The sequence below is a fragment of the Papaver somniferum genome, chromosome 7 (genome assembly GCF_003573695.1).
Source record: "Papaver somniferum cultivar HN1 chromosome 7, ASM357369v1, whole genome shotgun sequence".
Lineage (NCBI taxonomy): Eukaryota > Viridiplantae > Streptophyta > Magnoliopsida > Ranunculales > Papaveraceae > Papaver > Papaver somniferum.
This window is the reverse complement of record NC_039364.1, coordinates 27,203,986-27,276,074: the sequence shown is the minus strand read 5'-3', so window position 1 is coordinate 27,276,074 and position 72,089 is coordinate 27,203,986. Positions and strand designations below refer to the sequence as shown.

Sequence of the window (72,089 nt, the reverse complement as noted above, 5' to 3'; positions counted from 1 at the left end):
GCATCAGGCCTCCAGGGGAAACAAAATAGTTGTGCATATAAAGCCTTCCTTCCAACTGTGAAAGAATTGGTACGAATACCAAGATTGGAGAAGTAGTTTTACAACCGATTGAAAATCTTTATCAGTTGGTTTTGCTATGATTTCTGAAAGTTTTTAAGAATTTCTTTGATCTCTCTATCTCTCAAGATAATTTTTAGGGTTTTAGGTTCATATAAGGTGCGGTTGTGTATATGTGATTTATTTAAAGTTTCAATTACGGTTCTATTTTACAGGGATTTTTTTTTATTCATATAATTGTATTCTATATTTCGGGAATCTTGGTTCGAATTAGTCGACTCGAAATAAATTTATACTTTTTCTACATGTGATCTATAGTTCAAACCTTGCCTAGAACTCCTGCTCCAGAAACACACAACATGTGACAGACTTCTTTCTTCGCTTCCGATCCTATGTGAGTATTTGGATCATCGATGATCAAATGTTAATTGGCATGTTGGATTTTCAGTATAGAACTCAAATAGAAACAACTAACAAACAACCTTATGCAGATATTCTCTTGATCGTATAGGGGGCAACATCCTCTGGGTCTGCTTTAGGGAAAAAAAATCTCAAGACCGGCCTTGTTGGGATTGTTATTCATTGCATATCTTGTGAACATCCAACATGTGTGATTTAGTATAACCGCTCACGACTTGTTTGTGTTCTTGGTAGAACTATTCACAAAGGCCTGACTTATGTATTGGTATGACTTTTATTAGTGAAACCGATCTTAAGTAATCACCTGTGAGGTATGATCGAGTTTGTGATTGAGTGGACCAAATCTGGGTAAAGGGGAACCAATCCTATGAAGAGGTGTCGTACATCACAAAGGGGAATCGATCCGTGTACGGGGTGCAGCAAGGTTTATAGCAGAAAGGGGAACCGATCCTATGAACATGTGCAACACGTTTTTAGGCAAAGGGGAACCGATCTTATGGACATGTGCAACACATATAAGTTAAATACCATATATATGTGGGGAACCGTTCCTAGTACCTAGTCAACCGAATTTTGGAAAGCTAGTGTGACTATGCACAGTACTCACATGGAGGTAGAACCGAAACTTGTTTTGGTAGAACCGTTAAACCCATGATTTGTGATTGAGTGTTTCTTAATCAATCGCAAAGTTCTTGAAATTCAGATGAACCAATTCTAAACTTGTTTGAAAGTGTGGCAAATCGGTTTCAAGGGTGTAAGTATGAAAGAGGACATACAAAGTAAGGATGTCGACACACTTTGAACACAGACAGTATTGTTTATCTTTTATTGTTCAAAGTTATTCCTTAATAGCTACAGGAAGAAAATCCCAGGATCGAAATTAAATAAGTTAAGAATCTTTTAATTAAGGTTGTTAATTTTATATATGGAAAATAAGAATTAGTAATGTGCATTTACTAGTTAAAGATTTTCCAAGGAGATTTTCGGTCATTATTTTGGACAGAGCATTTCCAAGAATTATGAAAACCGAATTTGGAATGTATGAAATATCTTTGAGAATATTTTTGGTTTTGGAAATTCCTTGGTGTCCAAACTTCCTTGTCTATAAATACTTGAAGTTTGCATTTCTAGAAAACTAATTGAAAAGGCGAGGGTACCCAAATATACCTCAAGCTAAAAAATTTCCTACCTATAAGTCCTTTCTCCGAAAGTGATTGTCTATGGAATGAGTCGAGACAATACAACTAATCGGTTCACACTTCGTGTGATCGTTTATGGATACAAGATCGAGACAATACAACAACGAAGTATGTTACTTGATAAAAAGGTTCGGACTTAACCAAACACAATAGGATTCACTTATCAAGTAGATAGGAATTAACGTTTGTGTAATTTGCTTTAATTATAATAAAACAACTATAATGCGGAAATATAAAGTAAATGACACAACAAGATTTTGTTAACGAGGAAACCACAAATGCAGAAAAACCTCGGGACCTTTTCTAGAATTGAATACTCTCGGGATTAAGTCGCTACACAAAATTACACCTAACTTCGTATAGTTGAGACCAAGCAACTAAACCTACAGTTCACCTAGTTTCGTTTGTATTCCCACGCCTCCGACCTTAGTCACGTACTTGGAACAATTCTTTTGGTTCGTATCCCAAACAGTAAAGGAACAACAAATCTTTTTGGTATCAACTCTCTTCAACCAAGTGATATGAGTCGTACAAAGGCTCTTCTGTTTATCTTAAAATAAACTCCTTCGTCAGGTTCTTAGATCTATCTTATATTCAATTACCGAAGTAATCGTTTAAGATTAAGCCAACAACACTATTAATCCAAAGAATTGTGTTGATGTCGATCTATTCAATTAATCAATCCAATCTATCACAAGGATAAACCGATTATTAATTGAATCCTCTTTTACCGAAGATGATGAACCCACAAATCAGAAATATTCAATATCTTCTTCATCTTCAAAACTTCTTATATCTTCAATAATAACCTACACACAATCACTTGAATCTCTTGTAATCAATCACGGACAGAACGGAGTCTGTTGACAATGGATTATCACAAGATCGTCTTTAGAACTAATAACAATCTAAAGATCCTTGTCGAACTCTGAACTAGTTTGAGTGAATATTATATCAGAAGAGAAGATTTTCAAGCATAAACAAACTAGTTGCAATCAAAGTTCAACCACCGTTAGTCAATCAAATCAATGAAAACAAAAGATAAACCGCAATTATCTAGTTTCCCACCAACGGTACACGCTAGAGCTTCTCAATCCCAAAGAAGACTTTAAACTGAGCGGTCGTAAGAGATTTCGCCTAATTAGGTTACTCTCCTCTCCGAATAGGCGGCTAAACCGGTAACAACACAACAAAGAGGAAGTTTGTTGTTACGAAGGATTGGTTTGCTAGAAAGGAAAACTTCAAGTATTTATATACAAGGAAGTTTGGACACCAAGGAATTTCTAAAACCGAAAATATTCTCAAGATATTCATTAAAGCATAAATTTGGTTTTCATAATTCCTGGAAATGCTCTGTCCAAAAATAATGATCGAAATCTCTCGGAAAATCTCTAATTAGTAAATGCACATTACCAATTCTTATTTCCCTACAAAACGAAGTTAAATACCTTAATTAAAAGATTCTTAACTTATTTATGTTTCGATCCCGGGATTCTCTTCCCTTAGATATTAAGGAATAACTTTGAACAATTAAATAATAAACATTCATAGCACGTGTTCAAAGTATGTCAACATCCTTACTTTGTAAGTTCTCTTTCACACTTACAACCTTGAAACCGATTTGCCACACTTTCAAACAAGTTTAGAATTGGTTCATCTGACTTTCAAGAACTATGCGATTGATCAAATAACATTCAATCAAAATCATGGGTTTATCGGTTCTACCAAACAAGTTTCGGTTCTATCTTCCATGTGAGTATTGTGCATAGTCACACTAGCTTTCCAAAATTCAGTTTATTAGGTACTAGGATCGGTTCTCCACATATATATGGTATCTAACTTATATGTGTTGCACATGTCCATAGGATCGATTCCCCTTTTCCTAAAAACGTGTTGCACATGACCATAGGATCGGTTCCCCTTTCTGCTATAAACATTGATGCACCTCATACAAGGATCGGTTCCCCTTTCTGATGTACTGATGTTGATGGGTGAAAACTGTTTCTGCTGGTTTTGGTAATTTTGGGTGTGTGTGGATGAGAAACGAATCTAAACCCTAAACAAATGAACTGCACTGGAGTGTTTTGATTCGAGAGATCAATCTTTGCAATTCTGTCCTAAACCAAGAAATGGTCGTTCCAGACTTGCTTCGGTCACAAAGTGAAGGAGATGGGGTTGATCTTTGGGAGGGAAGCAAATAAGGTGTTGAGATTGTGGAGGTGTTGGCTTTTTTATGACTTGTATCAGAAAGCTGAACTGGCTTGCAAAATGTAAGCTATCAGTTCTGGTGTTTTCTGGATACGGACGACAACACTTGGTTTTCTGTGCTTGTCTCTTTTCGTGTTGTTTGGAAATAGGTGATGGACCTATTTATACAAGTCATTGAGCGCAACCTCTCATCTCGTAGGAAGTGGAGGAGGTAAAGTGATGGAGTAGTGGGGTCATGTAGGAGTGGTGATTGTCACACGATCACATCTTTTGCCCACTTCCCTCATAACTGCTAACCGTCCACCTTTTCCTGACACGTTCTTGTAATAGCGCGTTGCACGCTGCACGCTGTAAACTGCCAGACCAATACCCCAGTTTGTGATATGTTTGATGTCTCGAATGAGTGGATCGTGGGACCCACTGTAGGAAGTAGCATGTGATGCTAAAATAACTAAGGATTTGATATTTATGAAATATCGTGTATGCTCGATGCATGTAATGCATCACAAAAAATCAGCATGTATGAAGCATCGATGTTTTTAAATCCTGGCTGAATAAGTCGCGGATCAAGCGTCTTAAAATAGCACCACGTCCAACCATATTCGAGTGATCGTTTGAAGGTTGCATGGGCAAGCTATCTCCTGGCCGATCACTCCTTGTGGAAGAGTGGCGGATGGCGATCATCGGGATGCCTTACTGGTCGTCTAGCTTTCAACCTAGGCTGTCCGACCAAGCTAGCGAAGTTGGACGGACGAGATGGTTTAAGACTCTCATCTGCGACAGTTGATGGATTTTTAGGGGTTTAGGAGGTGCACGAGCATCACTCCTATACTTGATCGAATCCGAGCTTGGGCGGAAGTTTTGGAGGGGCCGACCAGGCATGCGTGTAGCGTCCTGCTGGTGTATATGCCCATACCTCTTTGTTTCATGGAGGTGCGATCTAGGAAACTAAATTTGACTGGCAAAGGTAAGTGGTCGAGATCGATTTGCGGCAAAAATCCATTGTCGCAAAGGATTTGGAAGCCGCTCAGCATGCCACTTTTGGGCGCACGTTTCAAGGTCGTCGAGTCCTTGTCAGCCTAGGCCGACCAGCTCCACGCAAAGTTGGGCCCACAATGATCATGTTGACATGCTTGGGACCTTTTAAGTCTATATCTACACCCTCCATCCAAGCTTGCGAAGATGGGTGGTCGTGATCGAACTGCGGCAGTTATATGGCACCGCAAACCCTAATTTAGGGTTTTGAAACAGTCACGTACACACGACTTTCACCAAACGGTTTGGCAAGTTACGCTCCTCTTTTGGAGGGACCGATTGTGTGGGGCCCACGTTGGGCCAACGGTGAACGTGTGTGCACTTCTCTAATGATCTTAGGCGCAATCTAAGCCATCCAAACATGCTGGAGAAGTTGGATGGTTGTGATCAATTTAAGACATTAGTGGAATTTTCGTGACCCTTGCAAAGCATCACACCAGCCATGTTTCGGGCATACGATCGTGGCTATATGACCACACTGTGAGCAAACCGATCAGGAAGGGATAGAGTGGGCCCGTTAATGTGCGTGCTAGCGCCTCCTCCATCTTTCGTGGTGCGATCTAAGCCGTCTAATCAGGCTAGTGAAGTTGGACGATCACGATCACTTTGAGACTGTCTTAAGCAGTCTTGCTCGTTCGAGCTTCTTCCAAAGCAGCCACCCTATTTTGGGGCTGGCGTTTTGGCATGCTGGGAAGTAAAGTGTAATATTCGATCGGCTAGGACATAAATAGGCCCGCCAGTGGTCATCATGGTGATAGCCTGCTCCCGCTAGGGTTCGTCTAGCCTGGTTAAATCATGCGGTCAACCTGCGTGGTCGTGATTGTTTCTGAGACTATATGGACAGTCTAGATTTCCCTTAGGAAATTAAATATGCTCAATCGGGCTAATATAACACACCGAGAGATGTAGCCTGCACGGGTATTTCGTGCATGCTTCACCATTGACACTTGGAGATTCGTGTTACTCTGTTAAGAGCAACGCTCAGTCGTCATGCCGCACCAATAATGAGAGTTCTGCGGGAACAACACAGGAAATACTAGGAAGACCATGCATTAATTAATAATGCTAAAAATTCACAGAATATTCGGGATTGTTGATACATGCTCCGTTCTAAGTGAATTTTGTGTATTTAATTCACAGAATATTTGGGATTGTTGACACATGTTCCATTCTAGGTGAATTAATAAAGCGAAGAAGTATTCATCACCTATCACATAGCTTTGTCCTCCAGGATGTCAGCGTATTAAATTTGGCTTTTACAATTTTAGTCTTGAACAAAAATCCACCATCAACATTAAGTCCCCTGCCTAGCACGTAGTAGTTGCACTATTGCGGGGTAGGCATTAGATGGTGACAAATAAAGATAAAACTTATAAGACAAAGTTAGATGTTACCAGGAGAGACGGGTCGTCCTGTCCTTGGAGCATGTCACGTTCAAGAGGCGTCCAGGCGAGCGTTCCCCTAGCATGATGTCGGTTGGCCCCAGGTAGATTAGGCATATGGTTGGTTAAATTCTCAAACTATTCATGACAATGTCGTAATCCTCGACTCTGATGAGGACGATCCCTATCATGAATAATATCCTTAAAGGTTGCCGAAGCAATTTCTGAAAAAGATGTTGAAGCAGCTCCCAAAGAGAACGTTGAAGTAGCTTCCGGAAAGCGTGTTGAAGCAGCTTCTGAAACGAACGTCGAGGCGGCTCCTGAAGAGAGCGTTGGAGAAAGCGATCGTCGAGGCGACTCCTGGAGAGAGCGTTTGAAGCATCTTCTGAAGCGAACATCGAGGCGACTCCTGGAGAGAGCGTTTGAAGCAAGCCTCTTCAGGAGAGAGCGTTGAAGCGATTTCTCTTGGAGCGAGTGTTGAAGAGGCTTCTTATGGAGAGAGTGTGAAATCAAGCTTCTTCAAGAGAGAGCGTTTAAGTGGCTTCTCCTAGAGCGAGTGTTGAAGAGGCTTCTTCTGTAGCGAGTGTTGAAGCAAGCTTCTTCAGGAGAGAGAGTTGAAGCGGCTTATCCTAGAGCGAGTGTTGAAGAGGCTTCTTCTGGAGCGATTGTTGAAGCAAGCTTCTTAAGGAGAGAGCGTTGAAGCGGCTTCTCCTAGAGCGAGTGTTGAAGAGGCTTCTTCTGGAGCGTTGAAGCAGCTTCTGCTGGAGAGAGCGTTGAAGCGGCTTCTGCTTCAGTTTGACTTCCCCTTGCGAATTACATGCTTCTTTATTGACCACCTCTCTTGTGTTGAAGAAGTTCTTGACTCTGTCCGTAGTGGTTATGGTGAAGCTCGGGATTGGCAGTCTTCATATAGTGGTAGAGATTGTCTAGTCATTAGGGGGAGAAGCTAATGATGGAACCGATAGCTTCCTCGATGCTGCCTCAAGGAATGGAAAAGAGGGACACAGTCCCCTTCCCACGAGTATCCACTGAACCTTCGACTTATAGGTGTTGTCACGCTAGGTTCATGAGGCCGTCTTTACGTCTGCGTTACGTCTCATAGACGTACAGGAATATCACTGGCCTTTGACAACACGTCTGCTCTCTTGAGTATATCCTCGTCTTTGGACATCTTGGAATGATAGCGTGCTTGCATCTCTCTAAATTCACCACCTTTGAGATGGGCATTGTTAAGCAGTCCCCTGTCATACTCCTTTGCCATTATCATCTTTGGATCGTGTCTTTGAGGAGTAGGGAAGTTCTTTCATGCGAATGACTTAAATAATAGGTTCTGCAAATATGATGAAGCTCTTGACATGGAGAATCTGTATGTACCTCTTAAGTCCCAGGTGCCATCTCCTTTGGTAACACAACTACTTCTTCTACGGTAGACGAAATTCTGAAAGCGTCTCTTATTGATGTTGCTGCCGTCAAGTCAGGCATGGAATATCTTGGACGTTGTTTCATCATTGTGGAAGTCGTGCATGTGGTACTGGAGTTGGAGTTGGAGATCTTGGACGCGCAGGATGTTGTATCTCGGTGGTTTTCCACTTGCTGCATCAGCGGAACTGCTTACAGAAGGCTGAAGGTTGTATTGCATGTTGGTGAGATGTATGCTTCCGCGAACATCATGAGGCTCTTCGTTACTGGCAGGCTTGTTCTTCTAGCAGAGAAGGTGTCGCCGCAACTAAGTGTTTAGCAGCTTCACGGAGTTCAGAGGATGTCTGAAAGCGCAGGTTCTTCGGCAAAGCACGATAGACAGGTACCATCCAATTGATGCACAATTGCACCACTTGTTGTTAAGTTACATTTGGATCGGGATCCTCCAGTGCCTGAATTCGGGACCTCTTGACATAATCATTTGGATGTTCGTTGTTTCGCTGAAGCATTCCTCTTAAGTCTGACAGAGGAATTCGCCCAAGCTGCGGATTCTTTCTCGACATGATGATGCAGACATCGCTATCTTATCGAGGATGCTCCCTTGAGGTGTCGGCTCCAGTAGATCTGAAGATGTCTCGCTCTTCGTCCGGGCTGACATAATAGGCGAACCCTTTATGATGATTTGGAGATGACAATATTCGTCGAATCTTCTGAAACGCTTCATGTTGTAGTGTAGTCCATGCGAAGCTTGCTCCTTTCTTCAGCAAGGGAGTGAATGAAGAAATAAGCTGGGAAAAACCAGGTATAAAACGTCGAATGTAGTTCACCTTTCCCATGAATATTTGGAGCTCCTTCACAGTTCGCGGCAGAGGCATCGTGAGGATAGCTTGAGTCTTGGATGGGTCCACCTTGATCCCCTCAACAGTTACCTGGAACCCCAGAAACTTGCAAACGCCGAAAGTGCATTTCAAAGGATTCATCTTCAATTTATATTCACCGCACCTTTCGAACACTTGTCGTAGAACTCCTGTGTGATCCTCCCGAGCTTTCGATTTGACGACTATATCATCTACATAGTCTTCGACTTGCTTATGCATCATGTCGTTGAAGATTGCCGTCATAGCGCGTTGATACGTTGCACCGGCATTCTTGAAACCAAATGGCATTACAGTATAATAAAAAATTTCGAGAGGAGTTCGAAAGCTGCCTTATTTGCGTCATGCTCGTAGATCCTTATCTGATTGTACCCACTATATCCATCAATGAAGGAGAACATGTCGTGTCCGCTGGTGGAATCTACTAACATGTCAATGTTAGGTAGAGGAAAATCGTCTTTTGGGCAGCATCTGTTCAAGTCTCTGAATCTACGCAGCACCTGATTTGTCCGTTTTTCTTTTTCACCGGAACTACATTAGCCAACCAAGTCGGATGATGGATAGGCTTAATGAAGACAGCATCTAGAAGCTTCTGAATCTCAGTCTTGATTTGCTCTTTTACCTCGTGCCTGAATTGTCTCGGATATTGCTTGATCGGCTTGGATCCAGGTATGACATGTAGATGATGGGTGACCAATTTTTCGTTTAGACCGTGCATTTCTTCATACGTCCAAGCGAATATGTACTGATATTCTTTGAGAAGTTGCACGAGCTCTGTGTGTTCATCGTGGACAAGGTTGAGCTGATGGAGATAGGCTTGGGATATTCTTCATTCCCGATATTAACGATTTCGAGCTCATCGGTCGTGGAGCTGGTGCCGTCCTGCAGTTGTCGTGGAGCATCCAACACCTCTTCCTATGTCTCGTCATTGTTGTAGCATTCTATTGGTCGGAGAGACTGGGTAACAGTCTCCCCTGCTAATTTCTAACAGAGACGTTGGTAGACGGTTTTTCCTTTCTGATCACGACTTTCCACAAAGGTTCGCTCCCTCTTAGTGTGAACATAGAAATGCCTTGTCAGCAAAGATTCATCGTGGGGTTTAGCCCTCAATGATGCAAGTCGGTCCTCCTCTTGGATTGACGCCAACGTGGGGAGTGAGATGCAATGAACTTTGTTTGCTTCTTCCCGCGGAGCTTCTCTTGGTTCAAATAATTCCACTCCATATATCGGTGTGTAAAGAGACAACAATGAAGGAATACGAACGACTTCTTTATTCAGCATAGTCTTCAAGCACTGGTGATTCGTCGAAGGGACAATCCTATTGTCATGGAGCCACGGTCTCCCCAGTATCATATGGTAGTCCGGCTCCTTTTCTATGACTTCGAATTTCACCCTTGACTGGACAGGTCCTGTAGATAAATTCAGATTGACATACTCGTACTGTTGGCTTGGTTTCCTTCAAAGTATGTCATCGTGGTAGGCTGTCACACGATCTTGCTTGGGCGAACCTTGGCAGTCCTGAGTGTCTTGAGAGTAATCACACTCGAAGACACTCCCGTGTCGATGAGGGCCCTCTTGAACTCTGAATCCTTGATACGTGCAGTAACGTGTAGGTCCCGATTGTGACCTTCCTCTGCAATCATGTCTTCTTCTGTAAATGTAACATTATTCACAGACATCTCTGATGTTTTTGAGGTTTCTGGGCGCAAAGGAGTTAAATGCACGTCTAGGGCTATCTGGTTGATTGCAGCAAATGTCTCCGCCCGCTGGTCCTTTGAAAGATGTAAAAGTTCGCATAAACTTTCCACTAGAGAAGCCGCTTCCTGATCCACCGGCTTCTGGTTCATAGTGAAGCTATTGCCATGAGGAGGATCGTTGCAAGGATCAGTCCGCAGTGTAGAAATCTCGGTCACAGGAAAACCGCTCATGTCTGACGTCATATTGATGAGGAGATCGAGTATGTCGTTTATTGCTTCTTTGATCAGGTTCGTGTTCTTTACGCAAACCTCCTGCACTCGTGCCAACTCGATCAATGTTGGGATTCTTCCATCCGCGCCGTCATACATACCGTTGGAAAGAGGAGCATCTTCGTTGGAGGAACTCCGACCGGGATCTGAAGTTGTTGGGGAAGTCCTAAGTCCAACCATTTTGAAATCAACCAAATGGTATTGGGTATTGAAGAAATTGACTTCACAACCGAGAGATTAATCTCCCACTGTGGTCGCCAATTGTTTATGGGTGAAAACTGTTTCTGCTGGTTTTGGAAATTTTGGGTGTGTGTGGATGAGAAATGAATCTAAACCCTAAACAAATGCACTGCACGGGAGTACTTTTGATTCGAGAGATCAATTTGTGCAATTCTGGCCTAAACCAAGAAATGGCCATTCCAGACTTTCTTCGGTCACAAAGTGAAGGAGATGGGGTTGATCTTAGGGAGGGAAGCGAAGAAGGTGTTGAGATTGTAGAGGTGTTGGCTGTTTTATGACTTGTATCAGAAAGCTGAACTGGCTTGCAAAATGTAAGCTATCAGTTCTGGTGTTTTCTGGATACGGACGACAACACTTGGTTTTCTGTGCTCGTCTCTTTTCGTGTTTTTTGGACATATGTGATGGACCTATTTATACAAGCCTTTGAGCGCAACCTCTCATCTCGTAGGAAGTGGATGAGGTGAAGTGATGGAGTAGTGGGGTCATGTAGGAGTGGTGATTGTCACACGATCACATCTTTTGCCCACTTCCCTCATCACTGCTAACCGTCCACCTTTTCCTGACACGTTCTTGTAATGGCGCGTTGCACGCTGCACGCTGTAAACCGCCAGACCAATACCCCAGTAAGTATCCCCTAGTTTGTGACATGTTTGATGTCTCGAATGAGTGGATCGTGGGACCCACTGTAGGAAGTAGCATGTGATGCTAAAATAACTAAGGATTTGATATTTATGAAATATCGTGCATGCTCGATGCATGTAATGCATCGCAAAAAAATCACCATGTATGACGCATCGATGTTTTTAAAGCCTGACTGAATAAGTCGCGGATCAAGCGTCTTAAAATAGCACCACGTCCAACCATCTTCGAGTGATCGTTTGAAGGTTGCATGTGCAAGCTATCTCCTGGCCGATCACTCCTTGTGGAAGAGTGGCGGATGGCGATCATCGGGATGCCTTACTGGTCGTCTAGCTTTCAACCTAGGCTGTCCGACCAAGCTAGCGAAGTTGGACGGACGAGATGGTTTAAGACTCTCATCTGCGACCGTTGATGGATTTTTAGGGTTTCAGGAGGTGCGCGAGCATCACTCCTATACTTGACTGAATCCGAGCTTGGGCGCAAGTTTTGGTGGGGCCGACCAGGCATGCGTGTAGACGGCCTGCCGGTGTATATGCCCGTACCTCTTTGTTTCATGGAGGTGCGATCTAGGCCACTCAATTTTACCGGCAAAGGTGAGTGGTCGAGATCGATTTGCGGCAGAAATCCATTGCCGCAAAGGATTTGGAAACCCCTCAGCATGCCACTTTTGGGCGCACGTTTCGAGGTCGTCGAGTCCTAGTCTGCCTAGGCCGACCTGCTCCACGCAAAGATGGCCCCACAGTGTTCATGTTGACATGCTTGGGACCTTTTAAGTCTATATCTACACCCTCCATCCAAGCTTGCGAAGATGGATGGTCGTGATCGAACTGCGGCAGTTACGCGGCGCCGCAAACCCTAATTTAGGGTTTTGAAACAGTCATGTACACACGACTTCCACCAAACGATTTGGCAAGTTATGCTCCTCTTTTGGAGGGACCGATTGTGTGGGGCCCACGTTGCGCCAACGGTGAACGTGTGTGCACTTCTCTAATGATCTTAGGCGCAATCTAAGCCATCCAAACATGCTAGCGAATTTGGATGGTTGTGATCAATTTAAGACATTAGTGGAATTTTCGTGACCCTTGCAAAGCATCACACCATCCATGTTTCGGGCATGCGATCGTGGCTATATGACCACGCCGTGAGCAAACCGATCAGGCAGGGATAGAGTAGGCCCGCTAATGTGCGTGCTAGCGCCTCCTCCATCTTTCATGGTGCGATCTAAGCCGTCCAATCAGGCTAGTGAAGTTGGACGATCACGATCACTTTGAGACTGTGTTAAGCAGTCTTGCTCGTTCGAGCTTCTTCCAAAGCAGCGTGGCCACCCTATTTTGGGACTGGCGTTTTGGCATGATGGGAAGTAAAGTGTAATATTCGACCGTCTAGGGCATAAATGGGCCCTCCAGTGGTCATCATGGTGATAGCCTGCTCCCGCTAGGGTTCGTCTAGGCTGGTTAAATCATGCGGTCAACCTGCACGGCCGTGATTGTTTCTAAGACTGATATGGACAGTCTAGATTTCCCTTAGGAAATTAAATATGCTCAATCGGGCAAATATAACACACCGATAGATGTAGTCTGTACGGGTATTTCGTGCATGCCTCACCATTGACACTTGGAGATTCGTGTTACTCTGTTAAGAGCAACGCTCAGTCGTCATGCCGCACCAATAATGAGAGTTCTGCGGGAACAGCATAGGAAATACTAGGCAAACCATGCATTAATCAATAATGCTAAAAATTCACAGAATATTCGGGATTGTTGCTACATGCTCCGTTCTAGGTGAATTTTGTGTATTTAATTCACAAAATATTTGGGATTGTTGTCACACGCTCTATTCTAGGTGAATTAATAAAGCGAAGAAGTATTCATCACTTATCAAATAGCTTTATCCTCCAGGATGTCAGCGTATTAAATTTTGCTTTTAAATTTGCCACATCATCTTGCATCTTCGCCCAAAAGACATAGTGTCGGAGGTTAAGTAGAGTTTTATTTATCCCAAAGTGTCCAGCAACTCGGGAAGTGTGTGCCTCTTTCAACCACTGTAAACGATCTCCATCTTCTGGTATGCAAAGTAACTGACCTTTGTATAACAATCCATCTCGGAGTTCATACTCGCTTTTCAAACCACTCTTTACACCTTCTTGAAGTATTTGTTGGATGCGTATGATTCTGCATACTCTTGAGGAACAATTGGCTGAATTCTCATGGCCACCATTAACGCTTTAATTGGTGGATGAGACAACATATCTGCCAACTTGTTTGTTACTCCCTTCTTGTATTTAATGAGAATATTGAAACTCATCAAGTAAGACATCCACTTCATGTGTCGGGCTTGTTGTAGTTTCGTCTGTGCGTGTAGATACTCCAATGGTTTGTGATCTGAATGTACCACTACTTCTTTACCTAAGAGATACACTCACCAATGCTTGATACATTGACATAAAGCATAAAATTCTTTGTCATAAGGTGTGTAGTTCTTAATAGCACCTGAGAACAATTCTGAATGGTACTCCACTGGTTTACCATCCTGTAACAACATTCCTCCCAATGCATAGTTAGAAGCGTCGGTCTCAACTTCAAAAGTACATTGTAGGTTAGGCAATGCCAACACCGGTTCTTTTGAAATCTTCCTTTTTAATAACTAAAAAGCGTCTTCATGGGTTTGCTGCCATTCAAACTTTGTCTTGGCTTCCGTCAAACCATGTAATGGTCCTACAATATTCGAAAAATGCCGGATAAACTTACGCAAGTAGGTGCAATCCCCTAAGAAACTCCTGATTTCAGTTACAGTACTAGGTCTAGGCCACTTAGTGATCACCTCAACCTTCCTTGGATCAATCTTCCGTTTTCCACCACCAACAATGAATCCGAGAACACCAACTCCTCCTTCCCAAACTAACACTTCTATACGTTCAACTTCAGCTGGCCTTCATGTAACACTTTAAACACCTTCTGAACGTGAACGATATGCTCTTCCCAAGTTCTGTTGTATATTAGGATATCATCCAAGTAAACAATCACAAAATCTTCTATAAAAGGTCGTAACAAATCATTCATCAAACGCATAAACGTCGTTGGAGCGTTACACAAACCAAAAGGAATCACCAACGATTCGAACAAGCCTTTTTTGGTTTTGAAAGCAGTCTTCCATGTATCATCTTCTCGAACTCTCATCTGGTGATATCCGAATTTGAAATCTAACTTTGTAAAGACTCGAGCTTTTTCCAACTTTGAAATCTAACTTTATAATAAATCACTGTACAATTAGACACATTTGTGATAAAATCGGGTCATATTTGAAATATGTGAATAACATTAATAAATCAACTTCAAAGTTCAGATGTAATGAGTCAGATTCAGGCTCAAAAAAAGAAAAAACAATGTGTTAGTTTCACTGCCAGTTCTCTCATACCTATGTTTCGAAAGAATAAGCTAATTTGATATATTTGTAGGGGTGGGATCCGTTGACATGGTTATATTGACATAATCTTCACATTTTAGCGCCATTTTTTTTACTGAGCCCAACCGGCATTGAATTTGAAGCTAATTTTTTATTGACATGTTCTTCTTATAAGTCTCTACATTCAAACCAAAAATGAGAGCATTCCGAGATGTATAAAGCCACTATCTACGATTTTAAATATCAGCCGTTGAAGATTAACGGTTGAAATTAAAATTTGTGAATGATGAAGTTTCATATTCGGAATACTTTCATTTTTGGTAGGAATGTAAAGTTTTATACGAGGAACGTTACACATGAAACTAACCTATTATTTTAAAACAGAGGAAATATTATTTTAATAACCGCCTTTATCTTTTCCCATATTACAAAGGCCGTAGATTACATCACAAAGACCATTGCCTTGTCCCTTTATGCTAGGTACACTTTACTGTTGCTTATATTTACGAGCCTCGAATTATTTGCTAGTTTGGTTCTTCCTTTCGTGTTCCCGTCTTCATAGTAGCCTACAAGTTTGTAATAATTCCAACAACATTTTTATTACCACATTTGAACCAAACGCGTCTCCTACCCTATCTTGGATTTAGAGAACAGAAAACAATACAGGGGTTTTGTTCTCTGTATCAATCACTAGGAAACAAATACTATTTGTTCCCTTCTCTTGTGAGCACTATATAATAAAGGGATTCCACATTTGATTTCTCTGGTACTCAAGAGAGAGATGAAACGAGAGGGTAAATGCAATATGGGAGGGATGAAATTGGTGGTACTGTACTTGGCATTGGTTTTGGTTTTGGCTGCATTTCTTCCAGGTTGTTTTGTAGTTGGAGATCAAGAGTTGAAGTGGAGGAAACAAGCTAAATCTAATTCTTCACCATTTCCAACTCTTGTTGGTACTTCTGCTGTTTACCCTGTTCTTGGAAATGTCTATCCTGTTGGGTATGTAGTTCAACAACTATCTTCTGCTTGATCTCATTACTAGGTAGAAAATGAAAAACTAGAGAATTTGATTCTTGAATTTCATCTGGTTTTTGTTAATTCGTGTTGTTTCCTTCTTCAATTTCATTCCTCTAAGCTTGTTCTTTGAAATTTTGGTTAATAAGGGTTTTCTTGATTCTTAAAACCCATTTTTAATTAGGGTTTTATTACTGTCTTTCTATGATTATTTTTGTTAGATTTTTTAAGGTCATTTTTTTTCAGCTAAAATTTCTCATATCCCATTAATTTAGACTAAGATTCAGCTAAAATATATGGTCCTTTAGATATTCTAATTTTTGCTGCTCATTTTATGTCATTTCTTATATGTTTTTGTTCTCGTGTTTTGGTTTGTAGTTATTACTATGTGGACATCAGAATTGGATATCCACCCAAACCATTCTACCTTGACATAGACACAGGCAGCGATCTTACATGGCTTCATTGTGATGCCCCCTGTCTGCAATGTCCTGAGGTGAGATCTTGTTCATTTAGTTAATCCTGTCGAATACGTTGGCGCCTAACTCACAGATCGTGGAAAATGAATATGCAATAACTTTGTGTCGATAAAGAAGTATATGCAGGTTAACAGCGTTAATTGCGTACTCAATCTAGGATCATAGCAGTATCATCATCATTGTCATCGTTGTTGCAATTATGTTTTTTACTATTAATTAGAAAGATGTATAGCCTATTAGCCTTCTAGGATACATTTTTATTGCTACCTATTATCTTCCTCAAATTTAGGTTCGTAAACCATCATAGTCTATACTAAAATGACATCTGCTTAAACGGACACACCATCTTTATTTCTCTCTTTCGTGAACAGGTTCCTCACCCATTGTACCGTTTAATCGAGAACAGCCACATCCTCTGCCCAGACCCCATTTGTGCAATTGTGCACGCTCTCGAAGATCACCAATGTGAGAAACCAACTGATCATTGTGACTATGAGGTTGAGTATGCAGATCAAGGTTCTTCTCAGGGTCTCCTTGTCAAAGATGTTTTCCCCCTTCGCTCTTCCAATGGATCACTAGTTGGACCCCGCTTGTTTTTTGGGTAGGTTAGCTCTACAAATCATGTTTCTAAATCATAGAAATGGTTGTTTCTCTTCAGTAACATGTTCTTGTTTGCAGTTGTGGATTTGATCAAGAGGGCTCTAGCGGAACTACTTCTCCTACAGATGGAGTGCTAGGTCTTGGCAGAGGGAAAAGCAGCATTGTTTCTCAGCTTCAACGTATAGGGCTAGTAAGAAATGTTATTGGCCACTGCTTCAGTAGCAATGGTGGAGGCTTTCTCTTCTTTGGAGACGATCTTGTACCATCTTCTGGAGTAGTTTGGACACCTATGTCACGTGACCCCAAGAAGTATGTAGTTCAATTTCTTTTCTTCTATATCCAATTTTGGTCTCCAATTTTTGTGGGTGAATGCATCCGTAAAATCTTAGGCATCTAAGATGTTCAGAAACACACTGCAGTGACAGCTGATTATTTTTAAAATGATCGAACGAAAATATAGCCTTGGATGCATCTGTTGACATTGATCTTACTAACGATTTTATGTTCAATTCTTTTCTATTTTCAGCCAAAATCACTACTCGCCAGGGCCAGCAGAACTCTTTTTTGGAAAGCAGTCTATTAGTGTCAAGGATCTTCATGTTGTTTTTGACAGTGGGAGCTCCTACACCTATTTTAATTCTCAGGCTTACAACGCTCTCATTTCTTCTGTAAGCTTTAGAAACCTACATGACCCCAATCTTTTCCAGAGCTGCCTGCGCAAGAGGACTGATTCTTGACGTTTCATTTTCCATTGTTTGTTTTTCAGATAATGAAAGATTTAACAAAGACACCGCTGAAAATTACTGCTTCCGACGAGACATTGTCTATTTGTTGGAAAGGCGCAAAAGCATTCAAATCCATTACTGAAGTCAAGAAATACTTCAAACCAGTAATCCTAAGCTTTATGAATGGCAAGAAAGCACAGCGAATGGAAATACCCCCCGAGTCTTACTTGATTATTAGCGTGAGTAATATCCCTACTTGTACGCTTAAGTTACTTGTTCGTTATGATTATCATTTCAGATGTCAAAGAGAGCATATAACATGCTCCAAATTAATGTTTTGCGCTCTTTATTTCAGGAATTCGGCAATGTCTGCTCAGGAATACTTAACGGTACTGAAATTGGGTTGGAAGACCTCAACCTTATTGGAGGTGAGAAGGAAAGAGACATAGATGAAAATTTTATTTTACGATTCTTTTCAGATATCCTAACTAATATTTTTCATTTCATTTTTTTCTCAGACAACTTTTTCCAAGATCGAACGGTGATATATGACAACGAGAAGCAGGAGATTGGATGGGCCACTGCAAATTGTGACAGGCTTCCCAAGTCTGGAATTGCCCTCTTGTGATTTTCCTTTCTAATATCCCGTTAAGGATTCTCATCAGCCTTATTCTTTTCTTCTCTCTTTGTCTTCAATCTGACAGCATTGATCGTGAAGAAGACTTATCTCAACTTGATACCGCTGGGCTAGATATACTAACAGAAGATTATGGTCCTGGGGTTTCCGGTTTCCAAAAGGAGTATGAAGAATCACATAAAAAGGATGAACTACGTAAATAAAGTGTGAAGTGGAGCACCTCTCTCTCTCAAATCTCGATCAAGAATAGATAGAAAGGACAGTGTAAAAACGGGGACATGAGCTTTTGTTGTTCTGCTTTACATTAAAAGTTGTACATGTGCAAATAATTGTCACAGACATTGTAGAATTATGTTGATTACATAGTAGCAAAAATAAATAAATGAATGAAAATAAAAAATGTCAGTACATGTTTTGGTGTTTTTCCCCTAATTGAGAGAGATGAAAAGGAGTTAGGTACTACTGAACCAAGTTAACCGATTTAGTTGGTGGATGATTCTGGTTAGCTTTATACATGCATGACTGTACAGTTGCTCATCAAACCTCCCAAAACCCTGCAGCAGAAGAAACATTCATTCATCAGAACGGTTTAATTCAATTGAAAAAAAAATCCATTAGAAAATGAAATGAAAAAATGTTAAAACATATGAAGCCGAAAAGATGAACAGTTCAGGCCTAAAGGGTAAACTTTAGGAAAGGAATAATTCTTGGTAGACAGTATGGAAAGAGTTTATGATCAAACCTTAAAGATTCTCTAGGAAAGAGTTTATTATATGATCAAACCTTAAAGATTCTCTAGGAAACTTTTAAGAGATGCAAACCATGATAAGTAAAGCATCTTATAGAGAAGCCTTGTGGATTTAAAAGTTAAAGCTTGAAAGATAAGTAGGCATCATAGTACTTTCTCCCAAATGCATATTCTTTTGTAATAGGGCTGCCATAAATTGGCGTGAACTTGGAAATTCTACAATCTAAGGCAACGAATAACTTTTCACATACAAGTAAAGCATGCCTTTATGCATTCGTACTATGGTGATAGCAAAAGAAGCAAATTCCAGATGGTTACTGCACGGACTAAAAGCAAATTCATAAAGGTAAACAAGTTTCAACATATTCATCAAAACAAATGGAAGCTACTACAGATTCTACTAAGGTTTTGAGCTGCTGAGCAAGCTAAGTAGGGAAGATATATAAATCACTTCTGACCAATACAGAAACTGACACCATCACGAACTACGCAACATCACTGCTTGGTTTCCAGGTGAAGCCCAAGGAATGTAGATGTACATTAGATATGCAAGAGTGTTCTTCATATTTCTGAGAGTTCTTACTCTTTGGGACATCTCAGTGTCTTGGAATGTAACCGTTGAATTCATGTTATAATGATGATTGTAAAAATGAAGGCAGTTTCATGACTTCCATCATCATTTAGAAAAATGAAGTATTCAAATGAACTCAAACTAATTCAGTGGATATTGTTCATAAATACTAGAATGTAAGAAGGCTCCCGCCATTAAAAAAAAAAAAATAATAAGAAAGGAAATGAGAGAAAGAAACCTTATTCCTCAAAGTGTTGGTGGTGTAGTGTAACCTTGAAATGCTATAAGACATGATTTGCACACTACACATGTTAAACCAGACAAGAGTTACTTATTATTATCCCATCAAATAACAGAAGACAAATTCCTCGAATAAGTATTTACATAGTTTGAAAAATCAAGCACGGAAGAAACAACTACATCAACAAAAGTTAACAGAATTTACCAGGTTAAATTAATCAACTTATTTGACAAGTAATAATAATAATAAAAGTTATCTCCAGAACATGAATTGAATATGTCAAAGTAAACGATATTCATGATATTTTTCTTTAAATTGGAAAATCATGTATTGTTTCCTTTTTAAATGTAGAGCACAATATCTATCAAATAGCAAGTCTTTATAATACTTAAAAAGGAGTGAGACTAGGATGAGATGGGTCCAATCTCCTAATTTAATCAATTGAATTTCAGAAGTGAAGTTTAAATGAAAATGACAGTAAATCTACTCCTCTTTAGTGGAACAGTATTTTACACCATTTTTCTCTACCTAGTGATACATAACAGAACTTACTAACTGTTATACATGAGTAATGGGAGCCATGAAAAGTATTTCCAGCGAGAAGGAAAACAGAATATGCATTGAAAAAGTAAGTGGGCAAAGAAACATTACCTTCGCATGACAAATCTTTGTGATTGCCTCAACATGAAGGTCCTGAAGTTCTTCAAGAGCAGCAATATCTAGGCCATTGAGATCTTGGCCCTGAAAATGAGTTAATTGTATGAGTACTTTGTATCTTTGCTCTGTTTCTGACAAGCAAAGTGACCTCATGAAAGTATCACTTCAATTAGATATGCATGTCAACATTATGTTAATGAATATTCTCCTTCAGCCAATGGCTATTAGAAGACATGATTATTATACCAAAACACAATAAGAACTTAAAAGGCATTCTAGACGTTTGTACCTTTAATTTGGAAATAATGCTTTCTAGCTCTCTACACCTTCTCTTTTCTGTTTCATAGCCAGCTCTTGTTTCTTCTAATGTACTTAATTCTTCCATGTTGCCACAACTTACGCCAGGTTCGGAAGTTCCATTTCGGGCATGATTTGAGGAAGGGTATTCGTTTTGTGCGCTTTTGAGGGGAACATTTATTTTTTGTTCCCCCTCCAGGTACGAGTCTTCAGGATCAATGCTAGTTTTCCTCATTTTTGCGATAAGCAACCACATGTTTGAAAGTTCATTTTCTAAATCTTCTTCATGTTGCTTTGCTTCATCCAATCTTTTCTCCAGCTCGCTTTCTCTTCTGATTCTCTCAGATAAAGCAGCCTCCAAAGAAGCTTCTCTTTGGTATCTCACAATAAGCTCGTTCTGCAACTCCTCAATTAACATCCCATCCTCTGGATTTCTCGATAATGCATTAGCTCTACAGTAAGCTGATTCTTTTGGTGCAGCCAATTCGCCAGTCAATTTTGCGTTCTCATAGGAAAGTTTAGTTACTTCTTCTGCCAAATTTCTAAGCTCAATAGCAGCTGCTGAAGCCAACTCCTTGGCATATGAGGCTTCCTCGGCCAGATTTTGGTTGTCAGTTGCAAATCCATCCCTTTCTTCAGTAAGCTTCGCATTATCTTGCTTAAGATTCTTTATTTCAGCATCCTGATTCAGACACAGTGAAATAAACATAGATGAGTCTAACATCAGGATAAATACAAGTTATCCTAACCCAGAAGTACATTGTAACGTTGATCAGATAACTAAAGAGATTATCAGACTGATGAGTTACTTATGAATGTAACATGGATTAAAAAAAGTGGAAATACTAACTTGCTTGAGGACTTGAGAACTCAAAGACTTATCAGCATTGCACTTGCACCTACTTGAGCCTTCTTCATATGAACCAATTTCAACTTTTGATTCTCTATTTTCTCGAGACTGCTCTGAGGAACAATTCGTGGATGCAACAAGATTACCTGCCTGGCCAGAGTTGTTAACTAACAAAGAATCAAGCTGTTGTCTTAGCAGAAGCACGGTTTCCTGCATCTCAGCATTCTCAGACATCTGATAAAATTGAAGATAAAGTGAGCATTAGCACTCAGCAGGTTCATACTACATATGCAAAAACATGAAGATCATCTGTAGAATCCAACCTTCATCTGCAACTGTTCTTGAAGTATTCGGTTATCTGCTGATTTAATCTTCATTGATGACAAGACATAAGAAGTATGAATAATTAGTAATCATAGCTAAAACTCACAAAATAACCAAGAAAATGTGATTCACAAACCTCAAGATCGAATGTTTTTTCATTTAGTTGAGTAGCAAACTTTGACAGTGCCTGAAAGGTGCAACTTATTCATTAGAGAAGTGGTACTATGACACATAGCAAATAACACCCAACTGACTTTTACTCAGGTACTACAAATGGGAACCTTAATACAGTGTATGTCCTAATTGAAATGTTGTCTCTGCTAATTAAATAGGAAACACTTTTTTTTTACCTTAACCTGCGTATCCCATTACCTGAGACATCTCAATGTTATTTGATGCACGTGGTGTAGACTCAATAGAACCAAGCATCAGTTGTTCAAGTTCATGCATATGGCCCTGCTTCTCACTGATTTCATCCTTAAGCTTCCGCATTTGGTCCTATTACAGCCAGCCCAAAATTTATGAAATCATGCCAAGGTTTAAAACTACGGCCATGAAAAAGAAAGAGGAAGATCACATGCCTGAAGATGCAAATCTTCGGGGTCACTAGCTGCTTTCTCTGACAACCTTTCAGAAGAACTGATACACAAGGCTAGCTCCCCTGCTAACGTTTTCACCTGCTCACGGAGTAGATCCATTTGATCTGTAATTGTAGTTCCAGTCTGCAAAGATGTTTTTAAGTAAGTATGCTGATACCTGTAATCTGGAAAACTGATATATGTGCAGAACCTATATCCTTTTGACTCAGTTTAATTACAATATAACCATATTCATTTCTGATGGACACGCAGTTTGGCCTACCAAGCAGGCCTAACTCTGTTAAATTGGGATAGGGTGGAGAAAGTATCTCCTTAATGAATAGTCTCAGGAGGGCCTTCATTTCACTTTGTCCACCTTGAATAAGTTACAAGGATCATCCCCTCTTCTGCCAACAGACATTCTCTGTCCATCCCTCATGTCAGTCACTAATACTTTATGTTGTGATGACTTCGAAGATGGTGCTGGTGAGCCACCAACGGAGCTTTCACTAGATGATAGTCCAGAAAGGTTCTCCGGCTTCTGAAAAGCAAGTCATAGTATGCCAAGAACCCATTAGTGTCTAACATGCCACACTTCAACATGAATCTACACTATGGAGATATATTAATATTAACATCCAAAGTGATTAATGAGCTTAGTGATGTCAACTTAGCAAATAGGATTAATTCATCTAAATTTCTTTCCCTTTGCTACGATGTAGAGAATCATGGTTTTCCAGATATTTTCAAAGATAAAAGGGCCTAAAACTATCTCAGGAATGTCCAACAAATGCAAGTAAAGTTTTTTTAAGAGGTTATAAAATCTTTGCCACAGGTGGTTTTTTGAAATTACTTTGTTACACCAACTAACAGGAAATTTTGGATGTCCTCGTAACTAGAGCTAAAAATGCCAACCAGTAGATGGTTGACCAATAAAGTCGCGAACCCTATTTCTTATAATCTTGTCCTTCCTCTTTTCTCTTTCCACCCACAAAAGCTGACCTGCATATTGAATGCAAAGAGCAAAAACAATAAAGAGAAGATATCTAAGAAACTAACCCGCTGTTTAAACCATCCAAGCATCCCATGCCTCTTGCTCTTCTTATCACGTTTGACCAACTCATCTACATTGTTGGCATCATACCTTGCTTCTGCTGAAAATTCTGAATCCATACTAGTGGCATCATCGTCAATAAGGTACTCTCGTTTTTTATCCGGCAAATATATTAGCTGCATACAAAATAAAAATAAGGCATAACAAAGTAGAAAATAGCTAGCCGGCTATTCATTAAGTTGTGAAAGAGAGGAAAAATCCATTCCAAAAGTTTGATTTTCTTGAAGATAACTATATTAAGCGTTTAGATTACTCTGAATAAACATTTTAATATATTGTACACGAAATGTTTTGAAGCAACATATTAACCTCGTCTTCTCCAAAGGAGTGTCTTTGTCTATAACCCGTCTTTTGAGGGGTACTTGATGATAAAGTGTTTTTTGTGGAAACCAAGATTAGCTTTGTCAGCCGTTGAATTCTCCCCATTAAAGCTGCCTTAGCTTGCTCTTCCTCTTCTAATCGTGACTGCAATTTAACTTGACCAGCTTCCATCTTTTAAACCAGAGAAACAAACAGTTAGAAAGCAAGTGATGGACCATGAAAGTACCAATTTGTATTGCCTGGAATACCATCGATGCATGCCAAGGAGGGTCAAATACCAAAAATTGCTTCTTTATTACAGTGAAAAGGGGAATCTATGTACATAACGATCTTGCGAGAGAACAGTGAAGCAACAGTACTGAGGTTGGCACATACACAAACTGCGAAAAAGACAAACTCACACATGCTCCAAATATTAGTTTTAGATTCCATAAATTGGCATTTGTAGTCGAATAATATCCAGTATTGTCACATATACAAACAAGTTTACAAATCATAACATGCCCATGCATCAACAGAAAACAATCTTCCAAGACCAGATTAGAATACTATAGGGATCTAAAGCTGCAAAAGGATCACGAAGTATCACCAAACAAAACAAAAACGGTGTAGTTGTTGTCCTTCTAGTGATACATACATTAAGCTAAGTAATCAAAATGCCTGATATATAAAAAAACAACATGAGACTTCACAAATGAAAAGATAGGAGACTCTTTTTCTAGGAAGGTATATAAGGTATATAAATTAACAGTAAGAAAAGATGCACAAAAATGGGAAACGTTAAAATAGTGCAAGTACATTATGTTCCAGATTCAGATAAACTACAGTAGATTCAGTCAATTAAACTGCACAAGCAAAGTAGATCACATATTTACATGTATATTTAATAAACCAACCTGAAGCTTCAGACTAACAAGATCTTCCGGGTTGGAAGCAACAGCATAAGGTTTCTCCGTTGCTCCCTGCTTCAAGTGCTGCAGCTCTTCTTTTAAACTAGTAATTTCCTTCTGATACTTTTTAATTACAGATTTCTCATCCAGTATCTGGTAAGAGCAATAATTACAGTCTTTACACCAACCCTTGGTTAACGTTCTGCCATTTCCATAGTAATTACAAGAACATCACCTTATTTTGAGAAGCTTTAATTTCCACATGCTTGCTACGATGGGCAAATTTAAGTGTGTTGTGTGTCTCCTCGGTATTGCTTGAGGCAGGAGTGACAGTACAAATAAGCTACAAAACAGAGGGGTAGAAAGCAAGTTAATTTACATGAAAGAGCAATTGCAGAACACATAAGAACTGCATACTTTTAAGCCTCTAGATATTGATCACAAAGTGGTAGAAGATGGGAATAACTAAACGATGACAAAATAAATATATATACAAATATACTGTATATGGTTTACATGTATTGTTCTAACTTACTGAAACCCGTCCATGACCACTAAGAGAGGACTGCAACACACGTGTCAGTTTAGAATCTCGATATGGAATATGTGTAGATTTGGCATCAGTTAGTTTGGATATCACCTGCAAGGAAATCCATTAAGCCGATGAATTGGTTCTCTTGATAGTTATTTAAGTAAACAGAAAGAAGGCTCTACACCAACACATAACTCGTGAGGTTAACCATAGACACCATAGGTTTGACATGATGAAACAAAGATCAAGGAGACATTTCTTACAGTGCCAAGTGTAAGCAAGCTTTTATTTATGTATGAACCTTCTTTTCTACGCAGCCCAATCGTTTCCGCTTTAGAACTTTCAGACCCTGCAAGATCAATTAAATTCTGCAAAGGAGACCCAAGTTTGTATAACACAAACAAAAATCAAAAACTTACAATGAGAAGACATTAGGAAAGTAGACGGTACTGTCAAATTGCACCCAGACGACACAATTAAAAGGATGACTCGTTTGCATAAACAAGGAAGTTTACCAATTGGGATAAGGCTACATCTTCCTCCATGTGATTGTCACCACGCGAACTGCTTTCGATTGTCTGAGAAGCAAGTAGTCAGTCAATCATAAATTAAAAAATATGAATATCAACCATCTAAATATGCACAGAATACAGTGTTATCAAAACATGAATACGAGCTGGATAATTACCAACGTGAAGATAGTGTGGCTCCGACTGCTAAGTAAATTATAATTATTAGAACCGACGTGTCTATGCTCTGCAAAAAAAGTGGGACTTGGCAAATCAGCATCTTAACTTTCAATGGCTCAGTCTAGGATGAATTGAGAGACAGACCACCGAGGATCCGGACATTTAAGGGCAGAATAAATATAACAAAACAAGATGTGTTCAATACATAGAGAAATAAGATATGCATACAGCTGGCAATCACCATATATAGTGCTTGACAATGTAAATATACCATTTGCATACTGGCACCAGTTCAGCCCCATCGATGACTTCATTACAACCTCTCTTCGGCGTCAATGCAACATATAACTTGCTTTATTTAGTTACTATTTTTTTCCAATCTTCTCAATACTATTATACTACTCACATTTTTCTATTGTGGCCTCTATGTTTAAGAAAGTTGTCTCTCATTTCTGAATGTTCGGGTCATAATAATAATCACTCTTCCAAAGGAGTATTGTTAATAAGGAAAAAGAAAAAACAGAAAAGGAGAACAATGTTAAACCAAGATCTCCAAAAAGAAAAGAAAAATATCAAATATGTAGGTAAATAACAGATACCTGTCACTCCCCGTAAGACAGTGTATAAAACTGGTGGTTCATACAACCTAATCTCGGAGGCTAGAGCCCCCCATTTAACTAGAATGTCAGCACAAGGAATCTGCTGCATATAAAAATGTGAGAGAACCTAAACTGGATAGTCTTCAGGTCTACCAAACAATTTTCCAAATGCACAAGGAACCTCCCCGTAACAATGGGATTTTTTTCTCAAGTGCCACACTAATAAGAATCGAGTCACACTCCAACCGCACTCGTCTTAGGTTACGAGTCTTGGCCATTCCAAACTCTTGAATAGCCTTGAACTCCGCCGCTACTGAAGTATTGTGACTAAGACGGGTGGCAAAACATACCGAAATCATTCATTCTTAATATAGGTACACACAGCTATTGACGCCAAACTGGCATTACCAAAGGTCCCATTTCACTAACATTCCTGAGACAACATATTCCAATCTGCTCATTTTTATCAATACCTTCCTAGTCTCCTGTCTCTTCGTACTCAACCACAAAAACGAAATTCCGATAGAAGTGATTGATGGTTGTTTTACAGTTTGAAGCTTTATATGAAAAAAGCAAAATTCATGTGAATAGTGGTGGTAAGAGAAAACTTGAGGACATTCTGAAGATCTGTATCAAGATAAATAGAGTCGATGTTGTCATCTAAAAAGAGATTGATTTTGATAGTAACACCAACTGATAAGAATCAAGCTAATAAGAAAAAACCTTCAACTAGACAACTTCAATGCATGATCTCGGCGGTACTAATTGTCAAATTGAATTACCTTCACCAGATGCTATCAAAGAAAGAGCATGTGCAGGCGACAAAACAACTTCTTCTTTCATTCCTTCTACATAAGTTCCCTGCCCAGAAGAAAAACTTAAACTACTAAGAACAGATAAAGTTTTGAATGGAACTGGTAGGCAACTAAAAACGGAGTTGACGCGCAGGAACACGTTAACAAACAGCACACTCCTAAACAAATTAAGGGACTAGGATTCAACGTCATAACACCAACATAATAACAAATAATGAAGAGGAGTACCTGCATTTTCTACTTTTGGTTACTCGGATAACATAGATTCTAAGCAACAAATATACTGATGGACAAACATGGTACTTAATTTATAAAAAATAAAATCCCCACAGTATTTTAACTATTACTTTAACTATGGAATGCTGGAAAGCCTGTGTGGAGGAGTGGCTTTGAATGCTGATGTTCATACTTCAGCATAACGGAGTATTTATTAAGTAAGTTTAATTAAAAGTTAAAACATAACATCGGTTTGATCTCCATAGAATAAATATGGATATATCACGGCTTTGTCGTTTCTAACGTACCAGTCAAAGTAACAAATAGGCAGTCTGTGGATGATTGAAGGTTCAGAACTATTCTCAAATCTACTAACAAGGGCTGAAGGGGACACAAGCCATCTAACCTCAGAAAAGTTGCACCAATGCGAAATTAAAGGAAGGTCTGTGTGTTTAACTTGTCATCCATGAGGTATTTGGCATATCTTTCTTCAAGAGTTATGCATCATGGATGTCGACTTGTCTCCATCATTAGTACCAACTTATAACCTATGCCTATGACGTGGTTCCCACATGGCTCCAATTTGGTGATCTTATACTTCCTATGAGACTAAGCAGTCTTCATAATCTTCATCCATGCAATGATGGTGTGGACTTATTCCAGTGGGATTGTTGATTAAGACTAAGATGAAGGCATACAACTCCAGTATTCTTAGTTCATATTCTTACTGTAAACAGAAATTGGCATCTAATCTTACTTAGATCTCAGTGGTATCCACCTTGGTTTACTAAATATACGTGTACAGCAGTCAGCAGAAATGAAAGCAAAAGCACATAAGCATTTAATCTTACTGAGTCAGACTTCTATATAAAAAATAAAATAATACCTGAGCATCTTCCCGTATTCGTAGGTTCTGCCCAGTTGGATCAAGCAAGTCGTTAATAACCTGGAAAAGCATATATACCCAATATTAGGGAACAAAATAACACAAAAAGTATTTCAAAGAAGCATGTATTAAGTTGCCCAACTTTCTCCATCTATCATTGAAAAAAAACTACTTTATAATTTGATGGGATTGTTAAGGGTACCACCACAAAAATGCCTGATTTATTTGAAGGCCAAAAACCATTTTCTCCGCACCATGCTGTCCTATACATTCAAGGTAAGATGATAAATCTTGAGACAACAGACACAGAGACTTGGCAACACTTCACACTGACACCGTGGAGCAACACAAAGTCACCTAAGAGACAGGTATCTGGGACAACCCACCAACCAGTAAAGCATCCTCTAAAAGTCTCTATAGATTACTTCACTAAATATTTGAATCTTCTTCACGGTAGCAAAAAAGTTACAATTTGGAGATACTGACCTCATTGTATATCTCCAGATAGGAAACACGAAGAAGAAACTCCCTTCCAGGTGTCTGAGCCATATTGTAACCACTGTCAGACAAGGCGCAAGTAAATGCATGGATGATGCAACTATCAGATGATACACACTATTTACATTACCTCTTGTATAATCCCAAAGACATCCTTCACTGCCAATGGAATGATTCCAGGTGATTTTTGTTCTCCCTTTAGAGCACAAAGTCAAACAATAAAAAAAAGTGTAAATTATACAGCTCTTGGCATTTATAGTAGGAAATCAGACAAATATAAATAAATGGATAGTCCTGCCAGCATAAACATGAAGCAGCAATTAGATCACATTTGAAAGGACTAGAAACAAGAAATTAGAAACTAAGGAAGCCCTTATACATCAAAATAAGGTTTCATATGAAAATTAGTTAAAAACAATTAATATAGCTGATTCTACTAAACCCAGAAATCATTTGAAGCACACTAGTGTTTGTTCTTCACTAGTTGGTGCCAGTGAATTATAATTTACTTTTGTATTTACATTACCAGTGGCACAGACTAGTCCACCCTTGTCCAGAAACTAAGATATGTGAGATCAATCTATCTACGAGTCCTGCAGAATAAAGAAATAAACAACTACCGCTAGCAAAATACAAACTGTAGATATGTAAACTTTAACTTCCCTTCTATAATTGCAGATAAATATCACATAGATCTACAATTATTCTTATACACGCATTGGTAGACATGCATCTAGATACCAAACTTTAAATTTTAAGTACAAAGTGTACTGCAATCTGGGCAAATTACACATAATAATAATAATAACAGAATGAGAAGTCAAAAGAGCTTTAGGTGACAAACATCGCTGGTGTTTAGGAAAATATGATAAGCAATGAAGTTGCTATGCAGTCGTTAGTCTAGAGGATTATACAACATCAACAAAAGGCTATCAAACAGTGCGTTCGGTGGTTATATGCGGTTTGGGTTGTCACGGGCCTGGTTATGAATCTGAAAAAAAAAATTGGACGCAGGATCTACCTTGCTTAACATAGAGATGCACCAATAATTTGGATAAAATACGCTTATAGTACATGCTTCTTAGCTCTATTCTGTCAGAATTATAAACAAAAGTTCCAGTTCAAGATTAAATCAGATAAAGATTAATAGAAATGACTAACATGCATCGTATGAGTCTTTCCACTACTAGTAACACCATAAGCAAATACTGTGCCTGCAATATAGAAGAGGAAACATCATTAGTAACTTACCAAGAAATATAAATAAAAAAATCATGCCAATGGAGAATGGATACAATAAACATCAATCTTTCCTGCATGAAAGGAAGGAATTGCAACTAGGATAGACTTCAGGGGCAGGAACTCAGACCAGGCCGTACTTTCTGGGAGCATGGATAGGTCTTAGGAGTCACTGGGGATGTTGCTATGTCCGAGCGGAGATTGTCTAAATGGAATCACTATTTGGCAAGCATGGCCGGGTAGTTACCAATGGGGAATTATATAGCTACGGAAACATCTAACAACAAATCATGATACATATCTCATTGATTAATTAATCATTAAGGAGTATTTATGGAAAAAAGAATCACCGTTAATTCCTTCCATGGCGCCACTGACAATTTGCTGGGCGGATATATCATAAACTTGGCGTGTAGTTGTTGCTGGACCAAATACTCTATCTGCAAGACAAACAACAGGTAATGGTTCATTGTTGCCTTTCCTATTCCAATATATGCAAATTTGGTAGGCTCTTTACTTTTCCACAAAGGAAACTATTAGATACCGGAATTTGAAATTGGTAACCCCGGGGTCCCCAACTGATCAAATTAAGTTATCTAATGCAGCTCAAACTAGCAATTGGACTTTTCCCTTCTAAAGGCAAAGCAACAACACTCAAAATGTAATCCATCAACAAAACAAAGTATAGTTGTACTAAATGTTCGCACGGATTTGAAATGAGAAAGCTAAGCATGCCTGAAAATGATACATTAGTTATTGGCCCATTGAGTCAAATCAGATCCTCACACAATAAGAAGAAGTTCACTAGTCAAAAGCACTACAACGTGAACTTAAAGATTAAGAAAACTGCCAATTACAACTCCTTCGGTAGAAGTGAAAAACACAAAGATGATTTAAGGTAGCTTGTTCCAAACCTAATTTTGACTAATGTTTTCGATCTATATTGTATTTGAATGAAGTATGACTATCACTCACATGAGTCAACTCAATTAAAAACACAAGAAGATGTAGAAGTAGTAAAGGAAGTAGTGATTTTTTATACTTACCAAAGGCATACGCAATTGAAGTATTGTACTCATTTCTAACAGTGTAATCTCCATCAGCATACCAAGCAATCTCATCCCCTTTCTTCACTTCTCTTGCACTAAAAGAGAGGGAAACACACGACATTTGAAAAAAAAAATCAGAAATCGAATAAAACTGACTCAGTCAACGAGTGAGTGAGAGAGAGTGAAAAAAACTTGATTCAGTACCTGAGAGGTCGAAACCTAACAGTGACAGTGACATTTTCCTTCGGCTTACTGATTTCAAAAGGAGATGGTGAGAGTTTATGCGGTGGACGAGAAGAAGAAGTAGAAGAAGGAGTTGTAGGACGAGCACCAGCAGATTTTGAAGAAGAAGGCGGAGTAGCAGCCACCGGAACTGGTGGTTTTCTTGATCGGAAAGGGGAGATGGTGGTGGTGGATCTCTGAGACCTCGATGAAGACATTTTATTTTTGTTTTTTAGTTTTTTCTGAGTAGTCCGTCCCACAGAGATATCAGTCCTCCTCCATATGAGATTCTGATTCTCTAATTTTTGTTAGTAAATAAAAGAAATGGTCAGCATAAAAAGGGTGGGAAATTAATTTTAGCTTTTAGTGCGAGAGAGAATCACGATTTAACTCAGGAGTTTGGAGGGACAGTTCTCAGTTCAGGTGAGTCACGTGTTTCTCACATGTGCCGTCGTCTTCCTTATCTGTTTGACTGGACAGTATTGGGAACAGCTAGCATAATAATAAACCGTTTAATAACTTCATTTAAGAACAAGTACCACCAACTGTATTTACTATCGATTGGATAAAAGTATTATTTTCATCCTTGGACATTTTTACGGATTCTCATCATCCCATAAGGTAAAAAAATGATTACCAAAAAGAATTCAAGAAATGCATGTGCGTCTTGTCATAGACGAACACAAAAATAACATAACAAGCAATCATTTTGTTTACAAAGGAATGATCATGGATTCATGCAGATGTTTCACTTACCGTACGTGAGATGACCCATAATAGGCATTCATATCTAGTTCCACCAAACAGTGCGAGTTATCAAAGCTTTCGTCTTTTGAGCTACATTGACCGAAAGGTGTTACTATTAAGACAGGTGTGCCTACCCATCCCTTTACTTTTCTTTTTTTTTTCGGGTCATCATGGAAGTTTTTATAGACTTCGGAATGCAACAATTTGTAATTTAAAGTCCCTGGCATGCAACGCAACTACAGGGGTACTAAATTGCATGTCCTTTTACCCTTTGACAGATAACTGATGGAATTTAGTACGCACTTACGAAAAATCCACCAATGACTAGAATTTTTTTATGAAAAAAGAAAACAAAAAATGAACTTGATGTTCAATATAAGTTTTGCGAGATCGCGAGCCACGGATTTAGCTGTTTTCGTTTGATATTTTGGATTAAAGATGACAAGAGACTTCAGTTCCCATGTATTAAATCCAATGATATTAGGCTTCATTTGGCTATATTCCTTGAATGGGGTACAAGTGTAATGGAAAAGAGAGTGGAAGTAATGGGCAGTTTGCGCCATGTATGTAGAGGTATATCGGGTGATTTGACAGCATAAGCAATAAGAAAACTAAAATAGAATATTATTTTTAATGCCACACAATATGATTGATTCGCTAATGTTTCGAGTCGAACAGGTAGGTGTAATTGTGGAGTTCTATGGCGGTGAACTGAATGGAGTCAGTTATAGCGATCCTACTACCCTGGAAAAATATGCTAGACGTGCTCAATTAGGCGATATTTTTGAATTAGATCGTGCTATTTTGAAATCCGATAGTGTTTTTTTGAAGCAGTCCAAGAGGTTAGTTCACTTTTGGCAGTCCCATGTGGCGAAGAACCGACATCGAGGTATCAAACCTTCCCGTCGATGTGAACTCTTAACTATATGATACATATAGGATTAAACCGTGGATTATACCATATAGGATTAAACCGTCGATCACCCTTTTGTCTATTTTATCTAACAAATCTTCTTTTTCATAAAAAAGGGTGATTGATCAGATTCGTGGGCGTTCCTACGAGGAAACACTTATGATACTAGAACTCATTCCTTATCGAGCATGTTATCATATTCTTAAATTGGTTTATCCGGCAACAGCAAATGCTAGTCACGCATTAATATTATCTAGCAAGCAGTAACGGGGAATAATGGTAATAATGTCAACGAACGTGTAACGGCTGAAAGACTATACCTCAGTCGTGTTTCCTTGATTCTCGGGATATGACGTTAATGTAGGAAATTGATTACCGGAAACAACAAATTGGTTTATCCGGCAACAGCAAATGCTAGTCACGCATTAATATTATCGAGCAAGCAGTAACGGGGAGTAATGGTAATAATGTCAACGAACGTGTAACGGCTGAAAGAGTATACCTCAGTCGTGTTTCCTTGATTCTCGGGATATGACGTTAATGTAGGAAATTGATTACCGGTAGTAGCCTCTAAGACGATGAATCTTACAGATGAGAAGCAATCTTGATTGACAAGATTGACGAGATTCTAGCAGTAGAATTGACAACTTTGAGTTGCAGCGAATCCCTATTAATGGAAACTTCAAGAATAACACATATATCACTTATTGACCCCAATTTTCTGATGCAAAATCCCTGCCCCAAATCAGCAATTTTCCTTGGTGAAGAAAGCCTCCTTGAGTTGCTTGAATAATCAATTTAAATGTTTAGCACATATAACTTACCATATTCTTCAATGCCAATGGTATTGATAGTTTCTTCCAATAAATCAACTTCACGCTGAACTTTGAAATCAAGTTTAATCTTATTCGAATCATGTAGGGTGACGGAACCTTTATACAAAAGAAGATTCACGTACGCACAATTCTCAACCCTAAAGAAGGAAAAATTGTCAATTTTAACCCTTTTTTATTGTTCAAACAGGGAAAGTCCTTTCAATATCAATTAGATATGGGAAGATGGAAAATTCCAAACAGGCGAAAAACGAAACCAAAAAGAAAAAACAAAACAATTTTTTTATTCTTTTCCTAAAGCCCGAAGTGTGCAATTTCTTGTCTCTTTTGAACCAGGCATGTGAGACAAGATAGACCAACAACACAATTAAGTTATGCTGGGGTGAACAACAATTTGTCCACCATAACCTTTTTGAATGGAATTCTTATAACCCTGTTTCACAGATTGTTTAGACCGTATTTTTTTCTCTAATGGTCTAATCTTTTCTTTGGAAATTAGCTTCTTTGGAAATTAACTTCTTCAGAGAAGTAATTATTGATTTTTTTGATGAGGTTGTTGTAGTAAATAGGATTCGAACTCTCGGACTTATGAAGATTAAATTTCAAGATTTGATAAAATTATATATACAAAAATATTAACAATGGGTGCGAGAGGTAACCAAGACACTAGATTCCACTATTATGCAAAATTAAATGATAAATATTTCAAAACTCCATTCAATTCTTAAATCCTCTTTTATCTTTAATTCACTATCAATCATACAGATTCTCAAACATTATTTGCAAACCTTAAGCATAGATTATCAAGAGATTAAACCAAGCATAACCTATCAAACTGAATAACAAATAATTAAGACAATCATTCAAACAATTTAAAACTCTGCAAAAGCAGCGATTAGGTGAATTATATAATTAAATGAAATAGTTACCCATTTATGTTGCATGAATAGCTTCCTCCATTGCCTTGGTTACGAGGGAATTAGTCGCTTATCATATTGGAAAACCTCTCAAAGAATTTCATTGATGCTCAAAAGTGTTTTACAATGAAGAGAAAGATAAGTAAATAGTATTAAACAGGATTCTGCGACCCACAAAAGGCGTCCAAAATAAACGACACAGAACAGGTGTTATTGTTACTGAATCTCTAAGACCCACACCTACGGCCGGCGCCTGTGAGTCTCTTTCACTGTTGGTAAACGACTGCTGATGCGGGTCCGTTCTTCGTGTTCTTCATCTTCATCAATGGCAGCAGCACCAGCAGAGAGAAATCATGGTTCTCGATTCTGCAGCGTTCCTTCTCTCCTCCCAACTCTCGACACCCTTTCTCCTTGACCTCAGTGAGCTATTTATACCCAACAGCATCGATATCTTCCATCATAACTCCATATAATCTTCTCTTCAAAATCAATTCTTTGCAGACGCGAGAATAATATTTTTGATTTTTTTCCTGTTTAATCGAAATCGTGTTTACCAAATATTCTCTTGGATTCTGACGCTCTCTCAATCTTTCCTAGCTTAGATATATTCGAATCCCATGAGATAACGCACGTATATCCTCCAACAGAATCCAATATTTTCCAAAATATTCTCCCGTGAAAACAGCTCCCCTGTTTGGACTTTGATCTTCTCTCCCGGTCATTTCAGCCCAACTTGATCGCTAAAATCACTTGCATTCGGCCTGTTTAGCCTTAACAGGCTTAGCCCAATAATTTCCAGCGATCGAATCTTCCAAAAACACGTCCAAGAATCGAGTAGAAATTTCATGCAGGCGTGATTGATTTCTCCCGCCATTTTCAAATTCAAATCGTGAAAAGGTGTCCCCTTAGCAAACAGTGGTGTCCCCTTAGGAATTTGGGCTGAAATAGTAATTCTTGGGTTGAAATAATAATTTTTCTGGTTTCCTCCGGGACATTTCTGGGACGTTTCCGGTACATTTCTGGGGTGCCTTTAGTACTTTTCTCCGGGGTGTAAATCATCACTTTTTGAGCAACTCTTTCCATACAAGGGTATTTTCTCCGAAAACACCTAAACAAACATAAAAACACAATATTAGTACAAAAATAGAGTTCCAACAATACAGGCATTGAGGACAAATTAGACACAAAAATGTATCTATCAAATACCCCCAAACTTATTATTTGCTAGTCCTCGAGCAAATTTATTCTTGAAAAGTGACCGAGTTAATCTCGGGTGGGTTTATCATAGGTGTACCCACAAAAAACCAATACTCCAGACCCTAACTATCTACGCAAAATCTTGGAAAGCACTAAAGAACCTCCTTGGTTGGCATACTTATTAATTATAGGAGGAAGTACCCTGATGCGAAATTCCAATTACTGTACACGAGTTTTCACTCAAGCATACTAAAATTCATATAAGTGACAGAGCTCTACTAAGATAGTTTCACGATGGACATCATACTCGGAGTCAGACTAATCACATGAAAAGATTAAGAAGATGGAAAAAGAAAAATGTAGATGGTTGAAAAGTGAACGATGTTTCTCATATCTGTCTGAAGGCCACTGCCAGAATGAACCTATCCTAATGGACTGAGATACCGGTCTGACTAATATCAACACAACTGGCATATACAAGGGAACCAGTGGTCAATAACTTAAATTTAGATCAACAAACTGGCAAATACAAGGGAACCAGCAGTTGACTACACATAACAATAACCATTTTTTTTTAACGGCATGAAAAGATATTTTTGATCCAAGCGCATGCTTCTTGTCAGCAGATTACACGATAGTTCCCACGGGTCCTGCATTCCACGCTTGCTTAGGCGACGGAAACAGGGAGAACACACGCATATTGCTATCCAAGTGTTAATACTTATTCCGATTGGTCTAACTGGTCCAGTTTTTTTTTTTTTTATAGTAATCTCAGTCACTCTAATTCACCCTAGCAGTGGTAACAACTTGAATCGTGTGCCCCACCAAATCACTTGAAATAAAAGAAAACTGAAAATAGAAAGTGAAAAGGACTCGACGAGATATGGCGAAACTATCATGTTATTTCTAACACCTGAGCTCTGTGCTTTTATGAATAGACTCTATAGATGTTTCCATCTAGTCAGATTGGTTCCTCAACTCCTAAAACAAAAATGTTTCCATCCACTTAGATTGGTTAGTGCTATCCTTAATAGGCGTAAATTTCTAGGCTCTGGAGTTTATTTATTGCAACTAAAAGATTTTCCCATACCCCCAAACTTAAATATAACATTGTCCTCAATGTTCTAAAGATGAAATTAAAAGCATGAACAAGAAGAAACGGTTACTATTTGAAGCAAAAGAGTTAAGGAAGGATATTACCGTGTTGCATGAGATTGGGTTACCTCCCAAAAAGTGCTAAGTTTAAAGTCTTCAGCCAGACTTAGAAAAGGTTTAGTCAACTGGAACCGTATAACAGTAGCCGAAATAACTGCGGGTCTTTAAAACCAAAAAGAGATGACAACAGGAAATTGCAGTGAACCAAGAAAATGCACAAGACTAGCGTTCCCTTACCTAGTTTCCTGATTAAGATATTTATATCTAATTGTGGTTCAGGTTCAGGTTCTATGAAAGGGTCTAAATAAAATATTTTTCTTGGATGCATTTCCTCATAGATTGGATCTAAATTACTAGGTCCTAGAGTCTGGAAAAACTCAAATACGAACTTATAATCACGAAGTAATAACCTAAATAATTGCGGATCCTCTAAGTCAATCAGATATGACTTACATAATTGACCACAATGAGAGTAGTGGTCATCCTTAAGCAAATGTGTCGATTCTAATTTCCTAAGGCATTTAGGTCTAGTCTCACAACTTAATATTCGACACATTTGGAATATAAACGTTCCCACAGTTGGAAGAAAACTATTTGGTGGGAAAACAAAATCAATCTTGGTATTATTGCCTGGGTTAACCACATCAACCAGAAGATGGGTTTCTAACAGTTGAGACTCTTGTTGGATATCATTAGGTTCTGGAAAACGAGTATGAAGATAATCTTGTAAGATGGTTGAGGCATTGATGCCAAGTCCCAAGTGAGGGACCTTACTAAGAGTTAAAGCACATGGAGGATGATACTCACCCCCAAACTTAGAGTTTTCAGTGTCTCTAGATAGACTAGTCACAACTTCCCTAATTTGTAGGTCATCAGATTCTTGAAAATGGGAAATTGATTCTTCTAAGTTGGGTTCATCCTCACTCATTTCTACGAGTTTATCATCTTCTAAGACTAGTGTTTCTAAATCGCTAGATTCAAAAACAGTATTCTCAGGGTAAACTCTTTCCTCTAAACCATCATCACAATCATATAAAGGATTATCAGAGAAAGTTTCATATAAAGGCTCATTAACTAAGGTGTTAATCAAAGTTACTTCCTCCGATCCATTAATAAGTTCATCAAATAATGGATTGTCCAATACTCTGTAGGCTAAAGGATCATGAACTACATCGTCTAAAACGGTGGTATCTCTAGTCAGATCCACATCCTTTTGAATAGGTGAATAATCATTAAAATTATTGGGATCTGAACCAAAAATAATATTATCATTATGAAGCTCAAATGGAGTAACTAGTTCCGGATCACTATGCCTACAAATGTATGATTCTTCATCAATATTATCTTCATCATAATCATCATGAACCTCATCTAAAGTAGTGTCTTTTATTCTAACCTCGTCCTCTAGATTGGGCAAATATTCACTATTGATATCAAGGGTAGAATTGGAAACACTATATTGGAAATTAAGACTATCTTGAGCAGTTCTGTTCTGGGCCTCGAATAAAAGCTTTTGAATCGACTCACATGACTTCCTTATGGTATCGTGTATAGAAGGTTCACTCATGGGTGCATTTTGTTTATTCATTTCTAACACAAACCTATTTGTATTCTCAGTTAATTGTTTGAGAGACTCTTCTAGAGGAAGAACAGGTTCAGAAGGATCATAATAGGGACTAGTTTTCAATAGTTTGATTGTATCCTCTAGAGACGAAGAACTAGTACTATAATCTTCTTGCTCGTAAGACTGATGCATGTGTGGATAGTAATTGGGCTCACCATGGTATGACCCATATCCTTCCAAAGGATGGCGTTCCCAACCACTATTCCCAACATGGTCATAAAAAGGATGATGTCCATATTCAAATTCAGGTCGATACTCATTGTATTGGCTTCTATCATACCAGTTCGACATTCTTAATTGCAAGGGAATTCTACACAACACAAACAAGGCCGACTCGACTCCACCAAAGAAAACCTAAATATTTCTAGCAAACAAAAAGCATGATGGCTCCACTTAGATTGTTTCTAGACCAGCTTCTATCTTTCGAAAGGGAATTCGTTGCAATTTGAGCAAACCCCTCTGGAATCAATCCGAGTCAAAATAAGTTGAACTGAGGCGAGGGAAGCTCAGTGGAGCTTTGATACCCAAGGCCTCACCGCTATCACAAGGCGGCGCATTCACGCATTCAACTCACAGAAACCATCATGAACTTTGGAGTGTGCTTAAAGAGCAACCAATATTTTTCGAACGAGTTTCCTATTAAGCTCGTTACCCTATCGGTCTCGTTCTATTCCAAATTTTAAGCTTGGGTTCGCGTTAGGTTTCGTTTTCCTAAGGCGGGCAAGAAGGGAGCGGTGATGAAATCCGAACCCTTATCTTGTATTGGCCAGGCCTTGCCCTTTACTAGGAATTTAAAAACAGTCCAAATTCGTCCTCAATCAATGAATCACCTTAAGGAATGCAGTAACTCGCTTACAAGAGATTCGCGAGTGTTTCGATGGACTTACCTCCCGTACCAGACGGGGGATGAACCGTTGAAGTCGACTCGGGCCACGACTCCTATGTCATGTACGAACCCGAGGGGCCGAGACGATATAGTAATCGTCGTCCTTCCCTGCACACAGTTTATATATATATTTTTTTTTTATTAATAATAAGACCCTTCCGTAGGGTTAAAAAAATGTCCACAAATCCAGAATAAAGTCCAAATAAAAAGTCCAAAAAAATTACAAAAATGATGAAAAAAAAAAAGCCTATTTACAAATGGAAAATTCCAAACAGGCGAAAAACGAAACCAAAAAGAAAAAACAAAACAATTTTTTTATTCTTTTCCTAAAGCCCGAAGTGTGCAATTTCTTGTCTCTTTTGAACCAGGCATGTGAGACAAGATAGACCAACAACACAATTAAGTTATGCTGGGGTGAACAACAATTTGTCCACCATAACCTTTTTGAATGGAATTCTTATAACCCTGTTTCACAGATTGTTTAGACCGTATTTTTTCCTCTAATGGTCTAATCTTTTCTTTGGAAATTAGCTTCTTTGGAAATTAACTTCTTTAGAGAAGTAATTATTGATTTTTTTGATGAGGTTGTTGTAGTAAATAGGATTCGAACTCTCGGACTTATGAAGATTAAATTTCAATATTTGATAAAATTATATATACAAAAATATTAACAATGGGTGCGAGAGGTAACCAAGACACTAGATTCCACTATTATGCAAAATTAAATGATAAATATTTCAAAACTCCATTTAATTCTTAAATCCTCTTTTATCTTTAATTCACTATCAATCATACAGATTTTCAAACATTATTTGCAAACCTTAAGCATAGATTATCAAGAGATTAAACCAAGTATAACCTATCAAACTGAATAACAAATAATTAATACAATCATTCAAACAATTTAAAACTCTGCAAAAGCAGCGATTAGGTGAATTATATAATTAAATGAAATAGTTACCCATTTATGTTGCATGAATAGCTTCCTTCCATTGCCTTGGTTACGAGGGAATTAGTCGCTTATCATATTGGAAAACCTCTCAAAGAATTTCATTGATGCTCAAAAGTGTTTTACAATGAAGAGAAAGATAAGTAAATAGTATTAAACAGGATTCTGCGACCCACAGAAGGCGTCCAAAATAAACGACACAGAATAGGTGTTATTGTTACTGAATCTCTAAGACCCACACCTACGACCGGCGCCTGTGAGTCTCTTTCACTGTTGGTAAACGACTGCTGATGCGGGTCCGTTCTTCGTGTTCTTCATCTTCATCAATGGCAGCAGCACCAGCAGAGAGAAATCATGGTTCTCGATTCTGCAGCGTTCCTTCTCTCCTCCCAACTCTCGACACCCTTTCTCCTTGACCTCAGTGAGCTATTTATACCCAACAACATCGATATCTTCCATCATAACTCCATATAATCTTCTCTTCAATTCTTTGCAGACGCGAGAATAATATTTTTGATTTTTTTCCTGTTTAATCGAAATCGTGTTTACCAAATATTCTCTTGGATTCTGACGCTCTCTCAATCTTTCCTAGCTTAGATATATTCGAATCCCATGAGATAACGCACGTATATCCTCCAACAGAATCCAATATTTTCCAAAATATTCTCCCGTGAAAACAGCTCCCATGTTTGGACTTTGATCTTCTCTCCCGGTCATTTCAGCCCAACTTGATCGCTAAAATCACTTGCATTCGGCCTGTTTAGCCTTAACAGGCTTAGCCCAATAATTTCCAGCGATCGAATCTTCCAAAAACACGTCCAAGAATCGAGTAGAAATTTCATGCAGGCGTGATTGATTTCTCCCGCCATTTTCAAATTCAAATCGTGAAAAGGTGTCCCCTTAGGAATTTGGGCTGAAATAGTAATTCTTGGGTTGAAATAATAATTTTTCTGGTTTCCTCCGGGACGTTTCCGGTACATTTCTGGGGTGCCTTTAGTACTTTTCTCCGGGGTGTAAATCATCACTTTTTGAGCAACTCTTTCCATACAAGGGTATTTTCTCCAAAAACACCTAAACAAACATAAAAACACAATATTAGTACAAAAATAGAGTTCCAACAATACAGGCATTGAGGAAAAATTAGACACAAAAATGTGTCTATCAAGAAGAGATGAGTTTACATACCTCAGACGATTTCTGAACAAGTTTGAGCTTGTTTGCTAATCGACTTGCTCTCCGTTGAAGTTTATTGACATATCTTATTTTATGTTTGTACTTGTAACACATAGAGAGTTCATGACCAGTAAAAGTACAATAAGAACATCTCAATGTGGAGGATGGTTCAGACACCATAGTTGAGCATGCTGCTAAACAAAATGAGGTACCTGAAACATGTGAAATGGAATTTTCATTAGACAGGGAAAAATCCATTTTATCCTCCATATAGTGGTTGACGAAGTTTCTCTGAGAAGAATATCAAGATTGATGTACGTATTGCTACAATTATCAAAATCAATATTTTCACTAAGGAGTGCAACACTTGGCTTTTCATCTTCATCCGAATCATAGTGATCAGACATCTCATAAGATTGCTGCTAGACCTTTGTTCCCAGTGTATTTTCTACGATTTGGACACTCATTAGCAAAATGACCAAAACCTTTACACTTGAATCATTGTGGCATATCTCATCATCAGTGTCGATAGTGTCTCTGTTTTTAGGAGGGGCATGGTCATGAGGTTTGATTGATGACTTGGGTTTATCTCTAATGAACCGTTTACTTCTCTTCAACAGAAGATGTCTAAACTGTGTAGTGATCAGTGAAACTGAGTTGTAAAGATCTTCATCTGATGAATCAGTCTCAATAGGATTAACTTCAGAGTGGCCAACACTTTTAGTTTTATCAAGTAATTTAGTGTTCTTTTGTGCTTTGAAAGCAATATCCTTCCCATATTTGGATGTATGTTCATGATCAAATATCTTTAACTTCCCAACAAGCGTATTTCTGGATAAAGTATTAAGGTTATTTCCTTCAACAATGGCATGTTTCTTAAAATCGTAATTGGCTGGCAACGATCTGAGAATTTTAATCACAATGTCCTTTTCAAGAATAGTCTTACCAAATGCAAAAGATGTATTAACAATTTTAGATACTTTGTGATTAAACCTACCAAATGAATCTTCATCAGCCATACGAAGGTTTTCCCAATCAGAAATTAGGTTTTGAAGCCTAGCTTCTTTTTCAGAGGTATTCCCTTCTAATACAGTTTCTAAGATATCCCACACATCTTTAGACCGAGTGCACGTAGTCACATGGAGCTGAAGATCTGGGGTAATGCATGAATGATAGCATTTAAACCTTTAGAATTTTGCTTTGCAGCGAGAATCTCTTTAGGTTCATATCTACCAACATCCTTTGCAATAGAGACACCGTCTACTTTAACCATAGGAGGATCATAGCCATCGGCAACATAAACCCATGATTGAAAATCATGCGCTTGAAGAAAGGCATGCATAGCAATTTTCCACCATAAGTAATTTGAGTCATCGAAGACTGGTGGTACGTTTACTGAGATAACACTTCTGTCCAAAGAGTCGGATCGCTACAAACACAGACTTATAAGGTCTTAAACGTGTTTGCCTGCTTTGATAGCAATTGAAAAACGGGAGTCTAACAACCTCACCCAATATCTCATTTAGGATACCTAAATCCAATATAATTCCAAGAGGATCAACTAGACAGTCAGATTCAATCAATGGAAATATATCCAAGAGTCGTATTATGTTTCACTATGTAATCAGCAAATCAAACAGATAGAAATCCGCGAGCCTGATTATTATGTGAAACAACTTGAACGGTACCAAAGACCAATGTTCAAGTGTCAATCAATTAATATCAACAACCAAAGTTTTGATTATTTAATTGACTGAATTACGCACAACCTGTGATATTTCAACTATATAAACAAATATAATGCGGAAAAGAAATAACAGAGACACCGGAAGTTTTCTTAACGAGGAAACTGCAAATGCAGAAAAACCTCGGACCTAGTCCAGATTTGAATACCACATTGTATTAAGCCGCTACAGACACTATCCTACTCCAAGTTAACTTCGGAGTAGTTGAGCCCCAACCAATCTCACACTGATCAAGGTACAGTCGCGTTCCTTACGCCTCTGAATCTCGGCAGGACTCTGCGCACTTGATTCCCTTAGCTGATCTCACCCACAACTAAGAGTTTCTACAACCCAAAGTCGAAGACTTGATAAACCAATTTGTCTCACACAGAAAATCTATTGAATAGATAAATCTGTCTCGCAAAGAAATACCTATGAGTTTTGTTCCGTCTTTTGATAAATCAAGGTGAACAGGAACCAATTGATACACCGGTCTTATATTCCCGAAGAACAACCTAGTAATACCAATCACCTCACAATAATATTAATCGTATGGTAGCGAAACAAGATATTGTGGAATCACAAACGATGAGACGCAAATGTTTGTGACTAGTTTTTTATCTTGCCTATTGGAGATTAAATCTCAAGCAAATCTTAGAGAAGATAGTACTCAATACGATAGAAAACAGCAAGGTCTAAACACACAACTACAGAGAAAATAGTTGGGTTTGGCTTCACAATCCCAATGAAGTCTTCAAGTCGTTAACCTATAGGGTTTTGGAAAAACCTAAGGTTAAAGGAGAATCGACTATAGTCGCAACTAGTATCACACATGAGGTGTGGGGATTAGGTTTCCCGTTTGCTAGAGTTCTCCCTTATATAGTCTTTAAATCAGGGTTTGCAATCAATGCTACCTTGGTAACAAAGCATTCAATATTTACCGTTAGATGAAAACTTGATTAGACTCAAGCTAGTATCTTTCAACCGTTAGATTGAACTTAGATTGTTACACACAAATAAAAAGTGACTTTATTTAGATATGAGTAACCGTACCTAAACGTGTGCACCTTGTTGGCTCAACAATGGTTAACCGAAGTTAGCCATATGAACACTTTCATATCAACCTTATTCATCTTAACTATAACTTGTTCAAATGACTCAAATGAAACTAGTTCTATAGTTGTTGAATTGTTCATATTCTCATAGAAGTATACAAGACACAATTGAAACAAAATCGATTTTGATTCATTCGAATCAATTCATGAACATTATAGCCACGGTTTGCAAAAGATTGCTTTCCTTAATATATAAATGTATTAGTTCATGAACAAACTGATTTTAGAACATAACCTACTCAAGTATGCAAACGGGTATGCATACCTAAGTGGTCGGACTAAAAGTTTGGGTTCGCGAGTATGCGAACGGGTACGCATACCTCCAAACTCAGTTGAATTTCCGGACATGAACTTCACGCCAGAACGCATACGGGTATGCATACTAAGTTCCCGGACTTTCATTAACCAACCAGTACGCATACGGGCATGCATACTATGGTTTCCAGACTTGAAATAACATGCAACAGTTTAGCATACAAGTATGCATACGGTGTTATATCCAATCATGATTAATTATTCTAAACTCCCATTTCAATCATTGAAACATTCTTAGAAGACGACAATATCTGTCTCACAAAAACTATTAGCTTCAAAGCAATTTTCAAGTGATCGAATTATGAATACGAAACATTCCGAGTCTACATCAAATGACTGTCTCACACAAATCATGTAAGATGTTACCAGGCGATTTTCACATGATCATCTTTTGACTTTCGCCAAGAATATAAGATGAACTTGGTTAAAGAGAAAGCTACACATATTTTGAGAAATATATAAGCGAGTTAAACTGATCGTTGTCGTATGCGTCAAAAATAAATTACTTTCTCACTATTCAAAATATATAATATAGTAAGGGTAAGAAAGGATCGTTCCCACAGAGAGGACTAGGTTGTCAATATTTTTCGGTTTCCTATATAAAACAATGGGGGGATTTTCTGATTTTTATAAACTAAGTCATTCTAAAAACAAATAAAGCAAAGCAAACACTCAAATCAAGATGTAAAGATATTGGTTAAGGATTTCGTTTTCATTCACTAACATGTTCTTGTCTTAATAACTAGAATTGATATTTAATCTCTCATTTTCAAAACCCCTAGAATACCTTGTCGAAAGGATATCCCGCTAATTTCCTCTTGTCATCAACAAACACATTAAAAGATGCGAATATGAATTCTCTCTAAAAGAATAATCTAACACCTTGCGCTAATCAAGTTCAATTCCCATGGAGCATTAAGATTCATGAAATAAGGTTAATCAATGCAACTGAAATACATTGCGCAAACAATTTAACAAAGGTCACGATTCACATATGATTATTAGGATGCATCACTACAAACAATAACCATATTTGTGCTACTTGTATTCAAAGATTTTCGCTTGATGAATAACCCTAAATTAGCTCTAGATATGAATATAAGTTCTACCAATTTGCAACTTGACAAAACAAATACTCAATCATGTTATAATACGCCAATCATATAACTATATTTCCAGAGAATCATGAACGATATGTATGAAACAAAACTAATATATTGAATCAAAGAACCATGTCATGTGAAATCCAACTAATCCATAACCAAAAAAAAATTAAGTACTCATGTTCATGGAGTTCATAACAAGAAGAAAAAGAAAAGCTTTCATGTTTCTAAATCCTATAACAAAAGTAGAAGAGAAGAGAAGATAAGATCCAATAGAATATGAGACCCTTATAACTTTCTCTCCTTCCCTGATTTTCACTTAGGTCGCACCATCTTCTGCCAAAAGCCCGCTCCTAAAACACCCATCAGCCAAGCCCAGATCCAAGTCCATCTAACCAGATCACCTGTCTCATTGGATTGAGTCAACTCGGTTCAACTGTCAGTCCCATGGAACTGACAGTGTACTCTGTTGAAGCATTCTAACCTTCAATGACACCTTCATGCCACAGCAACAGTGATATCTTCCCTGCACATTACATCCATCCATTCAATCATTAGCAGCAACTCCATTTCAGTTTCTTGGTTCAATTGCAACCAAGCTCAATCGACCCTGCAGCTCCCACTTCAACACACTTACAACTGCACCTGCAATTTCACTAGCACCAGTGGCTTCAATACCAGTACTATCTCAACTCCAACAACATCAGATTCACTTCCTTGAGCCAATAACCTTCCAACACCTCCCATGCCTCGTAACTCTGTATCATAACTTCTCATTGCATTACCAACTGCAACTCCAGTGACTCAGCTTCTCTGCTTTGGCTACAACAGCACTTCTTCCAATACCTTGTTCTTTTGCATACAACAGCAAGACTACCCTTCTATTCCTGAAATTTCCTATAGCTCACATAACCATTCCTTCAGATCCCACCTGCAGCACAACCCATGGCAGCAACATTGGTTTACTGGTAGCAACTTCAACTCTTTCTCTGCACCTTCATCGCACCTACTCAGCTTACAGGCCTCCACCCTTCAGTAACACAACCACCAGAACCAGTTTGCATCTCTCAGTTCACCTCAAACCAACTGCTTATCATTAACCCTGCAACCTCATCTGCAGTTCACTTCACAACCCTAGCCACTGCCATTTGCTCATCTTCCCATCCATTTTAGCTCCTCTGAATCTCCTCATGACAACCACACAATCATCACCAAACTCCATTTAGTGGTTACAATCATTGCAGCATCACCTGTAACTCCAGCTGCACCAACTCAACCACCACGACTACTTCGGCTTTGCTTCCACCTTCCTTAACTTAACAGTCTCATCATTTGCCACAAACCCATCTAAACCTTGAGCTCAAATCTGAACCCTAACCTGCAACCAACAGCACAACTCTTTGCCTTAAGCCATTCTACGACAGCAACAACCATGGCAGCTTCATCTCAGATACCACCAACTAACCCTTAATCTCAATTAAGCCACCACCAGATCGATCTCCATTTCATAGACTTTCAATTCCTCAGCTCAAGAAATCCAAATCCAACCCTCCAGTTCAAGCTTCTCATCTAGACCCATTTGTAGCTTTCGCATCCACCCGAAGTCTCCTGAACCAACAACAACAGCAAAATCGAACCTAAAATCCCATGAATCTCTTCTGATTTCTCTGAATTTCACGCACTCGAACCCATCTGCTCACTGCTTCCATCGATGTCAAACCCTTAACAATTTCTTTGCATCAATCTGCAGCTGCTCGAACTCAAAACCCATCTGAATCCTTGCAACATCTCTACATCAATTTCTTTCACTGATTCTCCGACCAATTAATAAGCAACCGTCTCTCTCTGAATAACTCACTCATATCTCTGAATTTTTGTGGCTCTCAGACACACAGCAGCCGCCGAGAAGAATGAGATAAAGAATGATTCTCTCTGAATATGAGCGTGTAAAGGAAGTTGTTATCGGCACCCAGTTGTTGGATAAGGGCAATCCGGAAATATTATGCTTGTCAGTTCCAAATAACCGCCAGCTTAAATCTTTGTTCCACTCAACTGTCAGTTCTCGGGAACTGACAATACATTTTTCACCTCCTTCTTGCGCAACCTAGCCCGCTCCAAGTATCCCTCGCCTGTGAATTGACCTTTTTGCTCATTACACTCCAAATAGACGTTTTCTCCTTCTCTTGCTCATAATGACTTCGTTGCACCTAATAAACTCAAAACCAAACATAAGATACATAATTCACACAAAAACTCGCAAAGAAAGTATAAACAATAGATAAATATTAAGGCGTTTACGACACGTATCAAATTCCCCCATACTTAAACTTTGCTAGTCCTCGAGCAAATTAAACAAAACAATTCTAAAACATACATACAACTCCGTATCGTCGAGGCTACGGTCACACTTAGCATGTATAACAAGCCTTTAAACCCCTAGGTGTCCCTAGTGGACGAGTTATAGTCTTGTGAGGGTTTACAAGAGGTATACCCACAAAACATACTTTTCCAACTTACAAGTTCTTCGAAATGATAGCATCCAACGCGCTAAGAAGACATAGAGATTCTGCACACTAGTCATAAGAAGTTAGACACATATATGAACATAATCTCATTCTTAAAAGTTGAGAAAGAAATAACCATCCCTTATCGAAAGAAATTCGGGTTTGGAGTGATCGAAAGTCTCGACTCTGCCTCACAAGAAAGGGTTTTATGAAGTTGCTCTCAACAATAAATAGCTTTTTATGGGTCACACATGTGTCCAGGTAGGAATGAAGAGAGAATCCTGCGACACATTGAATAGTAGGAAGGTAAAACCCTCCGAATTGTTTTGAAAACCCACATGTTTTATTCATTTTGAAAACCCTTTTTTCTGACGATCTCTAAGAAAAGAAATCAACCACTTAACGAAGGTGGGAATATGCTTACTTACCTCGTTATCCGTTCGACGTGAAGTTAGCACCACTCTCACAACATCCATAGAAACGTCTTCAGTCTTCAATCCTTGTCTTCACCTCCGTCTTCGGTCTTCAACTAGTGATGATGAAATCTTGAACTTCGTAGAATCTTGACAATATGATTATAGATGGGGAAAAACGATTTGCTGGTTTTTAAGGAATTGAGGAGACGACCGTACGGAGGAGACTCCTCGAACCGAGAGAAATGTTAAACCTCACACATATGCACCGCTGCAAAGGGGGTGCTTTAGATTCGAGATATCAATCTGTAGTACTCCGGCCTAAATCAAGACAATGACCGTTCCAGAGTAAATTCGGTCACAAGAGAGGATGGGTTGATCTGTAGGAGGAAATCTGGGAAATGTGTGGAATCAATGGTGAATTCTGAATATGATAAGCTCTGAATGATTGAAATTGCTCAATTGAGAGTAGTTTCTCAATTGATGAGTTTATGATCTCGTGTTGTCGATGAGACTTGAGATTGATGATACTGTTGATGTTGATGATTCAATCATGATTCAGAGACTTATTTATATTGCTGGAATTTTAGACACCATGATTCAGTGAAGTGTGACAGTTGATGGGATGAAAGAGTGGGAAATGGAAATCGTGTTTGAGACTAGTTGCTCATCGTGTGATGACTTGGTCGATTTTCTATCCACTATTTTGTGAACTCCTTCAACTGATTGCACGACTTGCTCACATTCCAACGTGTGTATGAACACACGTGCCGTAGACCGCCAGACCAAAACCCTAGTTGATATCCCCCAAGTGACACGATTGATGTCTCGTGTGATCGTGGAGTCTGTAGGGCAGACGTGATTTTAGTTAGTCAGTTGTTGACTTCATGGGACGATGAGTCCATGTATTTGATGAGTTGAACATGAAATGTTATGAGATTCATGACCTTAAACGTGTCTGTTGATACAGAGGTATAATTCTCATGATGAGGTGAGCAAGTATTGCTCGTTCGATGAATTGTCGAATATTGGTTGATTGTTGAACCAATATTCCTTGGTTTGAGCAAATATTGATCATTCGAGCAAGTGTTACTCATCTGATGATGACCAAAAATATTAATTAAAGTACTGGTGTAGAACCGAGCATAATTTAATAATATTAATGACCATGAGGTCGTCATATAATTATTAAGGTTGGAGTCTGGAAGCATGGTCCTTGGACTCAGAAACCCTAATTTGGTCGATTGATGATCAATTCATGATTTGTTAGAAATTTAACCATGAAACGAAGAAAGGAGCGACTACATGGGACCGTGGATCAACCATGTAGTGTCTATATGCTCACGTGAGCAAATACGAAGAACTCCTGAAGAGTTGACGATTTGTTGGTGAAAGAATGATTAAATGCTGGTTTAATCATTTATTCGAAAATGCTCGTCTGAGCCTTAGGTGAGAAAACCTAATTAATTATGACGGAGTGAGGGACCGACCATGGGGTCATGAAACCGTCCCTGGGTAGTCACGTGACCGCCTGATGATCACTTCATGAAAATCCAAAGTGTTTGGAAGAGTCTTGGACCTAATACGTGCAATTGTGCAAATTAGGTCAAAACTATGAAACTTGATGGGACCGGCTTCTGTAAGCCAAAGAGCCAATCTTGGTCGGTCAAGATAGCGCGCTCGTGTCCCCAAGGCGTACGCGTCTCAGTCCTGAGAATTTTGATATTTTCTGGCGTGCAATTGAGCATCCATTCGAGAAAATATGCCAAAATTAGGGTTTCGACGAAACTGAGGAAAACACCATGAGATGATGGAAAATAATTATAAAATAAGGAATAAGGAGGCGTGGGACCGCCCAGGCCAAGGCATGGTCCGCCGGTCGTGACCACGGTCCCGTGATGCCATTTCCTTAATTTTATAATATTTTTGATGATTTTATGAAGAATTTTAAGAAATTTGATGAATTTAGGGAGTTTCCATGAATTGAAGGAGTTTTCATGAGTTCAAGGAAGCAAAAAATATTAAAATAATAAAAACACGGGCTTGTGGGACCGTGGGGGCGTGGCCGGCCGGCTAGGGGCCCGGTCCCATGAGTTTTCATAATTTTTTATATTTTTTAAGTATTTTTCACGATTTGAGGGAATTTTTCCTAATTTGAGAGAAATACCATGAAATCAAGGAATTTGATAAATTCAAGGAAAAATAAAATAAAATAATAAAACAAGGGGCGTGTGGGACCGGTAGGGCATGGCCGGACGGCTAGTGGCCCGGTCCCACAAGTTTTCATAATTTTATTTATTATTTGATGATTTGTGCAAAATACCATGAAATCAATGAGTTTTTTCATGAAACTAGAGAAATAATAATAATAATAATAATAAAATAATGAGGAACCGTGAGGTGTGGGGCCGGCTGGGACCAAGGCATGGCCGGTTGGCCAGCGGTCACCCCCCACACTTCTTTCCTTAATTTTATATTATTTTTTACAAATTTATGAAAATACCATGAAACCGAGGAGTTTCCTCGAGACGAAGGAGATTTGATAAAATGAGAAAATTTTCATCAAATCATGGAAAATAATAAAAATGCATTAAAAATATAAAACTGGCGTGGGATTGACCACGACACGGTCGGTCGGTCGTGTGTCAGTGCTCCCAGCACCCTGGTCAATATTTTTAATTATTTGTATTTTCTTCCCTATTTTGCATAGGTTCATCGTTTCGTTGTATTTTGAAATACTCGTTCGTGTGGTGACTATTAGTGTATCGTCGTTGAATACACTTTCACCATTTGAATCGGGACTTACTTAGAGGTAGCTCAGACGCCCGGTTGTTGATTATTTATTACTAATTTTGGAATTCAGTTGAGAATAATTCACAAAACTGAGTAATAAGATGTTTATTATTAATTCATAGGATCAGCTGAGGATTCGACTACGAATTCAGAATAATAAAGTGAGCATTACCATTCCATGGGATCGTAGATTCGACCATAGAATCAGAGTAATTAAGTTTTATCTATTACCATTTATGAGACCAGTTGTGGATTCGATCATGAAATCGGAGTAATGAGATAATATAGTTATTGTTATTCTATGAGATCAAGCCATGGATTCGATCATAAAATCAGAACAATTGTTTATTGCCATTCCATGGGACCGGTCGTGGATTCGACCATGGAATATGAGCAATTGTTATTGTCATTCCATGGGACCAGTCGTGGATTCGACCATGGAATAGGAGCAATTGTTATTGTCATTCCATGGGACCAGTCGTGGATTCGACCATGGAATAGGAGCAATAATAGATTATTCTGGGAATTCAGTAGTGAATGTCACAGCATAATTAATCTTAATTAGGAATAATTAACTTTGTGGCTCTATACTAGCAGAGCAAGCTGTCTAGGAGCATTAATTATCCCGATATGAGCTTGTCGGTAAGTCATATCCTTTATATAGTCAGGGTAAACTCGTTGTTTGTTCCCGAAGACGTTATCGTTCTGTACTAGAAGAGCAAGCTGTCTAGGAGCCGTTCATCTCGTGATACTATATAGAAATAATCACTGAAAGTGTTCAGTATTCATGAGATATGCCGTTTTCCAGTCGTGAGACTACATATCTACATGTACTCCGAGAGAAAGTACTCTCCGTTGAGAATTCGATGAGAGACCCGTGTCTCAATACTCACGTCTGATTGCTGGATCAGAGATTCGTATAATTATGAGTTTACGATTTTAGCCCTTGTCGAAAATCCACCATCTACAATGATTTTTTCCTCAAATTCCTTATTGCTTGAAACTTCATTATGGATATTTCTTCTTCCATTGGCTTTATTGAAAGAATACAAAACTAAAAATGAACTATACATCCAAAATATGATGCAATGATTTTTTTTTTTTTTTTTGTTCTTTTTTTTTGATATGCAAGATAAATAAAGTAAATACAAAAAGAAAACAAACAAAATATTAAAACTAATGATGAACCCAATGAATTTTCTCTTGTCCTTTTTTTCTTTTCTTTTTGTAACTAGGGACCTAGCATAATGATGACCAAGTCCTTTTTTTTTAATTTTTTTTTATTGAGACAAGAGAAATAAACATAAACTGAAAATAAAAATAAAAATGCAAGTACAAAGGCCATGGTGTAAGTACTTTATCGCTTAATTCTTCACAACTTGTATGTCTCGATATCATAAACTTCTTGAATTCTCATCTTGAAAATCTTCGCTCTTGTACATAAATCTTCAACTTGTAAAAATTCTGCTCCTTGTCTTGTTGCTTTACTTGAATCTGAAATCTGCTCATTTCTGTACCGTTGCTTGTAAACCTTGAACGTCTTCAACTTTCCTTCGAATTTGTGATGCTCCTCTTGTTGATGATGATGGTGTTTATATGGACCTGTTGGTGTAGAGAGAGATAAAGTGGATGGTGATAACTGCGAACAAGATTACAAGTGGTATGTAAGTTAGCAATATGGTGTCACCATCATGATTTATAAAATAACACTCAAGAGATCAAAATAGTGCTTATATTGGTGGGAGGTTGGGTAGCTCACCATTCTACCTGGAGTGTACGTACGGTGACACTCTAAAAGCACAAATTTAGACAGGTACAAAGAAGTGAAGGTCGGTGCCTCTCATGATGTAACATGGGTAGTCTCCACTATAAGGGACCACAACTCTAATACCGAATTCAGTCTGCACCTCATTTGCCACTGGCATGGTTAAATCCAACTTTAACTCTCATACAAGTAAGAAACCTGATCACGTTCTCTGTCATCTCTAAGTTCAGTCACTCTTATGAGAAATCTCGATGTAATCTTAGCGACATGTATACTATTTGACTCTAAACTAACTACAAGTTGGAGTTTTTTATTCACTAATTTACACAAAAGTTGAAAATTTTGAAAATTTTACAATGCAAATGCTTAACCACTCCTCCACACTTAAGCTTTACATTGTCCTCAATGTAAATTGAATCGTCCAAAGAAAGTCAAGGTGGGAAATCTTATAATGATATGCGACAAGTCATAAAAAGTAAAAACAAGACAAGACAAGAAAATAAATAAAAACAAGACAAGAAATATTAAAAGATAAGAGATACAAAACTAGTGGGTTGCCTCCCATGCAGCGCTTGGTTTAAAGTCTTCAGCCCGACTTGCAAGACGAATTCCCCATACACCAATAATCTGAAAAGTTGGGGATCCTTCCATATAACCTGTTTTGCAAATATTAACTTCACACAAATATTAGTACGATAAAACAAAAATGAAGCTATTAACCGATAGAAGTTTCCCCCACACTTATTCTTGTTTACACTTGGAAGTGTATACAGAACAGAAAAATTAGGAACTTCTATGGTTTCTTCTTTGCAAACATCCGTAGTATGAGAATCAAATGTTTCTAATGGAGGATATCAAGAAACAAAGTCATTTAACAATATTCTGGAAGCACATACATTCAATCCAATAAGAGGTAAGGGAGAAGGATTAATAGGCAAAGGGTTAGACAAACCTTGCAACTCTTGTGTTATGGTATCCTCTTCATCCTTAAAGAATTCACATGAATTACTTATCTCTTGCATATCGTGGTCCTCTATCAAACCTTGCAACCATTCTTCGTCCGTTTCTGCCTTAACCAAAGTCTCAACATCAACATCTTCATTACAATCCTTTGCAAGCTCAATTGGGTCTTCCACAATATTTGTCATAATGGTCTCATTCTCAACGTACTCCTCTTTATTAGACTCAAATCTTGTTGTAAGGAAATTCTGTAAAATACTAGTTTCATCATACTCGTGTACCTTTTGAATAGGTGCTTGATCATTATAAAGATCAAGAGTTGATTCAACTACACTAATGTCATCAAATATCTCCAAAGATTGGTCCTTTTCAACACAATCATCTTCATTTTCAGACTCACCATAATAAGAATCTTCATCGGTTTCCCATCCTTTATCACGATGTCGTTTAAGTTCATATGAATGGTCCTACTAATTTCTGCGACAAGCTCTTCCGAGGTTCCCTCATCTTCCAACTTATATAGTTTCTGTGCAAGTTTCCTGACGTTCACACGCTTACCACCATTGACTACAATAGGTTCTCTTTCCCATGACTCTTCCCTTTGAATGGGTGAATGATCATAACTACGATCCGGAGTCAGGTAAGAAAAAGTGTTGCAGAGATTGGTTTGTGCGATGTTCAGTCCATTTATAGCATTCATACATCTCGGATAAAGCAAATTGGAAGTATAATTGTCCCACCTAGGTGCTTGACTTACATACCCACTGCAAGGTTGTTGTTGGTATGTATGAAAATCACTATAAGCTCTTGGATATTGATCATAGCCAATAAATTGGTTGCGATTGTATTCCGTACATGGTGGGCAATCGTCATAGTGTTGAGGAGGTTGAAAACCGTATCCATTGCTCCAGTATGCTCCTTTCATGTGACAATAAGTACCTGAAACAAGAGTTCTCAAAACTACGTCAAAACCAGAAAATAATAAAAACTAAAAACAAAACTAAAAATAAGCAACCAAAAAGAAGTGACAACCGCTGCCTCCCCGGCAGCGGGGCCAATATTTGATCGCTGTCGTATGCGTGAAAAATAAATTACTTTCTCAGTACTCAAAATATATAATATAGCAAGGGTAAGAAAGGATCGTTCCCACAGAGAGGACTAGGTTGTCAATATGTTTCGGTTTCCTATATAAAACAATGGGGGGATTTTATGAATTTTATAAACTAAGTTATTCCAAAAACAAATAAAGCAAAGCAAACACTCAAATCAAGATGTAAAGATATTGGTTAAGGATTTCGTTTTCATTCACTAACATGTTCTTGTCTTAATAAATAGAATTGATATTTAATCTCTCATTATCAAAAGCCCAAGAATACCTTGTCGAAAGGATATCCCGCTAATTTCCTCTTGTCATCAACAAACACATTAAAAGATGCGAATATGAATTCTCTCTAAAATAATAACCTAATGCCTTGCGCTAATCAAATTCAACTCCCATGGAGCATTAAGATTCATGAAATAAGGTTAATCAATGCAACTGAAATACATTGCGCAAACAATTTAACAAAGGTCACGATTCACATATGATTACTAGGATGCATCACTACAACCAATAACCATATTTGTGCTACTTTTATTCAAGGATTTTCGCTTGATGAATAACCCTAAATTAGCTCTAGATATGAATATGAGTTCTACCAATTTTCAACTTGACAAAACAAATACTCAATCATGTTATAATACGTCAATCATATAACTATATTTCCAGAGAATCATGAACGATAAATATGAGACAAAACTAATATATTGAATCAAAGAACCATGTTATATGAAATCCAACTAATGCATAACCAAAAGAAAATTAAGTACTCATGCTCATGGAGTTCATAACAAGAAGAAAAAGAAAAGCTTTCATGTTTCTAAACCCTATAACAAAAGTAGAAAAGAAGATAAGATCCAATAGAATATGAGACCCTTATAAACTTTCTCTCCTTCCCTGATTTTCACTTAGGTCGCACCATCTTCTGCCAAAATCCCGCTCCTAAAACACCCATCAGCCAAGCCCAGATCCAAGTCCATCTAACCAGATCACCTGTCTCATTGGATTGAGTCAACTCGGTTCAACTGTCAGTCCCATGGAACTGACAGTGTACTCCTCTGTTGAAGCATTCTAACCTTCAATGACACCTCCATGCCACAACAACAGTGATATCTTACCTGCACATTACATCCATCCATTCAATCATTAGCAGCAACTCCATTTCAGCTTCTTGGTTCAACTGCAACCAAGCTCAATCGACCCTGCAGTTCCCACTTCAACACACTTACAACTGCACCTGCAATTTCACTAGCACTAGTGGCTTTAATACTGGTACTATCTCAAATCCAACAAAATCAGATTCACTTCCTTGAGCCAATAACCTTCTAACACCTCTCATGCCTTGTAACTCTGTATCATTACTTCTCACTGCATTACCAACTGCAACTCCAGTGACTCAGCTTCTCTGCTTTGGCTACAACATCACTTCTTCCAATACCTTGTTCTTTTGCATACAACAACAAGACTACCCTTATATTCCTGAAATTTACGATAGCTCATAGCTTCATGTCCACTGTCACTGTTGCATTTTTAACCATTCCTTCAGCTCCCACCTGCAGCACAACCCATGGCAGCAACATTGGTTTACTAGTAGCAACTTCAACTCTTTCGTTGCACCTTCATCGCACCTACTCAGCTTACAAGCCTGCACCCTTCAGTAACACAACCACCAGAACCAGTTTGCATCTCTGAGTTCACCTCAAACCGACTGCTTATCACTAACCCTGCAACCTCATCTGCAGTTCACTTCACATCCCTAGCCACTTCCATTTGCTCATCTTCCCATCCATTTTAGATCCTCTAAATATCCTCATGACAACCACACAGTCATCACCAGACTCCATTTAGTGGTTACAATTATTGCAGCATCACCTGTAACTCCAGCTGCACCAGCTCAACCACCACGACCACTTCAACGTTGCTTCCACCTTCCTTAACTCAACAGTCTCATCGATTGCCACAAACCCATCTAAACCTTGAGCTCAAATCTGAACCCTAACCTGCAACCAACAACACAGCTCTTTGCCTTAAGCCATTTTACAACAGCAACAACCATGGCAGCTTCATCTCAGATACCACCAACTAACCCTTAATCTCAATTAAGCCACCACCAGATCGATCTCCATTTCATAGACTTTCAATTCCACAGCTCAAGAACTCCAAATCCAGCCCTCAAGTTCAAGCTTCTCATCTAGACCCATTTGTAGCTTTCACATCCACCTGAAGTCTCTTGAACCAACAGCAAAATCGAACCTAAAATCCCATGAATCTCTTCTGATTTCTCTGAATTTCACGCACTCGAACCCATCTGCTCACTGCTTCCATCGATGTCAAACCCTTAACAATTTCTTTGCATCAATCTGCAGCTGCTCGAACTCAAAACCCATCTGAATCCTTGCAACATCTCTACATCAATTTCTTTCACTGATTCTCCGACCAATTAATAAGCAACCGTCTCTCTCTGAATAACTCACTCATATCTCTGAATTTTTGTGGCTCTCAGACACACAGCAGCCGCCGAGAAGAATGAGATAAAGAATGATTCTCTCTGAATATGAGCGTGTAAAGGAAGTTGTTATCGGCACCCAGTTGCTGGATAAGAGCAATCCGAAAATATTATGCTTGTCAGTTCCAAATAACCGACAGCTTAAATCTTTGTTCAACTCAACTGTCAGTTCTCGGGAACTAACAGTACATTCTTCACCTCCTTCTTGCGCAACCTAGCCCGCTCCAAGTATCTCTCGCCTGTGAATTGACCTTTTTGCTCATTACACTCCAAATAGACATTTTCTCCTTCTTTTGCTCATAATGACTTCGTTGCACCTAATAAACTCAAAACCAAACATAAGATACATAATTCACACAAAAAATCGCAAAGAAAGTATAAACAATAAATAAATATTAAGGCGTTTACAACACCTATCATAAAATCAGCTCGAAATATCAAATGTGTATAATCGAAGTCTATATAGCTATATAACTTTGTCTCAAATAGGAGATAGAGTAGATAGACTTCTGAGTGATGAGTTCAAGTTGTTGATGAAGTTCCACAAGCTCCCCTTAGTAGTTCTTCGTCTTCAATCGATGAACGCTGTGAAGTATAAAGCTCAACTACACATTCTATCCTAATCTGAGACATAACTATAAGTAGACTAGAAATCAAGACTTATAGTTTTGACAACTAAACTTGACAAACAAGCTTGAGATAGCAAAGTTTGCGAGTTCGACCGAGCAGTGCTCTAACAGCTACTACAGGGGTACTAAATTTCATGGGAAATTAAATTAGCTTTTACCCCTAGATTTGTAATTTCTCATAGAATTTAGTGCCCGCTTACAAAAATCCACATATGACTAGAATTTTTTTACGTAAAATCTCGGGAAAAGCAAAAAGAAATATTAATCTAAAATTTTTTGGAACACTAATTTTAAAATTACTTTTAAAAATAAAAATAATTGGAGGCTCTTATTATAAAAGCAAACTTTTACTTCCGACTTTTGGGATTTACTTCTACTTTTGAAGTAGCTGAAGTGCTTATGTTATTGAAACTACCCACTTGTTACCCAATGGGTGCTTGTGCTTCCGGTATTGGGCAACTACTTAAAAAGTTGATTTTCAACTTTTGAAACCACAAAGCAAGAAACTAGTATAGAATTGTGAAATAAAATAACTTCTATAAATCGCTTATGCGTCAAATAGTATATCATAAAATGTTTATAAATTGCTTATAAGTCAGGATACCAACCGCTACCTATCGATGGTGAGAGAGTACGTTGCAGGGGTTGGGATAGATATTGTTCTCATGAGTGGCAGTGAACGTTGTCGGCTGTATATTTTGAAACCGGGGACAACTCCAATCTAAGGGGGTGAGATTGTAACACCCAATATTTAGCGTTGGTTGGTCGAATGGGATATAATTAACAACATATGCTAAAACAAACACCATGCTTTCAGGGTTGACAAAAATGTTTATCGTATGCTCAGGAGTAATCCTTAGATGGGTGAACTGCTGGGAAGATGCTACTGGATAATCTTAGCGGTTCCCGTTGAAAATTTCACATTGTCGGATAACCGCAACGGCTAAGTAGGGACAGTATCAATGCAGGGCCGGATCATTACGGATAATATCAGCGCCGACGAAGGGTCGCTCATCGAGGGTGAGGGAGTACCTCAAAGGTTTGGGTCAGGTTCTGATCTCATGAGTGGTAGAATACATCAGAGATCTAGGTTTTACATTCCGGAGCCATGGACGACTCCAAATTAAAGGTGGTGGTATCATAATACCCATTTTAATATGTAAGGTTCATAAATAGAATATGAATAATGGTATATATGAACTTGACTAATAATGAGGCCTTTTCAAGATAAGGCTCCATAGTCGGCAAAAATATTTACAATTAAACATGCTCGTTCGAGAGTAATCAGAGATGAGTGACCTCTCAGGAAACATCAGATGACTTGATAACTGCAATAGTTAAGTGAAGACTATATCGGTGTAGAGTTGGGTCATATAGATGGTATTACAGTCGATATGGGTCATCGGACGAGGATGTTAAGGTACGCTTGACGGCTTGGGTTAGGTGCTTGTCTTACGAGATGCATGGAACATTAGAGACATGTAATTATACATTTTGAAACCGAAGACGACTCCAATATAAGATCATGGTATTGTTATATCTGTTAGAGCATTGCTCGGTCGAACTCGCATGCGGTTTCTATCTCAAGCATGTTTTTTAATATAAGTGATCAAAACTATAAGTCTTGATTACTAGCCTATTAGAGCTAAGGTCTTGGATTAGTATAAAAAGTGTAGTCGAGCTCAAGACTCCATGGCAATCATCTTAGAAGATGAAGGACTACTCAAGGAACTGGTGGATCTTCATCGATTAAAAGGTATGTGGAGACTTGAACTTATCTGTCACTCAAAAGTCTATTTACTATATCTCATACTCTTGAGACAAAATTCATTTTGATATATAGACTTTCATTATACACATTTGCTATTTCGAGCCGAGTTTATCTCGCCTATCTATTTCTCGAAATGTGTGTTGGTAAGCTTTCGCTTTAACCGAATCCATCTTTACCAAGTGACGAAAGTCATGTTATGTTTCAATCACTTTGAAAATTGTTCTGACGAAAAATGATCTGTGAATAACGGCTATATAACGTTCTCTGAGAATGTTTCAATGATTGAAATGAGAGTTTAGATTACATAACCATTGGTAGGATATAAGCATTGTTGTGGAAGCACATATATGCATAAGTCCTTATTCCTTGAACCAAAGTTTGCGAACTTTTTTGATAAATAGAAATGGAAGTGGCATGAGCCAAGTCCGCGAACTCAGTCCGCGAACTTGCGGAACTTCTCGGTCCGAGATTGTCTGCTGGAGTTTGTGTACTCCTTCCATGAGCTTAAGTCCGCGAACCCAGTCCGCGAACTTGAGCAGGTTATATCTAAAGTCGGTTGTTCTTGAACTAATGTTTAAATAAACCAAGGAATGCTTTGGGAAACCGTGGCTATAAAGTTCATGAACCAATTCGAGTGAATCAAACCGATTTTGTTTCAATTGTGTCTTGTGTAGTTACATAATATTTCCTTGCAATTGAACAACTCTCTAACTAGTTCATTTGAGTCATTTGAACTAGTTATAGTGAAGAAGAATAAGGTTGATATGAGAGTAATCATATGGCAAACCTTTTGGTTGACTTGTTGAACCAACAAATGTTAATGTTTGGGTACGGTTCATAAACCCAAAATTGGACATTTCATTTGTGTGCGACAAGCTAAGTTTTCGATCTAACGGTTGAGAAATATTAGATTGAATCTAATCAGGTTTTCATCTAACGGTGAATATTGAATGCTTTGTTACTAAGCTAACATTGATTGCAAACCCTGATTTGAAAGTGTATATAAGGGAGAAATCTAGCAACTGGGAAACCTAATCCCCACACATTCTGTGTGATACTAGTTGTGCTAAGCTAGAGTTTATTCTCCTTTAACCTTTGGTTTCTTCTCCTAAACCAGGTTAACGACTTAAAGACTTCATTGGTATTGTGAAGCCAAACTGATACTACTTTTATCGTAGTTGTGTGATCTGATCTTGTTGTTTCTATCGTACGAGTACAATTGTAATAATTGGCTTGAGATTTTTATCTCCGATAGGCAAGATAAAAAGTAATCACAAAAAAACTTCGTCTCATCGTTTTTGATTCCGCAATATATTTTTTCGCGGCGTCGATTAAGATTATTGTGAGGTGATTGATAATACTAAGTTGTTCTTCGGGAATATATGTATGGTATTATTGATTGGTTGCTGTTCACCTTGATTTATCAAAGACGGAACAAAACTCGTATATATATTCGTGGGAGACAGATTTATCTATTACCGTAGACTTTTCTGTGTGATACAGATTTGTTTATTAAAGTCTTCGACTTTGGGCCGTAGCAACTCTTAGTTGTGGGTGAGATCAGCTAAGGGAATCAAGTGTGCAGTATCATGCTGGGATCAGAGGCGTAGGAGCATAATTGTACCTTGGATCAGTGTGAGATTGATTGGGATTCAACTACAGTCCAGACCGAAGTTAATTTGGAGTAGGATAGTGTCTGTAGCGGCTTAATACAGTGTGTGTTCAATCTGGACTAGGTCCCGGGTTTTTTTTGCATTTGTCGTTTCCTCGTTAACAAAATTCTGGTGTCTGTGTTATTTCTATTCCGCATAATATTTGTTTATATAATTGAAATAATACAGGTTGTGCGTTGTTCAATCAATTAGAATATCCAACCTTTTGGTTGTTGATTTAAATTGATTGACACTTGGATATTGGTCTTTGGTACCATCCAAGTTATCTCTTTTTGATAAAGACTCGCAGATTTCTATTTGCTTGAGTAAAGATCAAATCGAGAGATTGAGATATAAACTCTTTGATATACATTTATCTAGGTTGAGTCTGACAGTCTAGTTGATTCTCTAGAAAGTATATTAGAGTTTGTCCATACAAATTGCTAAGCGAAATTTTGGGTGTGGTTGTTAGACCCCCGCTTTTTCAATTGGTATCAGAACAGGAAAACACGTTCAAGACCTCACAAGTCTGTGTTTGTAGCAATCTGACTCTATGGACAGAGGTGATATCTCTATTAACGTACCACCAGTCTTCGATGGCTCTAATTACTTATGGTGGAAAATTTCTATGCGATATTTTATTCAAGCGCGTGATTTTCAATCATGGGTATATGTTGTTAATGGCTATGATCCTCCCGTTGTGGCAGTTGGAGATGTAAACGTTCCCAAACCTATTGGTGAATACAACCCTGCTGAGATACTTGCTGCAAATCAGAACTCCGACAGTTTAAATGCGATCATACATGCCATTACCCCAAATCTTCAAAACCATGTGACTAATTGCACTAAGTCGCAAGAATCTTGGGATATCTTGGAAATCGTATTCGAAGGTAACTCCAGTGAAAAGGAAGCTAGGCTTCAAAACCTTAATTCCGATTGTTTAAAACCTTCTTATGGCAGATGAAGAAAAATTTGATGAGTTTAATCACAGAGTGTCTGAAATTGTTAATGCATCTTTTGCATTGGGTAAGACTATTCCTGAAAAGGAAATTGTGATGAAAATTCTCAGATCGCTGCCATCTAGATACGATTCTAAGAAGCATGCCATCATTGAGGGAAATAACCTCGATAATCTTTCCAGAAATACGCTGGTTGGGAAGCGTAAGATCTTTGATCACGAACATTCATCCAAAACTAAGGATGTTGCGTTCAAAGCACAAAAGGACACTAAATTACTTGATAAGAGTAAAAAAGTGTATATCTCAGAAGATGATCATTCTGAGACAGATTTATCATATGAAGATCTTGACAAGTCAGTCTCAATGATCACAAGACAATTTAGAGATCTTCTGTTGAAGAGAAGTAAACGGTTCTCCAGAGATAAGCCTAAAGCATCAGTTAAACCTCATAATCGTATTCCTTTTAAAAACAGGGAAACAGATGAAACTGATGATGAGGATATGACTCAGTGCTTAAAGTGTAAATGATTTGGTCATTTTGCAAATGAGTGCCCAAATCGTAGAAAATACACTGAGAGAACAAAGGTCTTGCTGCAACTCTTGATGAAATGTCTGACAGCTATGATTCTAATGAAGACGAGAAATCAAGTGTTGCACTTCTTGGTGAAAATATTGATTTTGATAACTGTAGCAATACATACATAAATTTCAATATTCTTTCAGAAGATAATCTAATTAATATGGAAGAAAAAATTGACCAATTTCTTGGAAACTTGGTTTGCAATGTTTCAGGTTCCACCATGTGTCTAGCTGTGCACATCTCAGAAACCTGATTTTTATCCTAGTTTGACGTGTTCGTATTTTTCTCTAACGGGTCATGAACTTTCAAGGTGTTACAAGTACAAACACCAATTGAGACACGTCAACAAACTTCAACGAAGAGCACATCATTTAGCAAGGAAGCTTAAACTTGTTCAGAAGACCGCTGAGGTATGTAGGATCTTATCTTCGTCTAAGAAGTTAGTTTCCAAGGATAAACCAAGACCATTAGAGAACAAAGTATGGTCGAGTCGGTTTGATAGACAGAAGTCTGAGGATTCCTCTCAAGAGGAAAATGGTGGACAAATTGTTGTTCACCACAACGCAACTTGATTGTGTTGATTTGGAAATCTTGTCTCATGTGCCTGATCAAAAGAGACAATGATATTGTATTACTCAGGCTTTAGGAATTTTTTTTTTTCTTAGTTTTCTTCGTTTTGTCTATCAAAAAAAAAGAAAGGGTATTATCGACAATTCTACTCTTCATAGGGTCAAGAGTTGATCGTATACGAACCTAGTTAAAGGTTTCGAAACCCTACATTCCTGTTTTCCTTCATTGTGACTTCTTTTTATCTCAAGACTACTTGTTGAGCAATTTGTGATTTCCTCTCACAAACCCATATGTATGGATACTCCAAGCATGATGTCTTCTGATGGAAAAGATGTTAATATGATTTGTTAAGCCATCAGTCATGAAGGAAAAAGAAAAATCTCCGTTAGCTCCGACATTGAAAAGAAAAAGAAGGAATGTGAGGAATCCAAGAGCCGTTCCTTCAAATTCTCAGAAGTTTTCTGATGTTCTTGAAGTGTTGAAGGAGATGCGAAAGGAGATTCAACAAATAAAGGCTTTTGTATATAGGACTCGTGAGATTCAGAAGGCCCTGGTTCGACAACATCAGCCAAGAAGGTTTATTGATATAAACTCCTACCTTAATTAACCTTATGTTCCAATGGATGTTGACGACAAGGAGTTCGGGGACGATAAAGAATTCTTCAAAGGTCTTAACATCTAGTAAATCTTCTATTTTTCTGTTTTTGTTTAGAAGAATTACTAGAGGTTGGAATAGCCATTATTGTGATTACACATAGCTATGTCCAACGTTTTCATCTTCATGTTTTTAGATTTATTGGTTTAAATTCTAAAATTGTTTGGAAGATGATTTTTGCAGTATTAATCTTTATGGTTTTATATATTGCAATATTGTTATGGGATATGTGTGTTTGCGTCTGTGAACTTGATTGTCCCATATCTTGTCAAAAGTAAAGTCGTTCATGAATTGATATGCATGTATTGATGAAAGAATGAATGGAATTTTGACAAATACAAAAGTTAAGCCTATATTGTCAATTATTGATGGAAGATAGGTTAAAATCTTTTGTTTGCAAGGAATATGTCTATTAAATGTCGTTATGCAAATAGTGATGACAAATAGAATGAATCCTTGTATATTCCGCAGTAATTGATCTTCCCTGATCCATATTTTATGAATTACTGTGTGGCTCCATAATGTGTCTTATGTTGAACACGAAACAACCAATTTGATTCATTTTTATGATTAGCCTTGTTGTTGTTCCGTAAGGTACTTTATGTTGAGCATTTTGAACTAAATTAATCATCTTGTTTGGTTATTTAGTTATGACTCCAAAAGTCTTCTTATGTTTGAGCGTTCATGACTGGGTTGATTGTTTTCATGATTAACTTAGTCATTGCTCCATAGGCTCTCTTATGTGAGTATGACCAATTAAATTGATTATTTTTGTGATTAGTTTGATTGTGTATTTCGATTAGATTAATTATGGGTTTACTTGTGATTAATCTAATTGAGCGCTCTTAAGTCTCCATAAGTTTACTTGTGTTGAGCAGTTTTGGTTAAATTAATCATGAACTTCTTGTAGTTAATTTAATATTTTGGATTCAAATTCATGCTTGTATGTGATTTTTTTTGTCCAAAGAAATCCTTCTTTTCTTTCGAAATTAAGGTCGCTCTTGTTGTTCCCTTGGGAATGACATTTTATGGGGGAGAGTTCTTTTTGAACTTGCGTTTAACTGCCAAATCTTTGTGGGGAGCGCAGATATGGAATATTATAGGTGTTATCTTGTATCTTTAAACTCCTTGATGAATGCATTTATCTTCGGCTTTATGATTGCATCTAAATAAGATGATGTGTGTTCTTTCTTTTGGTCATGAAATGTATCTTTCGGAAATTTCATTAGGATCCCGTTCTTGTACCTTTGCTAATTTTATTGACAAAAAGGGGGAGAATTAATATGTAGTTCACACTAAAAATACATATGGTTTTCGGATCATTATGTAGGGTGGGTGGTTTCCATGTGAGATGGAGTATTGACTAAGGGGGAGCGATACATATCACCATAGTATTGTTGTTGAAGTTGTGATACAATTGAACTTTGACGATATATAATGATACTATGACACTGTATAACAATGATTGAGAACTATTGTTTTCTTATTGTTATAGCTAGGGATTTTCAACGACGATGATGTTAAACTTACAACCTTTGGGATCATTGGAGTACTTGGAAGTGACGAAGATTTAGAGTAATGTTGAAGATTAGGGATGTGGAATAGGAGGTACAAACGTTAATTTATTTATTTTTTGAAATCCAAATGTATTGATAGTTTTGCCACTAAAATTGACAAAGGGGGAGATTGTTAGAGCACTTCTCGGTCGAACTCGCAAGCGTTGATATCTCAAGCTTGTTGTCAAGTTTAGTTGTCAAAACTATAAGTCTTGATTTCTAGTCTACTTATAGTTATGTCTCGGATTAGGATAGAATGTGTGGTTGAGCTTTATACTTCACGACATTCATCGATTGAAGATGAAGAACTACTAAGGGGAGCTTGTGGAACTTCATCAACAAAAGGTATGTGGAGACTTGAACTCATCTATCACTCAGAAGTCTATTTCTATTCTATCTCCTACTGAGACAAAAGTCGTATAGCTATATAGACTTTGCGTTATACACATATGATTTTTCGAGCTGAGTTTAACTCACTTACATACTTCTCGAAATATGTGTTGGTAAGATTTCGCTTTAGCCAAGTTCATCTTTTATTCTTGACGAAAGTCAAAAGATGATAATGTGAAAATCACCTGGTAACATCTTACATGATTCGTATGAGACAATCATTTGATGTAGACTCGTAATGTTTCATATTGATCATTCGATCACTTGAAAATTGTTTTGAAGCTAATAGTTTGTGTGAGACATTTATTCTCGTCTTCCAAGAATGTTTCAATGTTTCAATTAACCTTTGATTATATATAGCACAATATGCGTACTTCTATGCTAACTGTTGCATGTGTATTCCAATTCCGGAAAATTATTATGCATACCTGTATGCGTACTGATTCAACGGTTGAAGTCCGGGAACTATTGATTTGAAGACTATATAAGGGAGAACTCTAGTAACTGGGAAACCTAATCCCCACACCTCATGTGTGATACTAGTTGCGACTAGAGTCGATTATCCTTTAACCTAGGTTTTTCCTAAAACCATTATAGGTTAACGACTTAAAGACTTCATTGAGATTCTGAATCCAGACCCAACTATTTTCTCTGTAGTTGCGTGTTCTGATCTTACTTTGTTCTATCGTATTGAGTACTATCTTCTCTAACATTTGCTCGAGATTTAATCTCCGATGGGTAAGATGAAAAGTAATCACAAAGCTCTCCGTCTTATTCTTTGTGATTCCACAATATCTTGTTCCGCTACTATACGGTTAAGATTATTGTGAGGTGATTGATATTATTAGGCTGTTCTTCCGGACTATAAGTCTGGTGTATCAATTAGTTCATGTTCAGCTTGATTTATCAAAAGACGGAACAAAAACTTGTAGGTATTCTGTGGGAGACATATTTATCTATTCAATAGACTTTTTTGCGTGAGACAGATTTGTTTATCAAGTCTCCGACTTTGGTTCGTAGAAACTCTTAGTTGTGGGTGAGATCAGCTAAGGGAATCAAATGCATAGAGTCTTGCTGGGATTCATAGGCGTAAGGAACGCGACTGTACCTTAATCAGTGTCAGATTGGTTAGGGCTCAACTACATTCCAAACCGAAGTTAACTTGTAGTAGGCTAAAGTCTGTAACGACTTAATACAGTGTGGTGTTCAAATCTGGACTAGGTCCCGGGGTTTTTCTGCATTTGCGGTTTCCTCGTTAACAAAATTTATGGTGTCTGTGTTATTTCTTTTCCGCATTATATTTTCTATATAATTGAAATATCACAGGTTGTGTGTAGTTCAGTCAATTGGTGAATCCAACCTTTGGTTGTTGATTGAAATTGTTTGACGCTTGGATATTGTTCTTTGGTACCATCCAAGTTATTTCTCTTATTACTTCGGCTCACAAATTTCTATCTGTTTGATTGCAGATTGATTTGAGAAATTGAGATATAACTCTTAGATATATTATCCTTGATTGAGTCTGACTGTCTAGTTGATTCTCTTGGAATTACATTGGAGTTAGTCCATACAGATTGCCGAAACGAAATATTGGGTGTGGTTGTTAGACCCCCGCTTTTTCAATTTGGTATCAGAGCCGACAAACACGTTTAAGACCTCATAAGTCTGTGTTTGTAGCAATCTGACTCTATGGACATAAACACTATCTCTGAAAAACGCATCACCAGAGACTCTATGAAGTCTTTTAAAAAGAAAAACTTGTCAATTTTATATATAGATGAACATTCTGTTCTTACGAAACAAAATTGTATTGACATGTGTTACCCTGATTATTTTATTGAAGAATCTGATTCTGAGGTAGAAAGGGAAGCATCCCAAGAAAGTGCATCGATTCTAAAACTTGTCAGAATCCAGGTAGTTGAAATCAATAGGCTGAAACACAAAGTCAATACAATGGTTGGTATGATAAAAGATCGTGGTTCCCATTTAAGGGTTCTTCGTGAGGAAAATGTTGTAGTTTGTTCCTCCCGAATCTTACTCGAGGCTAAACTCAAGGAATAAGCCCTTGAAATAGAACGACTATTGTGTAATCTATCGAAGGTTGTTCAAAGGAGTCAGTCATACCAATTACCTCTGATTCTGTTGTGATTTTAAAAACATGGCTAGTTCTAATCATGTTTCTCTAATGAAACCAGCTTCAGAAGCTAAACTGCAAACCCTTCCTATCGCTAAGAAGGCGCTTGGTTCCTCCACTGATCAAGGAATTACCACATCTCATGGAAGAAAGAAATATTCTAACGATGTTACTAATGCTACATACTCTAATCACCCTGGTGATCAGAAAGTATGTCTTTTTTTTGTGTTTCAAAAGGACATGTTCAACGGAAGAGCAAAGTGAAGCGGAATGACAATTACTTTGGTCGACTTCAGCACACCTTAGATTTAATACTCAAAGGTGTAACTAACATTCGGAAGTCTAAACCTATCGGTTTTAGTACTCACCCCTGTGAATTCTTCAGGAAATTCAGTTCAAGATGCTCATCGAACGTTCGAACTAATTGTAGTGTTAATACAAATAGGTCAAGGAGATTTCAGAAAAGTCCTCCTCAACCTAAAGTGAAGGATGATTTTCAAGATGTGAGAAAGGTACCAGTAGGTGGAAACAATAGTGGAGATATGAAGGACAACCTTCATCTGACAATTGAAGGATACAAGGATTTTATCAACAGGCTGTCAAAATCCTTCATACAAACTTCTTCCGGTAAGGATTCAAACTTGGTCTCTTATTTTAATTTTGAAGTGTAATTTCTGTTTCTTCAAAGAATATGCAGTATGCTCATTCATTCAAAATTGAGAATAGATTTCATTAATCTAATAAAAAGTTTTCTCATTCATCAATCATCCTACTTTATCTAAAAAAAATAAAAAATCTCTCCCTCAAACGCTCACTCAGAGCAAATCATCCAACAACAAATAATTTTTACTGAAAGCCAGTTGAAGCCTCTTTTGAAAATTCTCAGTCTTCACTTTCAAGTCCTGGACAACTTTCTCAACCCTTGCCGACTCCAGCGCGAGGGATTTCTCCTCTTCCATAACAGTGGTTGCAGCAGAAATCACATTAGCAGCAGACGCCACTCTATCAATCTTGATGACCTCGAGCCGACGACGGAGCCAGCCTATGTTGAATCGCAAGGTCTCACAGTTTGAGATCATGTCATCCCATCTATGTAACTCTTGGTTTTGACATCTTGCAGATTTTTACTGTTCATCTCATCAATAATGGGCAATAATCCGGCGACAGTAGTTAACAAGGTTGGCATAAAACCTCTCCATACTTCAGTAGTAGCAATGTGCCAGTACCTCTTCCAGATCTTGGAGTAAACGGATGCATAACACTTGGGGACGATGAAACCACCGACTAGTTGATTTTCTGGGTAAGCATTGACCATGGGAGTATCGATTGGAAGTCCAACCGCTGGGTATTCACGAACAGAAACCCTGGAATCAGTATTTACAGAGTTGGTTGAGTTTTCGTCAGCGCGGTTGTCACCATCATCATCAGCTGCAACCACAGACTTTCCATTCTTTCTCTTCCTAGCATCGACAATAACGTGAACATCAACCTGCGACGACAATATATTCAATTTTAGAAAAATTGGAAAAACGATTGATCGGAGAAAGTCTTCAGCCAAAAACTCACGGATGTTCCAGCTGCAACACAAGCAGACCTATAACGAGCAGGAGCCTTAACATTCCGCTTGGGCCTTAAACTGTAAGAGGAAGAAGAAAGTCGATTTCCCTGACCGCCCTGTAATAAATCACTTTCCCCGGTTAGTTATTCTGAGTACATGAAAACAAAAGAAATGCGTGCAACCTACCGAGATGGAAGTTCCAACCTCATGTTTTTCCAGTGATTCATTTCGAAAAGAGGTACTGCTGTCAGACATGATGATGAGAGGTATGATCGTGATCAAAATTTCTTCTGATGATATACAGGAGCAGAAGAAGATGTGTCGTTGTACTATTTCTGTTGGTTTTGGTAATTTGGGGTGTGTGGATGAGAAATGAATCTAAACCCTAAACAAATGCACTGCACGGGAGTGCTTGTGATTCGAGAAATCAATCTGTACAACTCCGGCCTAAACCAAGAAATGGCCGTTCCAGACTTGCTTCGGTCACAAAGTGAAGGAGATGGGGTTGATCTTAGGGAGGGAAGCCAAGAAGGTGTTGATATTGTGGAGGTGTTGGCTGTGTATGACTTGTATCAGAAAGATGAACTGGCTTGCAGAATGTAAGCTATCAGTTCTGGTGTTTGGATACGGTTGTATCAACACTTGGTTTCTGTTCTCTTTGAAAATATGGAGGAGAACCTATTTATACAAGTCATTGAGCCTAACCCACGTCTCTCATGGGAAGTGGAGAAAGTGGAGTGATGGAGTAGTGGAGTTGCGTGTGTTAGTGTTACACGATCAGTCTTGCCCACTTTTCCCATCATCACTATCCGTCCATGACTTCCTGACACGTTCTTGTGATGGCGCGTTGTACGCTACACGCTGTAAACCGCCAGACCAATACCCCAGTGTGTATCCCCAAGTTTGTGACATGATTGATGTCTCGAGTGTGTGGATCGTGGGACCCACAAAAAGCAGCATGTGATGCTAGATTAAATAACTAAGTTATTTAGGAAGTCGATACTTGTGAAGTATCGTGTGTATTTTATGCAAGTAATGCATCGATTATACTCAGCATGTATGAAGCATCGCTGTTTGAGCGTCTTAAAATAGCTCCATGTCCAGCCTACTTCATGTGATGGTTTGGAAGCTGCGCAAGCAAGTCCTCCCTTGGCCGACCACATGGTATGGTAGAGTGGCAGATGATAATCACCACGACACCTCATTGACCATGTAACTCCTGACCAGGGTTGTATAACCAAGCAGGTGAAGTTGAACGGACGAGATGATCTTTAGGACACTCATCTGCGAGCGTTAGTGGAATTAGGGTT

General features: G+C 38.3%; 2 protein-coding genes and 1 long non-coding RNA gene across 3 annotated transcripts; 1 reads left to right on the top strand and 2 right to left on the bottom strand.

The window, feature by feature from the left end:
• The first annotated feature begins 15,434 nt into the window (after positions 1 to 15,434).
• On the top strand, positions 15,435 to 18,708 carry LOC113296788 (aspartic proteinase Asp1-like). Its single transcript, XM_026545127.1, has 9 exons — positions 15,435 to 15,842; positions 16,236 to 16,353; positions 16,708 to 16,937; positions 17,015 to 17,245; positions 17,463 to 17,604; positions 17,703 to 17,900; positions 18,017 to 18,089; positions 18,180 to 18,267; positions 18,366 to 18,708. Exons 1-9 carry the CDS (start codon positions 15,625 to 15,627, stop codon positions 18,499 to 18,501), a joined length of 1,434 nt encoding a protein of 477 aa, XP_026400912.1. The 5' UTR covers positions 15,435 to 15,624; the 3' UTR covers positions 18,502 to 18,708.
• LOC113296787 (kinesin-like protein KIN-7E, chloroplastic) lies at positions 18,580 to 31,949 on the bottom strand. The gene is made up of 26 exons (XM_026545126.1): positions 31,617 to 31,949; positions 31,410 to 31,507; positions 30,714 to 30,803; positions 30,286 to 30,338; positions 29,255 to 29,320; positions 29,113 to 29,166; positions 28,627 to 28,686; positions 27,492 to 27,570; positions 26,110 to 26,177; positions 25,937 to 25,999; positions 25,685 to 25,789; positions 25,425 to 25,529; positions 25,125 to 25,232; positions 24,896 to 25,042; positions 23,988 to 24,170; positions 23,624 to 23,794; positions 22,941 to 23,105; positions 22,568 to 22,708; positions 22,359 to 22,484; positions 22,123 to 22,173; positions 21,986 to 22,033; positions 21,663 to 21,896; positions 20,805 to 21,494; positions 20,510 to 20,599; positions 19,856 to 19,919; positions 18,580 to 18,852 (listed from the first exon to the last, which is right to left on the bottom strand). The coding sequence occupies exons 1-25, from the start codon at positions 31,850 to 31,852 to the stop codon at positions 19,899 to 19,901; spliced, it is 3,252 nt and encodes a 1,083-aa protein (XP_026400911.1). The 5' UTR covers positions 31,853 to 31,949; the 3' UTR covers positions 18,580 to 18,852; positions 19,856 to 19,898.
• Positions 31,950 to 46,419: 14,470 nt separating this feature from the next.
• Positions 46,420 to 58,330, bottom strand: LOC113296786. The gene is made up of 2 exons (XR_003333125.1): positions 58,073 to 58,330; positions 46,420 to 47,922 (listed from the first exon to the last, which is right to left on the bottom strand). It is a non-coding gene; the product is annotated as an uncharacterized LOC113296786 (long non-coding RNA).
• Positions 58,331 to 72,089: the final 13,759 nt, after the last annotated feature.

Coding starts and splice junctions, on each gene's coding strand:
- LOC113296787 (XM_026545126.1), bottom strand. CDS start 31,852: ATGTCTTCATCGAGGTCTCAGAGATCCACCACCACCATCTCCCCTTTC. Junction 25,790..25,936: donor ATGTAGCCTTATCCCAATTG/GTAAACTTCCTT, acceptor TCTCCTTTGCAG/AATTTAATTGATCTTGCAGG. Junction 25,233..25,424: donor GTGGTCATGGACGGGTTTCA/GTAAGTTAGAAC, acceptor TCTGTTTTGTAG/CTTATTTGTACTGTCACTCC.
- LOC113296788 (XM_026545127.1), top strand. CDS start 15,625: ATGAAACGAGAGGGTAAATGCAATATGGGAGGGATGAAATTGGTGGTA. Junction 17,246..17,462: donor ATGTCACGTGACCCCAAGAA/GTATGTAGTTCA, acceptor TTCTATTTTCAG/CCAAAATCACTACTCGCCAG. Junction 18,090..18,179: donor AGACCTCAACCTTATTGGAG/GTGAGAAGGAAA, acceptor TTTTTTTCTCAG/ACAACTTTTTCCAAGATCGA.